Here is a 72,089-nt window from a genome sequence, read left to right as displayed (position 1 = left end):
TCAACTTTTGCTTGCAATTGTTAAAACCGGTTTTCAACCTTTCTCTGGTAAAGGTTGAGGTGTGTTGTTATTCTTTTGTTTATAAATAAGGATGACAACGTGGTGATATTTAGATATCAATTCTCCCTGGACGAAGATGTTATTATATTGGAGAAATGGATGCGAAATTTGAGGTAGCAATCTTGTTAGTTAATTGTTTTCCTGTTTAAGAAAATCCTGAGTTTATATTATATATATTTGTTGCTTTTGCTTAATAAATTTCGGTTCAATTGATATTTATTCCATGATGTGTGTGTGGATGTGTGTTTCAATTGGTTACGGTTAAGAAAAACTATTGTTATCTTGCTTTATTGTGTGGTATCAATTGTTTAGGTTTACAAAATTTCGGTACAATTGATCTGTGTGCGATTCAATTGGTTTCGGTTAAGAAAAACTATTGTTATCTTGCTTTTGTATGGTATCAATTGTTTAGGCTTACAAAATTACGGTACAATTGTGATGCTTTTAATGTCTATGTTGTTTCAATTGCTTCTGGTTGAGGTGAATAATTATGCAAGTTGATTTATTTTGGTTTGTATGAATTATTTATGGATTAAAGAAATAATTTTTGTACAGGATGAGTTGTTTAGTCTAATTTGATTCCGGATAAGAAACTAAGTTAATTATGATCTTAGTTTGTCTTATCAAAGTGAGGTTTCGGTTATTCAAGTCTAATCGAATGCCTAAACAAGGAATGCTAGTTAAATAACCTAGTACCTGTCTTGTTTAAAATTGAAAGGTCTAAGTTTATGGATAATTAGAACCTGATGAGAAAAATGGAGTTTATCTTTATTTTGGTCTTATCGAATTAAGCGGTTGTCTTTGAACAATCGGTTTAGCAAAGGGACTAATGTGCTTAGTTGTTTTTGGTTTGCTAAACTAAATTGGAAAAATTGTTTCGGGAAATTGTTTCCTTGGTAACTTATCAAAATAAGACTATTGTAGTTTCGGTTTTGATATTGGTTATCAGAACGTGATGTGTGGAACCCTCGTGCCTAACTCTACAGGTTTGCAAGTCTATTATGAGATTTGTAAGATTCTTTTCGTTTTTTGCTTTATTTTTTTCGTTTCTTTGTCATTTTTGTGACAAAAAGGGGGAGAATTATATGGAGTAAACAGGTGATGCTGGCATTGACTTTATATTGATTGGCATCGCTAGGAAAAAGAACATTGGTACTTGAATGTTTTATCTAACGAAAGAGTGAAAGCACAGACTAAGGGGGAGTAACATGTCATATAAATTGGTATAACAAAGACGTGCGGATTGAATATCTACCTATCTTCCTTGGGGGGAGTATTAGCTTTGTTATTATAATGTCAACATCATCATTTTCAAGGATTGAATGTAAGCAGTTTTACTGTGTTGTTGAATTGGGAATCAAGCGGATTGTAATGAATTCTTGTAATTTGTTTATCCATATGATGTAAGAGTTTTGTCACTAAAATTGACAAAGGGGGAGATTGTTAGAGCATTGCTCGGTTGAACCCACCAAGCGTTGGTATGTCAAGTTTGGTTGTCATATTTTAGTGAATAAAAACTCATGTTAAGAGTCGTTTTATTATGTACTAGAGTCAACTTCGTATAGGTTAGCTTGAAATTATTAGGATATGAGACATTACAAGTATTGTGAAGTCTTGAAGATGTGAAGAAGCAATGAGCTACAACGATAACAATCATCCTTCCACTTGGGGTTAGTGATATTTGACTCGAACTGTTTCATTCCCTAACTATCTTTCAAGTCGTGCATATTGAAAACATAACTGCGAAGCATATTTGAACTCTAGATAAGACATCACCATAATCATTTGAATGCTATTGTGATTATGTATGGGTATGAGGTGAGGATCTCATCCTAGGGAACAATGTTTACATGTATTCTAAGGAAGTAAGTTCATAAACTTGTTTGTGGATCGAAAAAGAAATTTCCAGGTGTTATTGGTTTTTTTATTCATTGCTTATCTTATGAACAACCAATATGTGTGATAGAGTATAACCATTCACAACTTGTTGTGTTCTTGGTAGAACTATTCACAGAGGCCTGACTTATACATTGGTATAACTTTTATTAGTAAAACCGATCTTAAGTAATCACTTGTGGTATGATCGGATTTTGTATGTATGACCAATTAAAAGGAATGAGGAACCGATCCTTGTAAGAGGTGCAGTACATCAAAGGGAATCGATCCTTGTATGGGGTGCAGCAAGGTTTATAGCAGAAAGGGGAACCGATCCTATGGACATGTGCAACACGTTTTTAGGAAAAGGGGAACCGATCCTGTGGACATGTGCAACACATATAAGTTAGATACCATATATATGTGGGGAACCGATCCTAGTACCTAGTCAACCGAATTTTTGAAAGCTAGTGTGACTATGCACAGTACTCACATGGAGGTAGAACCGAAACTTGTTTTGGTAGAACCGTAAACCCATGATTGTGATTGAATATTGGTTTGATCAATCATTTGGTTCTTGAAAGTCAGATGAACCAATTATAAACTTGATTGGAAGTGTGGCAAATCGGTTTCAAGGTTGTAAGTGTGAAAGAGAACTTGCAAAGTTAAGATGTCGACAAACTTTGAACACGTGCTGTGAATGTTTATTTCTTTAATTGTTCAAATATATTCCTTAACGGCTAAGGAAGAGAATCCCAGGATCGAAACATAAGTAAGTTAAGAATCTTTTAATTAAGGTTATTAATTTCATTTTGTAGGGAAATTACAGAATTAGTAATGTGCATTTACTAATTAGATATTCCGAGAGATTTCGATCGTTATTTTTGGACAGATCATTTCTAGGAATTATGAAAACCGAATCTGTGCTTTAATGAGTATCTTGAGAATATTTTCGGTTTTGGAAATTCCTTGGTGCCAAAACTTCCTTGTCTATAAATACTCGAATTTTGCCTTTCTAGCAAACTAATCCTTCGTAACAACATATTTACTCTTTTGTTGTTGTTACTGGTGAAGCCGCCTATTCGAAGAGGAGAGTAACCTAATTAGGCAAAATCTCTTACGGCCGTTCAGTTTAAAGTCTTCTTTGGGATTGAGAATCTCTAGCGCGTGTTGGTGGGAAACTAGATAATTGTGGTTTATCTTTTGTTTTCGATTGATTTGATTGACTAACGGTGGTTGAAATCTGATTGCACCTAGTCTGTTTATTCTTCAAAATCTTCTCTTATGATATAAGATTCACTCAAACTAGTTCAGAGTTTCGACATGGATCTTTAGACTGTTGTTAGATCAAAAGACGATCTTGTGATAATCCACTGTTAACAGACTTTGTTCTGTGCGTGATTGATCACAAGAGATTCAAGTGATTGTGTGAAGGTTTTTATTGAAGATTTAAGAAGATTTTAAGAAAAAGAAGATATTGAAGATCTGACTTGGGTTTTATTATCTTTGGTGTGCATGAAAAGCGGTGGTCTAACAACACCACCCAATATTTCGCTTAGTAATTTGTATGGACTAACTCTGAAATACTTTTTAGAGAATCAACTAGACAGTCAGACTCAATCTAGGTAAAAGTATATCAAGGAGTTAATATCTCTCTCTTGTTTTGATTTACTCAAGCTAATAGAAATCAACGAGTCTTTAATCAAACACAAGGAATAACTTGGATGGTATCAAAGACCAATATCCAAGGATCAATCAATGACAATCAACAACCAAAGGTTGGATTATTCTAATTGACGATCTAAACGCACAACCTGTATTATTTCAATTATAAAGATAAAACAATATAATGCGGAAATTGAAATAACACAGACACCAGAAATTTTGTTAACGAGGAATCCGCAAATGCAGAAAAACCTCGGACCTAGTCCAGATTGAACACACACTGTATTAAGCCGCTACAGACACTAGCCTACTCCAAGCTAACTTCGGACTGGACTGTAGTTGAACCCCAATCAGTCTCCCACTGATCCAAGGTACAGTTGTACTCCCTACGCCTCTGATCCCAGCAGGATACTGCGCATTTGATTCCCTTCGCTGATCTCACCCACAACTAAGAGTTGCTGCGACCCAAAGTCGAAGACTTGACAATAAACAAATCTGTCTCACACAAACAAGTCAATCAAAGGATCAATCTGTCTCTCACAGATAAACCCTAAAAGGTTTTGTTCTGTCTTTTGATAATAATCAAGGTGAACAGGAACTAATTGATAATCCGGTCTTATATTCCCGAAGAACATCCTAGAGTTATCAATCACCTCACAACAATCTTAATCGTATGGTAGCGAAACAAGATGTTGCGGAATCACAAACAATGAGACGAAGATGTTTGTGATTACTTTTTATATCTTGCCTATCGGAGATATCAATCTCAAGCCAATCAATCTGATTGTACTCGTACGATAGAAGATGCAAGATCAAATCACACAACTACGATAAAATTAGTATCAGTATGGCTTCACAATCCCAATGAAGTCTTTAAGTCGTTAACCTGGTTTTAGAAGAAGAAAACCAAAGGTTAATGGAGAACCGACTCTAGTATGCAAACTAGTATCACAGTGAGGTGTGGGGATTAGTTTTGCACAGATTCCAGAGTTCCCCTTATATATTTTTTCAAATCAGGGTTTGCAATTAAGTTACCTTGGTAACAAAACAATCAATATCCACCGTTAGATGAAAACCTGATTTAGATTCAAGATAATATTTCTCAACCGTTAGATCGAAAACTTAGCTTGTTACCCACACTTGACAATGCACGCTTCTAGGTTTGTTAATCGTACCCAAATGTATGCACTTGTTGGTCCAAAAATAGTTAACCAAAAGGTTAGCCATATGAGCATTTCATATCAACCATGTTCTTCTTCACCATAACTAGTTCAAATGACTTCAAATAAACTAGTTAGAGAGTCGTTCAATTGCAAGGAAATCTCATGTACCACACAAGACACAATTGAAGCAAAGATGATTTGATTCACTTGAATCAGTTCATGAACTTTTATAGCCACGGTTTGCAAACTGCATTCCTTAGTCTTTTTAATTTTAAGTTCAGAAATCATCTTCAGATATATAACCTTCTCAAGTTCGCATACTAGGTTCGCGGACTTAAGTTACCGGGCAGAGTTTACAAACTCCAGCAGAAATTCTCGGGTATGAGAAATTCGCCAGTTCGCGGACTGGGTTCGCGGACTTAGTTTCACGGAAGTAGTTTGTCAACTCCGGCAGAAATTCTCGGGTTTGAGAACTTCGGCAGTTCGCGGACTTGGCACACGCCATTCTTCCGGTTCTCTCGATCAACAAAGTTCGCAAACTTTGGTTCAAGGAATAGGACTTATACATAAATGTGTTTCCACAACAATGCTTATGTCCACCATTGGTTATGTAGTCTAAACTCTCATTTCAATTATTGAAACATTCTTAGAGGACGTTACATGTTGTTACACCATTTCTCGTCGAAGAAATTTTCAAGATGATTGAAACATATCATGACTTTAGTCACATGGTAAAGATAAACTTGGTTAAAGAGAAAAACTTACCAACTCATATTTCGAGATATAGATAGGCGACGTATACTCGGCTCGAAATACCAAAGTGTATAATCAAAGTCTATATATATAGCATACGACTTCTTATCTCAAAGAGTAGGAGATAGAGTAGATAGACTTTTGAGTGATAGATAAGTTCAAGTCTTCACATAACTTTTTGTCGAGAAGTTCCACCGCTTCCTTGAGTAGTTCTTCTACTTGTATGATGAATCGCCATGAAGTCCTTGAGCTCAACTACACTTTTTATCCTAGTCCGAGACTTAGCTATAATAGACTAGAAATCAAGACTTATAGTTTTGATCACTAACATTAATAAACATGCTTGAGATAGCAACGCATGCGAGTTCGACCGATCAATGCTCTAACAATCTCCCCCTTTGACAATTTTAGTAACAAAACTATCAATACATATGGAATATAAAAAATATAAAGAAACTTTAGTAACTCCTATTCCACATGTCTAATCTTCAACATTCCTCGAAATCTTCGTCACTTCCAAGTACTCCAATGATCCTAAAGGTTGTAAGTTTAGCATCACCGTTGGATGAAAACCTGATTTAGATTCAAGATAATATTTCTCAACCGTTAGATCAAAAACTTAGCTTGTTACCCACACTTGACAATGCACGCTTCTAGGTTTGTTAATCGTACCCAAATGTATGCACTTGTTGGTCCAACAATAGTTAACCAAAAGGTTATCCATATGAGCATTTCATATCAACCATGTTCTTCTTCACCGTAACTAGTTCAAATGACTTCAAATAAACTAGTTAGAAAGTCGTTCAATTGCAAGGAAATCTCATGTACCACACAAGACACAATTGAAGCAAAGATGATTTGATTCACTTGAATCAGTTCATGAACTTTTATAGCCACGGTTTGCAAACTTCATTCCTTAGTCTTTTTAAGTTTAAGTTCAGAAATCATCTTCAGATATATGACCTTCTCAAGTTCGCATACTAGGTTCGCGGACTTAAGTTACCGGGAAGAGTTTAGAAACTCCAGCAGAAATTCTCGGGTATGAGAAGTTCGCCAGTTCGCGGACTGGGTTCGCGGACTTAGTTTCACGGAAGTAGTTTGTCAACTCCGGCAGAAATTCTCAGGTTTGAGAACTTCGGCAGTTCGCGGACTTAGCACACGCCATTCTTCCGGTTCTCTCGATCAACAAAGTTCGCAAACTTTGGTTCAAGGAATATGACTTATACATAAATGTGTTTCCACAACAATTCTTATGTCCACCATTGGTTATGTAATCTAAACTCTCATTTCAATCATTGAAACATTCTTAGAGGACGTTACATGTTGTTACACCATTTCTCGTCGAAGAAATTTTCAAGATGATTGAAACATATCATGACTTTCGTCACATGGTAAAGATAAACTTGGTTAAAGAGAAAAGATTACCAACTCATATTTCGAGATATAGATAGGCGAGGTATACTCGGCTCGAAATACCAAAGTGTATAATAAAAGTTTATATATATAGCATACGACTTCTTATCTCAAAGAGTAGGAGATAGAGTAGATAGACTTTTGAGTGATAGATAAGTTCAGGTTTTCACATACCTTTTTGTCGAGAAGTTCCACCGCTTCCTTGAGTAGTTCTTCTACTTGTATGATGAATCGCCATGAAGTCCTTGAGCTCAACTACACTTTTTATCCTAGTCCGAGACTTAGCTATAATAGACTAGAAATCAAGACTTATAGTTTTGATCACTAACATTAACAAACATGCTTGAGATAGCAACGCATGCGAGTTCGACCGAGCAATGCTCTAACAATCTCCCCCTTTGACAATTTTAGTAACAAAACTATCAATATATATGGAATATAAAAAATATAAAGAAACTTTAGTAGCTCCTATTCTACATGTCTAATCTTCAACATTCCTCGAAATCTTCGTCACTTCCAAGTACTCCAATGATCCTAAAGGTTGTAAGTTTAGCATCACCGTTGTTGAAGATCCGTAGCTATAAAAATGAGAAAACATAGTTCTCGATCATTGTTATACAGTGTCATAGTATTATTACACAGCGTCAAAGTTCAAATGTATCATAACTTCAACAATAATACGATGGTGATATGTATCACTCCCACTTAGTCAATACTCCATCGCACATGGAAACCACTCCCCCTTACATAATGATCCGAAAACCATATGTATTTGTAGCATGAACTACATATTAATTCTCCCCCTTTTTGTCAATAAAATTGACAAAGGTACAAGAACGGGATCCTAATGAAATTTCCAAAAAAATGACATTTCAAGACTAAAAGAAAAATACATACCAACTAATTTAAATGCAATCATAAAGCCAAAGCTAAATGCATTCATCAAGGAGTTTAAAGATACAAGATAACCTCCTCTAAAATTCCACAGCCGCACACCCCTCAAGATATGACCATTAAGCACAAGTTCAAAATAACTCTCCCCCATTTGATGTCATTCCCGAAAGAACAACAAGAGCGACCTTAGTTTCAAAAGAAAAGAAGGATTTTTATTAGACACCAAAAACTATAAGAATGATTTTCTATATCCAAAAACTCAATCAAATTAATCACAAGTAAACCCATGATTAATTTAATCGGAATACGCCATCAAATTAAACACAAAAAGTGATCAATTCAATTGATTATGCTCAACATAAGAAAACTTATGGAGACACGAAAATACTCCACTAGATTAATTACACGTGAACCCATAATTAATCTAATTGGAATACACAACCAAACTAATCACAAAAGTAATCAATTTAATTGTCATTTGTTTTGCTCGACATAAGAAAACTTACGGAGCAATAACTAAATAACCAAACAAGATAATTAATTTAGTTCAATATGCTCGACATAACATATCTCACGGAACACCAACTAAGCTAAAAAAAGCAAATTGGTTGTATAGTGGTCAACATAAGATACATTACGGAGCCTCACAGTAATACATAAAATATGGATCAGGGATGATCAATACTGCGGAATACACAAGGATTCATTCTATTTTCCACCACTATTTGCATAACGATATTAATAGACATAATCCTTGAAAACAAAAGATTTTAACCTATATTCCTTCAAATATTTGACAATATAGGCTTAACTTTTGTATTTGTCAAAAGTCCATTCATTCTTTTATCAATACGTGAATACCGATCACGAACGACTTTACTTTTGACAAGGTATGGGACGAACATAGTTCACGGTCGTAAACCCAAATATCCCATAACAAAATGAAATATAACAAATCATAAAGATTAATACTGCAAAACATCATCCTCCAAAAAGTTTTTAGAATTTAAACAAATAAACCTAAAAAAGAACAAGAATATGAAAAATAATAGTTATGTGTAGTCACAATCATTGCTATTCAAAGCACTAGTTATTCTTCCAACTAAACCAAAAAGAAGACATACTAGGCAACAAAAATAAAACAAGCTAAATAAAAACAGACTCCAATGCTATCCCGAACACGAACTAAGATCATATGGACAGTTCAGAATCCTCACGATACAAAGGGTCTTTGAGCTTGTGATCAACAACATTCATTGCAACATCGGAGAGGTGATTCTCTTTGCGAATATCATTGATGTAAGACTTTATGAGACCAAGGTCAACAGTAACCTTTTCCAACTCAGTTTTCAATGCATCAAGATTTTTCAGAGTCACAATGAGCTCTTGTTTTGCTTCCCAAAGTACTTAAGAAAGTCATGAACAACTTCAGAAAAAATCATATCATCCTTTTCAGCATCCTCATGAACATAGGCAAAATAACATGAAGCATTAGGATGATCTTCATCTACCAGGGTTCTTTTCTTCTTGGACTCAACAACAAAACCTTTGTCAAGGAATCCTCTTGCAAAATCACCATAGCAAGATGAAGAAAAAGAAGACATTCTTGACAACCCAGAAACCAACCTAGAGTATGCGTACGTGACTTTCTGTAACTCAATAGGTAAGTATTTAAGGGTTTCCTGAGGGAGGGATTTTAGGGTTTAAACAGTTGACTCGTGCCAGAACATGGATACCCGTTCGAGTGCAACATTACCCAGAAAAGCAAGGCCCACAAACAAATTTTTTGCTACAACCGAGATTAAAACTCAGTAAACTTAATTAAGGAAGCAATTCAGAGTAGTTGTAGCAAGGACCATAAAAATAACTTCCTAACAAAGGGAAACAACATTTTAGAGCAAAACCAATACTTTTGAGTAAAACAGGTCTGCAATCAAAAGTTTAGCTATGGACTATAAGTAAATAGCTCAACTTAACAGACGCAGAAAAAACAAAAGTATACCTAATTATTAACACATCTTACTCAAGGGGATTTTTATGAGTAAGCTCTTTATACCTTGTGATTAATTAGCACAAGTATGAGCTACATGTTCATCAAGAGATTTGTGTTTATTGTCAAGTCTCTTTTTCCTCCTGAATCTAGAGAGGGACTCCTTTTTATGTGAGAAATTATCAAAAAACTTACTATCATCAAAATAAGAGACATAGTTTGAGTTCTTACCAGAAGAATTTTGATTTGAGGAGGAAGACAACCTATTGACGAATTCTTTATACCCTTCAATTATCTTTTTCAGATTATCTCTCATTTCATCAATTTTTCTTCTTTCTTCTGAACTTCCTTTCTCAACAGGAGTAGCGTTATTTCCAGATATCACGACACGATCTTCCTCTAGACGATGTTTATTAAGACGTTTGTTTTGTTCTTGAGTGTTCGAGGAACTCATTGAACTGACTTCCCTGGTAATATACACAGGGTAGGTACGAAAACCAATTGGTTTAGTCATACAAATGTCAGTTACACCTTTAAGAATTAAATCTAAGGTGTGTTGAAGTTGAACCAAGGAGTTTTTCTTCAACCTAGAGGTTCCCTTTCGTTTAACAGAACTCTTTGTATCACAGACAAGACATACTTCTTGATCATCAGAATGATTATATAATACAGTCTTAATATCATCGTTAGAAGATTTCTTCCATCCATTTGATGTGCAACATCCTTGAGTGATGGTGACTTCAGGCACATCCGCGTTACTAGAAGGGGTTTCGTTTTTACTTATGAGCATGAACCATCTTTAGTTGTGTCAGAAGTACTTGGCATATTAGATTGCTTTGAGCACCCTTGAATAGAGAGCTTACTCAAGCGATGTTCAATTTCCAAGGCATCTCTTCTAAGGATAGCTTCAAGATACGTACATGAAGAATGAACTTCAGTATTACCTTTGGGTTTGCAATCTCTTATTACACCAAGTAGAATATTGACATGGTGCTTCAACCGATTGAATCTATCAGCTTGGATTCTAACAAGATTTAGAATCAATTCACTCTCTTCAGCTGAATCCCGCTCAGTAATGGAGAGGCTCACATTTGAAGGGTAATCGGAAGTACACATGTCAGTGTTAGTCTGTCTCGTCAGTACAGAAGGTTCATCTATATTCGAGATTGTAGAACCCTTCTCTTTAATAGAGTTAGACGAGATAGAACTTTTATTTCTGGTAAAGCGTTTATCAGAGATAGTACTCTTGTCCATAGAGTCAGATCACTACAAACACAGACTTGTAAGGTCTTAAACGTGTTTGCCTGCTCTGATACCAATTGAAAAAACGGGGGTCTAACAACACCACCCAATATTTTGCTTAGCAATCTGTATGGACTAACTCCGAAGTACTTCTAGAGAATCAACTAGACAGTCAGACTCAATCTAGGTAAAAGTATCTCAAGGAGTTAATATCTCTCTCTTGTTTTGATTTACTCAAGCTAATAGAAATCAGCGAGTCTTTAATCAAGCACAAGGAATAACTTGGATGGTACCAAAGACCAATATCCAAGGATCAATCAGTGACAATCAACATCCAAAGGTTGGATTATTCTAATTGATGATCTAAATGCACAACCTGTATTATTTCAATTATAAAGATAAAACAACATAATGCGGAAATAGAAATAACACAAACACCAGAAATTTTGTTAACGAGGAAACCGCAAATGCAGAAAAACCCGGGACCTAGTCCATATTGAACACACATTGTATTAATCCACTACAGACACTAGCCTACTCCAAGCTAACTTCGGACTGGACTGTAGTTGAACCCCAATCAGTCTCCCACTGATCCAAGGTACAGTTGTACTCCCTACACCTATGATCCCAGCAGGATATTGCGCACTTGATTCCCTTAGCTGATCTCACCCACAACTAAGAGTTGCTACGATCCAAAATCGAAGACTTGACAATAAATAAATCTGTCTCACACAGACAAGTCTATCAAAGGATCAATCTGTCTCCCACAGATAAACCCTAAAAGGTTTTGTTCTGTCTTTTGATAATAATCAAGGTGAACAGGAACCAATTGATAATCCGGTCTTATATTCCCAAAGAACAACCTAGAGTTATCAATCACCTCACAACAATCTTAATCGTATAGTAGCGAAACAAAATGTTGCGGAATCACAAACAATGATACGAAGATGTTTGTGATTACTTTTTATATCTTGCCTATCAGAGATATCAATCTCAATCCAATCAATCTGATTGTACTCGTACGATAGAAGATGCAAGATCAGATCACACAACTACAATAAAAGTAGTATCGGTATGGCTTCACAATCCCAATGAAGTCTTTAAGTCGTTAACCTGGTGTTGATGGTGGTTTTTAGCTTAGGGTTAAAATCGTAAAACCGTACATCTGACATGACGTCACTACGAACACTAGCGCATTTATTGAATCAATCAGCATGCGTACGTAAGAATTACCAGGGTACCTTTTTTTTATATACATACATGTGTCATGTTCCACGGCAGAACCCTTAGTATTGACCGACATCATCTTCGTATATACCAAACCCTAATTCTCATACTACTGTGCCAATGTCAAACCATGCCAGCCACATCTCCGTGCCAAGGCATGTCGACCATGCCAGCCGCGCCACATGTTCCAATGGCATGTCATCCCATCCACATATCCGTGCCAAGGCATGCCAATCATGCCAGCCGCACCACGTGTGCCTATGGCATGCCGTGCCAGCCACATCTCCGCGCCAATGCATGCCAACCATACCAGACGCACCACCGTTCCAATGGCAACCATGCCAGCCATATCTCCGTGCCAAGGCATGTCAACCATGCCAGCCGCACCACTGTGCCGATGGCAAACCATGCCATCCACGTCTCCGCGCCAAGGCATGCCAACCATGCTAGTCGCACCACATGTGCCAATGGCATGTCGTTCTAGCCACATCTCCGTGCCAAGGCATGCTAACCATGCCAGCCGCACCACATGTGCCAATGGCATGTCGTGCCAACCACATCTCCGCGCCGAGGCATGCCAACCATGCTAGTCGCACCACATGTGCCAATGGCATGTCGTGCCAGCCGCATCTCCTCGCCGAGGCATGTCGACTATCTGTTAGCTTACGCTTTCTAATACAAGTCAAAACAACTACTCTTCCAGGATCAACTATTCTGGTCTCAACACTCTCTTTGCTTCCCTTCCCAAAAACCAACCCTTCTCCTTCACTTTGTGACCGAAGCAAGTTTGTAACGGCCATTTCTTTTTTTAGGACGGATTTGTACAGATTGATCTCTCGAATCTAAAGTACTCCCTTGCAGTACATTGCTTCGGGTTTAGACTCGTTTCTCACCCACAACACACGAAATTACCGAAACCAGCAGAAACTGTTTTCACCCTCAAACAATTGGCGACCACAGTGGGAGATTAATCTCTCGGTTATAATATCGATTTCCAACTCCCAATCTCATACTTCAACCCAGACATCATGGTGGTAGAAGCAAACGATCCGCTCAGGGATCGGCGACTCAGTTACCAGTCATGAAACGACAAGAGGTGACTGGGGACTTCCAAGATGGTAGAAGCAAACGATTCGCACAGGGATCGACAACTCGGTTATCAGGTGACTCAGGGACGACCGGGGACTTTCCACAATCACGGCGGTGCTTCACACAAAACTTGGACTTACACCCGGAAGATTCATTTTTCGTCAAGAGATCCGAAAAACCCGAGTAATTCTTGCCTAGACAAAATACATGGTTTACTACTTCAATTTTTCACGGGAATGATAAAACCGATATCCATGTTATGTCTCATCTCATGCTCTCTACCGACATGCAACGCTCACAGTTCTATGGTTTTCCTGGGATGTTTGCGTCACTTGCAATCGTAACCAAGACAACATTATTCTAAAAAAATTCGTTCAAAAAGAGTAATCCAAAACCCTCATAGATAACAGTTATATATCAATTCAAACCAAAACCATAAACTAGGCGTTTCATTTGCCTTTCAAAAAAAAAAAACTAAGTAAAGAAGTTCAGAAGACAGAAATGCATTCAAGGAAAGTTTTTCAACAATGGCTTGCTCTTCTTAGAGAAAGCCTCCTTCGTGCTTTGGAGAGCCGCCCGTTTCAGCTTCAACTTTCTAGACAACTTTTCGACTTCCGCTTCCTGCTGACCTTCGACTGTCTCGGCCAACAACTTTTCAACCTCGGAGAAGCCTTCAAAGAACCAAGGAGCATTGAACTCGAAGTCTACGCACATGTCACGATGGAACTTCCATCTCGAGATTACATCCTCAGAAACAGTATGACCAGTCACGTTGCACATGTCGTCAATTGAAGACAAAGCTTCCTCCACACGCTTAACCAATGCGAGCCGGCTAGTAATTCTCTTGGTCGTGGCGATATGTCCGTAGCTTTCCCATATCTTAGTGTATAGTGCCGCATAATTTGCTGGCACACTAAAGCCCCCGATCAACACGTGATCCAGATAAGGAACCAGGTATGGATGAGTGAAGGTGGCGCCCGCGACTGAATCAACGACCGGCAAAGAATTCCTAAATAAAATTGCGCCAGCGGTCACTGGAGTACTCTCTATTGTCTGAGTCGCAACAAAACCTTCATCTCGAGCAACCTCTGTTCCAAGGTCACCAGGTGTGGCTGCTACGGTGGAGACAAAGATGTGTCTCCACAAGTCTCCGTCTCGGGTCTATTTTCAGAAATGGATTCCCCCTATGATATCACGGATTAGATGTTTTCCAAAAAGAAGAGAGATAATGAAGAAGAAAAACGTGTAGGAGACTCACTGATTTTCTTTCAGACCGACTAGAAGAAGATTCAGCACTGCTATTGGAAGAACTATTCTCGCCGTCACTAGACTCCGAACTTTTTTCCTTCCCGGGTTCCTCTTCACCATGGATGGGTTCAGCATCGCCACCCTCCATCTCAAGAAATATTGTCTTCTAACTACTTCCAAGTTTAGTAAAGGCGTTCACGCTGCTGATACCCTTGGCAAGGCACAAAGACAGACGCTCAGAAAAGAGACGAGGATATATGCAATCCAACTAAAATCAAGGAGAAAATCATACGTACTCGCATATTAGAAGAACTGAAAGTCGGAAGAGCTGTCGAATCCGACTGGAAACCATCTGCACGGCTTTTATACCTTCGCTCCTTCGCTCTGGGACTGTCCGCGTCCGGGCTGGTGAATTTTTGCTTAGTCGAAGAGGGGTCCCTCAACAGCGGATACTCAGCTAAAACCGCAGGGGAAGGCTTACCACGACGATTCTCTGCCACATCATTCACGAATCCATGAATAACGAAAAACTCATCCTGCCAGAATGTGTTATATTTGGAGGTCGTTGATATATTTCGTTCCGGCAGCAGAAAAGGGAGATTTTTACCCGGTGTAAGAACACTAACATCGAGAACGGATGGAAATGGGTCTTCTGGAACAACCGGATGACAGGCAAGTGGGACCCTTTGGTAAAATCCCATATGCCAACCCGCCCTCTCGATATTATAAGAGACTGCCTTACAAGATCCTCGAAAGAAAGACGGCACATGACCAGGCATGCAGCTTCGCATGAACACCACCTCTCCAACGCTCATATCCTTTTCATCGGAAGACAAAGACATGTTCGGGGCAGGAGCAAAAGTGTTGACCTGAACTATGGATGTATGCACCGGAGCCCATGGACGAAAATTAACCGCATACGAGTTGTCAAGGAATCCAACCAGGTTTGAACCAGTCCTTGGGCGTCTATTCACCCAGCGGAGTATCCTGGAGCCACCCCAAGACTCGGGAAGTAAGGCCAACGGTTTTGTATCGTACCTCTCGAAGTGCTCCCATAACCACGCTTGGAGAAAAGCGGCATGGACGTACAAGTCCACTTTCATGTAACCATTTGAAACGCACATGTCCGCGACCAAATTATCCAAATGCGTGTACAGAGAACCAAGAAACAAGCTGCCAATGGGGAGAACGACACCTTTTGCTAATTTTATGGCGAACTTGATAAGTTCCTGTCTTATCTCCTTCTTACCAGAGCCATCATCGAAAATATCTCTGTATAACCAAATAACCAATAACGCCGCAACATGAAGTGTACTATTATTCTGATTCGGATCCAGCTCATCAGGAAACCATTGAGACACCCACCAGCTATAGAAGCACCTCGTCTCGTTTTCTTTCCGAACGAACCCTTTTGACTTCGCAACCAGAGCGGAGCGCATTTCTTCTTCATCTCCAGACAACTTGATATCAAGGTTTCCTATTACGGGAAGGTTCAGCAAGATGGCCGCGCTCTCTAAGGAGATAGTCATTTCACCCCACCTACATATGGTTGTATGAGTGTATGGACACCATCTGGAAATGAAAGCAACCAAGCCTGGAATATCTTTCCTAATTTGAAGTGCTGCAGAAGTCACGACAACATCAATGATCTGCGCCTTGGTCAAGTTGACTCTTACACAGTCCTGGCTTATCATGAATCGCATCCATTTGTCAAAGGAACGCAATGGACTCACACTGATTTTAAAGTAAATAGGATAAGAAGAATACTCTTTCCTTTGAAGACAAAACCGTATTACACCTCCTGGCCGGACCGACCGGGCTACTCCTTCATTCTCTGAACCGGTCAGAAGAATCCCCACGGTACTTGGGATGATTTCTCCTAGCTGTGGCGGACGTTGTAAAGAATTCATCATCTACGTTTGGCTTGGAATTTCCAACGTATTTCGGTACGGCAGGACTTTTTTCTAGCGACATCCTAACGAAAATTTCCTTACGCTGCTTTCACCTTCAAAGTAACTACAATAGAACAATACGAAGAGAAATTACTACGAAAGTGCATGGAAGTTATTTGATCAACCAACAGGGGATCCATTCTGGACATGATCCAATTTTTTTCAAGGTCATAACGCGCATAGGCAAAGAAATGGGGACTGGCAGCCCTTGCGTCGCCGCGGAAAACACGCCTCATGTCAAGGCCGTACCCTGCAGCGAGAAGTACGCACCCGTCCAAGAAAGCGCGCCCCTCCACGGAAACCATGCACACGGCCAAACCAAGGAAAGGGATGAAACCCTAGAAACTAGGTTTTCGTGGGAAGGAACGGGTGGCAGTTACCTGCCCATGCATGCCTACTTTGCGTAACAATTGAGGTGGCCAACATCATTACGGTACGCACGCCAAAATGATTCTACAAATTCATGGAAAGTATATCTACGGCTGGGGTTCATACTAATACAGAAGAACAAATATTTCTACAAGTTCATGAAAGGTACACCTATGGCTAGGGTTTGCACCAACACAAGAAAACAAGAAAAAAAATTTGAAAAGGAAACGTTGGAAGACATACCTGGGATACGCTTGCTCACTTTATTGCTACCGCGTGGCCAGGACGTAAGAACAAAGGTATGAAATAAAAGGGAGAGGTCGACCCTTTTACAGGCGTGACACTTTGGAGTTTGAATAAAGAAAGGACTTCCTATTTGAGATAAGTAAGGAAAAGAGGCAATCGGGCCCGCAAAGACAAGCCACCAACGTGTCCGCGCCATTCCTTGCCTCACTGTGGAAACCGCACCATGCCTTGCCTCGCCAAACCGCGCCATGCCTTGCCACACCGATCCGTCTCCCAAGACAACGCCAACGCTAAGTATATGCTAACGGCCCCATTCCAAGCCAATACTATACTGGCGTCTCCATTCCAAGCCGCACAATACCTACGGCTCCTATTCCGAGCCGAGAAACGACAACAACTCGCTTAGCCAGAACCTCCGCGTTCCCTATCCCAGCCAAGACGACGTGTTACCAAGCCAAGTCGACAGTCTACGTCTCACCACTTCACAATCTAGCCAGCAATACCACGAGTAGAATTTATGCAAGGCCGCCAACAAGAGAATCACGAACTCTCCTTATCTCTCGAAAAAGGTTAGCCGGGTCTTCTTGACCATTTTTCATGACTTGTCATTTCGATTTTGTCCTTTCCTATCACCATCTTATGCTTACCTCGCAACAATGCTCTTGTTCCGAGCTAAGCAGGGGACTTAATGTTGATGGTGGTTTTTAGCTTAGGGTTAAAATCGTAAAACCATACATCTGACATGACGTCACTACGAACACTAGCGCATTTATTGAATCAATCAGCATGCCTACGTAAGAATTACCAGGGTACCTTTTTTTTATATACATACATGTGTCATGTTCCACGGCAGAACCCTTAGTATTGACCGACGTCATCTTCGTATATACCAAACCCTAATTCTCATACTACCGTGCCAATGGCAAACCATGCCAGCCACGTCTCCGCGCCAAGGCATGCCAACCATGCCAGCCACGTCTCCGCGCCACATGTGCCAATGGCATGCCGTGCCAGCCACATCTTCGCGCCAAGGAATGCAAATCATGCCAGTCGCACCACATGTGCCAATAGCATGCCGTACCAGCCACATCTCCGCGCCAAGGCATGCCAACCATACCAGCCGCAGCACCGTGCTATTGGCAAACCATGCCAGCAACATCTCCGCGTCAAGGCATGCCAACCATGCCAGCCGCACCACCGTGTCGATGGAAAACCATGCCAGCCACGTCTCGGCGCCAAGGCATGCCAACCATGCCAGCCGCACCACATGTGCCAATGGCATGTCGTGCCGGACACATCTTCGCACCAAGGCATGCCAACCATGCCAGCCGCACCACATGTGCAAATGCCATGCCGTGCCAACCACATCTCCGCTCTGAGGCATGCCAACCATGCCAGCCGCACCACATGTGCCAATGGCATGCCGTGACAGCCGCATCTCCTCGTGAGGCATGCCGACCATGCCGGACTTTCCTTCACGGCTGCCAATACAAAAGGTTGCAACAATCGACGGCCACCCTTCCGTATGAGATGCAGATCTTAGCCGTCCAAGGTCGCCAGCTAACGCGTGGTAACCTTTGTCCCAACGCCAAGCCCTAATTTTGGTCGCGCCCAAACTATGCCAAAACCCTAGTTTTTGGCCGCGCCCATACTATGCCAAAACCCTAGTTTTTGGCCGCGCCTAAACTATGCCAAAACCATAGCTTGGCCACGCCTAAACCATGCCGACCTTTCCTTCATGGCTGCCAAAACAAAGGGTTGCAACAATCGAAGACCATCCTTCCATCTGAGATGCAGGTCTTATCCATCCAAGGTCTCCAGCTAACGCGTGGTAACCTTTGTCCCAACGCCAAGTCCTAATTTTGGCCTCGCCCAAACTATGCCAAAACCCTAGTTTTGGCCGCGCCTAAACTATGCCAAAATCCTATCTTGCCCACGCCTAAACCATGCCGGACTTTCCTTCACGGCTGCCAAAACGAAGGGTTGCAACAATCAACGGCCACCCTTCCATCTGAGATACAGATCTCAATCGTCCAAGATCGCCGCGTCAAGACATGTCAACCATGCCAGCCGCGCCACATGTGCCAATGGCATGCCGTACAACCTTTCCGCGCCAAGGCATGCCAACCACGCCACATGTGCCAATGGCACGCTGTGCCAGCCGCATCTCCATGCCAAGACATGCCAACCATGCCACATGTGCGAATGACATACCATGCAACCTTTCCACACCAAGGCATGCCAACCATGTCGCATGCGCCAATGGCATGCCGTGCCACATCTCCGCGCCCAAAGCATACCAACCATGCCAGGCATGCCAGCCACATCTCTGCGCCAAGGCATGCCAACCATGGCAGCCTTTCTTCCACGTCGTTGGCTTCCAAAACAAAGGGTTGCGATAATCAACGGCCACCCTTCCATCTAAGATACAGATCTTAGCCGTCCAAGGTCACTAGATAATGCGTGGCAACCTTTGGCCCAACGCCAATCCCTAATTTTGGCCGCGCCCAAACTATGTTAAAACCCTAGTTCTTGGCCGCGCCTAAACTATGCCAAAATCCGAGATTGGCCACTCCTAACCATGTCAAAGCCATGCCTTACCTAGGTCTTACCTATTACCACCGAACAACAAGTTTTGGTCAGGAGCGTACAACACTCATAAATCACCTATTAGCTTTCCCATCTGTTAGCTTACGCTTTCTGATACAAGTCAAAACAACTACTCTTACAGGATCAACTATTCTGGTCTCAACACTCTCTTCGCTTCCCTCCCAAAAACCAACCCTTCCCCTTCACTTTGTGACCGAAACAAGTCTGGAACGGCCATTTCTTGGTTTAGGCCGGATTTGTACAGATTGATCTCTCGAATCTAAAGTACTCCCTTGCAGTACATTGTTTAGGTTTTAGACTCGTTTATCACCCACAACACACGAAATTACCAAAACCAGCAGAAACTGTTTTCACCCTCAAACACCTAGTTTTAGAAGAAGAAAACCAAATGTTAAGGAGAACAGACTCTAGTATGCGAACTAGTATCACACGTGAGGTGTGGGGATTAGTTTTGCACAGATTCTAGAGTTCCCCTAATATAGTCTTTCAAATCAGGGTTTGCAATTAAGTTACCTTGGTAACAAAGCAATCAATATCCACCGTTAGATGAAAACCTGATTTAGATTCAAGCTAATATTTCTCAACTGTTAGATCAAAAAATTATCTTGTTACACATACTTGACAATGCACGCTTCTAGGTATGTTAATCATACCCAAAGGTATGCACTTGTTAGTTCAACAAAAGTTAACCAAAAGGTTAGTCATATGAGCATTTCATATCAACCATGTTCTTCTTCACCATAACTAGTTCAAATGACTTGAAATTAACTAGTTAGAGAGTTGTTCAATTGCAAGGAAATCTCATGTACTACACAAGACACAATTGAAGCAAAGATGATTTGATTCACTTGAATCGGTTCATGGACTTTTATAGACACGGTTTGCAAACTGCATTCCTTAGTCTTTTTAAGTTTAAGTTCACAAATCATCTTCAGATATATAACCTTCTCAAGTTCGCATACTAGGTTCGCGGACTTAAGTTACCGGGCAGAGTTTACAAACTCTAGCAGAAATTCTCGGGTATGAGAACTTCGCCAGTTCGCGGACTTAGTTTCATGCAAGTAATTTGTCAAATCTAGCAGAAATTCTTGGGTTTGAGAACTTCGGCAGTTCGGGGACTTGGCACACGCCATTCTTCCGGTTCTCTCGATCAACAAAGTTCACAAACTTTGGTTCAAGGAATAGGACTTATAAATAAATGTGTTTCCACAACAATGCTTATGTCCACCATTGGTTATGTAATCTAAACTCTCATTTCAATCATTGAAACATTCTTAGAGGACGTTATATAGTTGTTACACCATTTCTCGTCAAAGCAATTTTCAAGATGATTGAAACATATCAGGACTTTCGTCATATGGTAAAGATTAGCTTGGTTAAAGCGAAAAGCTTACCAACTCATATTTTGAGATATAGATAGGCGAGGTATACTCGGTTCGAAATACCAAATATGTATAATCAAAGTCTATATGTATAGCATACGACTTCTTGTCTCAAAGAGTAGGAGATAGAGTATATATACTTTTGAGTGATATATAAGTTCAAGTCTTCACATACCTTTTTGTCGAGAAGTTCCACCGGTTCCTTGAGTAGTTCTTATACTTGTATGATGAATCGCCATGAAGTCCTTGAGCTCAACTACACTTTCTATCCTAGTTCGAGACTTAGCTATAATAGACTAGAAATCAAGACTTATAGTTTGATCACTAACATTGACAAAAATTCTTGAGATAGCAACGCATACGAGTTCGACCGAGCAATGCTCTAATAGTGCACAATACTTGTTTCGGTAAAAGAGGATCCAATTGATAATCGGTTTATCCTTGTGGTAGATTGGATTGATTAATTGAGTATATCGGCATCAACACGATTCTTCGGATTAAAGGTGTTGTTGGCTTAATCTTAATCGATTACCTTTGGGTGATTGAATATAAGATAGATCTAAGGACCTGACAAAGGAGTTTATGTTGAGATAAACGGAAGAGCCTTTGTCCGACTCATATCACTTGGTTGAATAGAGTTGATACCAAACATATTTAATTGCTCCAAGTACGTGACTTATTTATAAGTTGGAGGCGTGGGAATACAGAAGGAACTAGGTGAACTATAGGGTTAGTTACTTGGTCTCAACTATACGAAGTTAGTGTAATTTTGTGTAGCGGCTTAATCCTGAGAGTATTCAATTCTGGACTAGGTCCCGGGGGTTTTCTGCATTTTCGGTTTCCTCGTTAACCAAATCTTGCTGTGTCATTTACTTTTATATTCCAAAATATAATTATTTTATTATAATTAAAGTAAATCACACAAACGTTAATTCCTATTTACTTGATAAGCAATCCTATTTCGTTTGGTTAAGTCCGAACCTTTGTATCAAGTAAACATACTTCGTTGTTGTATTGTCTCGATCTCGTATCCATAAACGATCACATGAAGTGTGAATCGATTAGTTGTATTGTCTCGACTCAGTCCATAAACAATCACTTTCAGAAAAAAGACTTATAGGTAGGAAAAGTTTTAGCTTGAGGTATATTTGGGTGCCCTCGCCTTTTCAGTATCTGGATATGATAATTCCAAGAGATGATAGAGATCAGAGAAGAATAATGACAGGTCATGGAGATACCAAGAAATAAAGTAATGTAATTATGTATATGAGACTGAACCTTAAAAATAAAAACTCTGAAAGGGTGAATATAGTTTATGTTGATAAAATGAGAATGAATTTGTGAAAGACTCATGTTGGTGATGTTCATTAGCAGTGGTGTTGGACAGTGAATCATTAGTATTTGCATGATCCGTGATAGCTGTGTAATATTGGATTTTGTTGACGTAATCAACCAAGACTGATGGGATAAAAACACATCTGCAATAATAGTAGAACCCCCAAAGGTATAAAATGTATTTAATCCGTGTGGAGGAGATTTAACATCATAGGTATTAAGATACATTCTTATATTTTTATTTTCTTTTGGGGTGGGCAACAAAAGTTGAATGCATCCAAACGTAATAGGGTGTAATGAGAAGTGGTATGAAATAACAAGGGACGTAGTAAAGTGATGGTGTTATACTCAGGGTTTGGTTTAGTTGGGTGTAGAATGATTTGTGGTATAGGGGTGTGAATATTGATTAAAGAGTAGCTGATGGGTTTAGGATTCATGTAGCTACTGAATGTACCCCAAGAGCCAATGGTGCCTACAAACAGGTGCTGCAATATCTGAACCTGCATAAAATCAAAAGCCAAAATTAAAACCCAAGGAACCAAGACTAGGTTTGGTGGCTTACCAATGTCACTCGTAATGGTGGAACCAAAGAGATTAGAGAAAAGGATGGGATTAGGTTTGGTGTATTGAGGCGGTAAAAATGAAGGGGTGTAATTAAGCCATGACTGAGAGGCTAGATAAGATTGATTGTGAGAGATAATTTTCAAAGCGTCATGATGGCTCTGTGTACCGTGTATGGGGTATTGAACCATCGTGCATGGTCTAGAGACATGACCCTTAACCAAACGCCATAAATGGTTATGAATGGTATTGATTAAGGGTCTATAAAATGGGGTTATCAGAAGATAGGAAAATTTATAACCATAAAAGACAAAGATTAGGAGAAAGGTTTAAAAAATGGCCAGCTCTGGTAATCAAAACATGCCTGAGAATTCTGAAAATAATCTTCCCGTCGCCACCAATTTTAACAGAATATGAGCAAGCCAAAACTCTTACATTCTCACTGCAAGATCAAGAGATAGAGAGATTGAAAAATGAGTTGTAGGAGGAGATAAACAGGCGTGCACAGGAATTGATTTGTTGTAGACATGAGGATGAAGAAATTGATGCTTTGTTTGTTGTTTGGAAAATAAAATATTTTGAAAGCGTTGATAGGAAAGAGGAGGAGACAACAGCAAAAGCAGAGAAACATAAGAGTTGCGGAAGTGCAACTGAAAGTGATTTAGAGGAGTCTGAGAATGGATTTGAATACCAAGTTGAAGAGATGAATACCACTGACGAGGATTCAGATGATGCAGATGAGAGGAATAGGTGGAGGCTTATCATGAGAGGAAGCTTCGTATAAGATTTGAAGATGAAAGAGCCAATCCGAAGATTTTTTCCAGAACCATGCGTGAAGGAGAACCAAGTGATGATGATGAGGAACTCTTATAGTATGAGAGCGATGTGGATGAAAACAGTGATAGTGATGAGAGTACATCATCAGATGATGGTCAAGTTTCTCCTACATCATCAGGAAGTGATTATAGTGTTCAATACGATGAGGAGGAGAATTGGAGCTACGATGAAAAGGACTTTTAGATGTCCCTTATGGGGTATCGAAAGCAGCCAAGTTTTTCGTACTTTGGGATGAGTTTGAAAATGATTAACAAGTTTTATTTGATTTGGGTTTCTCGATACTTGCTCATGTCCTTCTTTTTGTTGATGTGGATGATGGTAATGTTGAATTCTTTTGCTTCTTCTCCTTGCGGACGGCTTTGCTTTTGATTTTTCTAGTGGTTTTTTGTTGATAAACAGTGGTGTTAGCAGTAGTGATGATGGGTGGTTATGATTGATAATCTTGAAAATATATTTCTTAGGTTGAGGGATATGAACCTCAAAACTTTTAATGGTTTGTAAGTATGGATAATGTATGGTCTTGTTCTCATGTTTCTTTCCAGCTACGGTAGCAAAGTGTTAGAACTTTGGATGGTACTTTCTTGTTGAATTTGGGAGTAAAGATAGATGTTTTGCTTTCTTCAAATTTCAGTGATGATGAATGTAGTCTTGTAATTACAGAATTTGATGACAATCTTGATGAAGTAACTTAAAAATCCAAAGATAGAAAGTAATAGGAAATTGAATTGAGTAGAGTACGAAATTTTTAGCGAGTATGGGAATTGTATTAGAAAATTTTCAGGATTTCGGAACAGGATATAGTTTTGTTATGAGCTTACTAATTTACCTTTCCAGTTATATCGATAACATTTCCTTCCAATATAATTTTCCAATAGATTATTAAGAAGGGGAAATAATCGTTTGGTCCTTTTTTAGGTGGTCCCAAGTTTGTTTGGTCCTTTGGGAAAACGCGTTTTCTTTTTGGTCCATATATTTTTGAAAATATGAAATGGGCAAAAACACCCTTCCGTACTATTTCAACATTAATTTCCGCAACTCTTTTATTCCATAATTATTTGAGTTCATGCTCTCTGATGAACTCTTAACTTCCTACTTATTTCGTACAGGAGTTCATTCTATTTGATGAACTATCAGAGTTCATTATTTCAAATGAACACCTCATAAAACCAAACTAAAAAACATATGAAACAGAGTTCATTTTTTAAAATGAATACAAAGCAAAACTTCATTATTATATTAAAAAAACAGAGTTCATTTTTTTTCTAATGAACAGACAACAAGAACAAACCAAATTCAAACTAGAATAGAGTTTACTTTTTAAGATGAACACCCAACAAAACTTCCATTATTATGAACAAAACTGAGTTCATTCTTTCAAGTGAACACCTAATCAAACCAAAAGTAAAACAGAGTTCATTTTTTCAAATAAACACCTAATCAAAGTTCATTATTGTGAATCAAAGAGCAGAGTTCATTCTTTCAAATGAATACCTAATCAAAACAAACTAAATCAAAACTATAATCAAGGTAGTCAATATCGGTCGTACATGCCGATATTACAAGTTTTTATCGGGTATCGGAAAATACCTATACGATATTGAAAATATCGGCGATACAAAGATGGAATGATATTATCGGTTGTACAGGCCGGTACAGACCGATATATCAGCTTTACTTATACACCGATAATATCGGTTTCGGGAATCAATTTTCCATTAACATGCATCTAGTCTTTACAAACAAGTACAACGTCAATTGGAGAAGGTAATAAATACTAATATATTTATGATATAAAATCAACGACTATATGGAAGGATATAAGATGGAAATCATATTCCGATTGCAAGGCAGGGAAATATAAAAGATAAAAGTGAATAATAATAAGATATATTTACCGGCATAATGGGACAACAATCACAATGTTGGCTAATAAACCACCTTGTATTTTCCATCAAAAAAGAAAAAAAAAAACCACCTTGTATTTTGGAAATTTGAGATATATGCATGATTTTTATTATTTTCATTGTGGCTTTATAAATATTTGAAATTCTAGTTCTAATGATATATCACCGATATATGTTTTGTATAGGTGTATCAGACTCAACCGATACGAGGCCGATACGCGATATTAACTACCTTGACTATAATAGAGTTTTTTCTTAAAAATAGATACATAACAAAAAATAGAGTTCATTTTTTCGAATGAACATATAACAAAACTTTCATTACTATGAACAAAAAACAGAGTTCATTTTTTCGAATGAACACCTAATAAAAGGATCTAAAAACAGAGTTCATTCTCTCAAATGATCACCTAATAAAAAGACCTAAAAACATAGTTCATTCTTTTAATGAACACACAACAAAAACCTCACAAAAATCAGATCCAAGAACAAAAATCAGATTGAAAAACAAAAACCAAATAAAATCATTGTCATCTTCATCATCTCCATCATCTTCAACAGCAGCAGAGAAGGAAAATACAAAAATATTCATCGTCTTCATCATCTTCAAAATCAGCAAAATAGATCGGTAAATCAATCTTCATCATCAAACGTCTTCATGAGTGTCTTCATCATCGTCATCGTCGTTCTTCATCATAAAGATCTTTATCAAAATAAAAGAAGAAGAAAAAACAGGGAAAAAGTAGATCTAGAAACACGAGGAAAGAGAAACAAAAATAATTCCCTTTCTATTAATAACTGAGTATATATATGGTCCACCAAAAGGGTATTTCTGCAACTACAAAATAACAATTACATCATCCGTGATGTTATATCGCGTGGGTATTGTCCACCCTTGGACCAAACAATAATTTTTACGACCAAACAATAATATATATTTTAAAAAAGGACCAAACATACAACTGACTAAGTCAACAGGACCAAACTCACTCTAATATATTATTTCTAGGACTATATGATATTACTATTAAGAATCTAAATTGTATAGTCCTAGACCATTTTGTTATGGATATCAAAGAATGACAACTTTTTATCTCATGTATAATCGCTAACTAGTGCTTAATTACATATTTATAGTGTCAATTTCATATTTGTTTTAGTAAAATTGTATATTACCTGCAATACTTTTGTCTCTTATTTTATTCGTTTTTTAGGTGAATCATTTGAGATCAATTGAAATGGTGTTGAAGTGTAACTACTAGGTTAGTGTCTTTCACTTAATAAATAACGCCTTTTTTAAAGCATTACTCTTCCTGAGTGTAGGTTGGGTAATTCATGCCATGTCGGATGAGCAGTTTTCGTTTCACTCTTCTTACCAACGATCTTTCTCAATCGAAGACCCGAATTCCTGATTTGTGGCTCAATTTCTTCGTATTCTTCATCTAGAGGCATCTAAGCAATAGAAATACATCTTGAATCGCACATTAGAAGGCAAATGTCTTCAGCAAATACTGCCACCGTGCTCCCACGGTCGGCTATCATTTATGGCATGTGGGAAGAGCTCGTGCACCTAACACACAAGTTGAGAATTTATCATCACGGAACGGCTTCTTTTAACAATATGGGGTTCAGGAAAGTACCCAATGACCTATCCATATAATGAACCAAATTTTCACAAGTCTCAAAAGTAGTTCTGGCTTGGAAATCACTATTCAACCAAGTTGTAGTCAAGCTAAAGTGATTAAACAAGAGTTCGCTTATTGCTAGGAGTTCACTCCTCAACCAACCCGTATATTGAAATGAAGATATATGAAGAGTTGGAAACCAACATGTTGTAGATAATGGGAGAATCCAATGCAAAAATAATGAGGTCAACCAGACGTCGGATAAAGGAGTTACACCTAAAATGGTGAAGGAACAAAAGAAAATCCTTTGACTACTTACATAGACATAAGTGACCCTGAAAAATCACCCTAAAACTCCAATTTAGTTACGGCTAGGTAGTGGGAAAGCTATCTAACGTAGCCAGAGTGTATGGCACGAATTTGGGCTTTCTAAAACGTGGAAAACCCGGTTCCGAAAGGATTACAAACCTTCAAAAGTGAGGATACTTGAATGCCAAGCATTGAAGGCTATAAAAGAAGATGTCTAAGTCAAAAGAAATTTTTATCTCTCATTCACATCTTTTACATGTTAAACCTAGGGTTTACCCCTAGGAGGGAGAACTATTTGTTAGAGCAAAGCTCGGTTGAACCCACCAAGCGTTGGTATGTCAAGTTTGGTTGTCATATTTTAGTGAAACAAAACTCATTTAAAGAGTCGCTTGATTGTTTATTAGAGTCAACTTCGTATAGGTTAGCTAGAAAGTTATTAGGATATGAGACATACAAGTATAACTCGAAGACTTGAAGAATGTGAAAAAGTAAAGAGATACAACGATGACATCATCCTTCCTCTTGAGGTTAGTAATATTTTGACTTGAACTGTTTCATTCCTAACATATCTTTCAAGTCGTTATATATTGAAAACATAACTGCGAAGCTGTGAATGATTATACTCTAGTTAGACGTAGTATTAAGGAATTAAAATACAAAGTATAAGGCCTATCTTTTGAACTTCGTATATAAGACATCGACATAATCATATGAATGTTATTGTGATTATGCATAGGTATGGGTGAAGATTTCGTCCTAGGAAACAATGTTTTACATTCGTCTAAAGGAAGTACATTCATAAACTTGTTTTGTGAATCGAAAGGGAAATCGCTAGGCTTATTGGTATTGTTATTCATTGCAAATCTTTGGATTACCAATATGTGTGTTTAGTATAACCGCTCATAACTTGTCTATGTTCTTGGTAAAACTAATCACAAGGCCTGACTTATGTATCAGTATTACTTTTATTAGTGAAACCAATCTAAAGTAATCACATAAGATGGTATGATCGATATTTGTAATTGGTGTGATCAATTCTAGTCATTGGGTAACCGATCCTAGTACTTGGTATGACCGATCACAAGTGAATGTGTAATCGATCCTTGTAGTAGGTTAACAAGTCTTAGTAAATTGGTGTAACCGATCCTATGACTTGTGCAACCGATCACAAGTAATACCATGAGATTGTGGTAACCGATCCCGATACTTAGTTAACAAAGTTTTGGAAACTAATGTGACCGATCCTAGTATCCACATGGAGGTAAAACCGAAACTTGTTTTGGTAGAACCGTTAAACCCATGATTGTTGATTTGATATTTGATCAATCACATAGTTCTTGGAAATCAGATGAACCAATTCTAAACTTGTTTGGAAGTGTGGAAAATCGGTTCCAAGGTTGTAAATATGAAAGAGAATTTACAAAGTAAAGATGTCGACATACTTTGAACACGTGCAGTAATTCTTATCTATTATTGTTCAAAGATATTCCTTAATAACTAAAGGATAATCCCGGATCGAAATAAATTGAGAATCTTTTAATTAAGGTTTTTAGTTTTATATGCTTTTAATTTCCAGCAATTAGTTGTATATCTATAGAAAATAAAAATTGGTAATGTGTATTTACTAATTGGAGATTTTCTACTGAGATTTCGGTCAATATTTGGACAGAGCATTTCCAGGAATTATGAAAATCGATTTGGGTGTTCATTGCATATCTTTGAGAATATTCAGTTTTGGAAATTCCTTGGTGTCCAAAATTCCTTGGTCTATAAATATTGAAGTTTGCATTTCAAGCAAACTAATCCTCAGAGCCATCAAAACTACCTAGTTGTGTTTTTACTGGTGGAGTCGTCTATTCGGAGAGAAAAGTACCCTAATTAGGCGAAATCTCTTACGACCGATCGTTTTAAAGACTTCTTTGGGATAGGGAAGCTCTACAAGTATCATTGGTGGAAACTAGATAATTGCAGTTTATTATTATTTTTCGATTGATTTGATTGACTAATGGTTGTTGAACTTTGATTGCACCTACTTTGTTTATGCTTGAGAATCTTCTCTTCTGATATAAGATTCAGTCAAACTAGATCGAAGTATCGACGGGGATTTTTAGAACTGTTTGTAGATCTAAAGACGTCTTGTGATAATCCATTGTTAACAGACTCCGTTCTATGTTTGATTGATCACAAGTGATTCAAGTTGTTTGTGTGCAGGTGCTTATCGAAGATCAAAGAAGATTTGAAGACAAAAAGATTTCTTATTTGAGTTCATAATCTTTGGTGTGCACAAAACTTGATCGGCTGGGAACCTAACTATAATCGGTTAATATTTAGATAGATTGGATTGATTAGTTGTGCAGATCAGCATCAGTATTTAGTATCTTGATCAGATCCTATTATTGATTGCATAGTCTAAACAATTACTTTAGTAGTTGTTGAATAGATTGATCTAAGAACCTGACAAAGGAGTTTATTGGGATAAACGGAAGATCCTTTTGTCAAACTCATATCACTTGTTTGAAAAAAGTTGTTACCGAACATATTTTTTATTCGTTTATTGTTTGGAATACGAACCAAAGGAATTGTTCCAAGTGCGTGACTTATTACAAGTTGGAGGCGCAGGGATACTGAGGAAACTAGGTGAACTATAGATTTAGTTGCTTGGTATCAACTATATGAAGTTGGTTTATATTTTTTATAGCGGCTTAATTATGAGAGTATTCAATTATGGACAAGGTCCCGGGGTTTTCTGCATTTGCGGTTTCCTCGTTAACAAAATCTTGATGTGTCTTTTACTTTTCTATTTCCGCAATTATAATTGTTTTATCATAATTAGAAGTAAAATACACAATCATTAATTCCTAATTACTTGATAGCAGTTTTATAGTGTCTGGTTAAGTCTGAACCTAATATCAAGTAACCATACTTCATTGTTGTATTGTCTCGATCTTGAATCCATAATCAATCACACAAGTTATCTTGTTGTCGTATTGTCTCGATCTCGTATCCATAGACGATCACACGAAGTGTGAACCGATTCGTTGTATTGTCTCGAATCAGTCCATAGACAATCACTTTCGGAGAAAGGACTTATTGGTGGAAAAGTTTTAGATTGAGGTATATTCAGTTGGTATCAGTGCAGGAAAACATGAAAAGATCTAACAATCTGTGTTTGGTGCGATCCAACCTATAAGAAATGAACTCGAGTTCTCATGAATCGACTTCAATTAACGTACCGCCAAGATTTGACGGAACAAAATATCTATGGTGGAAATATGCTATGAGATCTTTTCTTCAATCACGAGACTTTAATACATGGCTATTAGTCGTCAATGGTTATAATCGCCCGAAGGTAGAAAATTCGGAAACTGAGTTTAAACGCTTAGTGGATTTTTCAAACGAAGAAAAGGCTTTTGCTAAGAAGAATTCAGATGGTTTGAATTCTATTATACATGTTGTAAGTCGTGATCTACAATATCATGTATCAACATGTCAAACTTCAGAAGAAGCTTGGGATAATCTTCGGATCGTATTTGAAGGGAATACATCAGAGAAAGAAGCTAGACTTCAAACTCTCACATCCGATTGGGAAAACCTTCGAATGGATGACAACGATACTTTTGAAGAGTTTCATATTAAACTCTCTGAGATAATTAATGCTTCTTTCTCCCTTGGAAAGACTATTTCTTAGAAGGATATAGTGTGCAAAATTCTCAGATCGTTGGCTTCTAGATATGATTCTAAGAAGCATGCAATCATAGAAGCAAATGATGTTTCAACACTTTCACGAAGCACACTCGTTGGAAAGTTAAATATTTTTGATCATGAATCATAGTCTAGTCAAACTAAAGGAATTGCTTTTAAAGCTGCGAAAATTCCAAAAGCTCATATGAAGAAAAATAGACAAATGGATGATTCAGACGAACATATTGCAGAAAACTCTGATGATGAAATTGAACAATCGTTATCATTGATTACTAGACAGTTTCGAGATCTCTTAAAGAAAAGAAATAAGAGATTCATAAAGGATACTCATCGATCTTCTCGTCCACATGATCGAGTTCCTGTCAAAAAGGATCATGAAGAAGATGATGAATATCAACCACAATGCTTTAAGTGTAAAGGGTTTGGTTATATTGCTAAAGACTGTCCTAATCTTAAGAAATACACTGGAAGCAAGGCTCTGACTGTAACTCTAGATGAGACATATGATTCTGAAGAAGAGGAAACAACTAATATTGTATTAGTTGTCAATCTTATTTCTTCCTCCTCCATTAGTGATTTAACCATTTTAAGAATGGACATGTCTTCCGGTATTATTAAATCATCTAATGGTAAAGGGAAAAATAAGACAAGATACAAAAACTGTCTCAAAAACAGAATTGCTAAAAGTTGCATATGCAACCCCAGTCAATCTCTAGATACTTCGTTAGTTCGAGGTAACAGAAGGAGACTCTTTCATACGATACTAGATCAAGGACACTCTGGTTGTTCAAAATTCCATAATGAGAGAAAATCTCATACTAATACCACCTGATCGGTATTAGAATTCTTACCTCACCAAGTGTGCCAAATATTGTGTGAGGAAGAAGAAAGATCAAGGCACTTACGTGCAGATTATGGAAATAAAATCTAGTAATTGAAATTATTTGAGATATTCCTATTTGTAGGAATATTTGAGATATTCCTATTTATAGGAATATTATATTTTCGGAAATGAAAATTATAAAAAGATCCTTCTCTTTTTTTGGCCATTCCTTGTCCGAACTATGAGTCTGGATCCAATGTCTTCTCTGGATAAGATGCTAGATCAAAAAGACCACTTTAAGAATAAGTCTACATCTTCTTTTGATATTGAGAAATCAAAGAGTAAAATAAAAAAGAGAGATTGGCTTAGAAAGAAGTAAAGAGAGAATATGTTGAAGAAAGATCAATGTATTGAAGCATTGACACACTTTTGTGTTCAATCAAAGACAGAATTACATGTTCTTGCAGAATCCTTCTTGAAAATTTCTCAACTGCTAGAAATTCTGGTCAAACAACATGGTTATCTACTTGAAGAAATTGACAAGCTGAAGACTGAAAGTAATAATCTACCTTCCTCTAGCATTGAGATGAAGGATTAATCCAGGAAAATAGACATCATTTTTGATTTCTTTCAATAATTGTATAAGGTCTATTTTGAATAAAACTATTATTTATAAATAAAATTATTATTTTATAATTTTTCTTGTGATAGTTTTTCGATTACATGGCATGTGCTTGAATGATTTATATTATTGATATGTGTTTATGGGATATTTGATTTCGGTTTTCATAACCTTAATATTCGATCTCATATGGTGTGAACCCTTATGGGTTAGGTGACTTTTTGGTTTAGAGGGATTAAGTTCTAACCCATGTTGGTAGGCTTTATCAAAGGATCATAAGGGGTTCCGATTGAAACTCATGTGTGAAAAAGTCACAATATGTTGAATCGTTTTTGGTTTAGCATAAAAGCATATGTGTTTCGGGTTTTCAACTTTGCTTTTTGGATTAGTTAAAACCGATTCAAACTTTCTCTGGTAAAGGTTGCTTTTGTTGTTGTTCTTTTGTCTTGCGAGAGGATGACAACACAATGGGGCAGATTTCTAAATTGAACTTGCGCTTAATGATATATTCTTTTGGGGAGAAGAGGATGCGGAACTTGAGGTAACGAATTTGTTAGTTAATCGTTTTCCTGTTTAAGAAAAGCCTGATTTTATTTCATATATTTTGCTTTTGCTTAACAAAATTTCGGTACAATTGATGTTTATTCCATTATATGTGTATGGATGTGTGTGTGTGATTCAATTGTTTTTGGTTGATAAAAACTATTGTTATCTTTCTTTATTGTTTGGTATCAATTGTTTAGGCTTAACGAAATTTCGGTGCAATTGCGGTGCTTTAACGTCTATGTTTGTTTCAATTGCTTCCGGTTAAGATAAATAATTATGCAAGTTGATTTATTTGGTTTGTATGAATTGTTTATGGGTTAACAAAAGTTTTCAGGATCATATGTTTAGTCCAATTCGATTCCGGATAAGAGAAACTAAGTTAATTCTGACCTTAGTTAGACTTATCAAAGTGTAGGATTCGGTTATTCAAGTCTAATTGAATGCCTTAACAAGAAATACTAGTTAACTAACCTAGTACTTGTCCTGTTTAAAGTGAAAGGTCTAAGTTATTGTCCGAATAATTAGAACCTGATGAGAAAAATAAAGTTAATTCTGATCTTTATTTTGGTCTTATCGAAATAAGCGATTGTACTTGTGCAATCGGTTTAACAAAGGAACTAAGGTACTTAGTAAATTTTTAATTTTCTAAACTATTAGGGAAAATTGCTTTGGGAAATTATTTCCTTGATAACATATCAAAATATAATTACTTTGTAGTTTCGATTTTGATATTGGTTATCTAAAATGGTGTGTGGAACCCTCGTGCTTAACTCTTATAGGTTGCAAGTCTTTTAAGATTTGTAAGATCCTTTCGGTTTGTCCTTTATTTGCTCGTACCTTTGTCATTTTGTGACAAAAAGGGGGAGAAATATATGGAGTAAACAAGTGATTTGGTACACTAAATAAAGGACAATGGTGCGTAAACGTTATATCTAACGAAAGAGTAAAGCATATACTAAAGTGGAGTAACATATCATATTGATACTTGTGGTTATCTTAAATACAAAGGGAAAAACAAAGACGTGCTGATTGAAAATCTACCTATCTTACCTTTAGGGGGAGTATTATCTTTTTTATTATAATGTCAACAACGGCATCTGTGGATTGAATGTATACATGTTATTGTGTTGTTCAAACTTGGAATCAAGCATATGTATAATGAATTATTATAATTTGTTTATCCATATGATGTAAGAGTTTTGTCACTAAAATTAACAAAGGGTGATATTTTTAGAGCATAGCTCGGTTGAACCCATCAAGCGTTGGTATGTCAAGTTTGCTTGTCATATTTTAGTGAACCAAAACTCATTTAAAGAGTCGTTTGATTATTTACTAGAGTCAACTTCGTATAGGTTAGCTAGAAAGTTATTAGGATATGAGACATACAAGTATTACTCGAAGACTTGAAGAATGTGAAAAAGTAAAGATCTACAACGACGACATCATCCTTCCTCTTGAGGTTAGTAATATTTTGATTTGAACTGTTTCATTCCTAATGTATCTTTCAAGTCGTGTTATATTGAAAACATAACTGCGAAGCTGTGAATGATTATACTCTAGTTAAACGTAGTATTAAGGAATTACAATATGAAGTATAACGCCTATCTTTTGAACTTCATATATAAGACATCGACATAATCGTATAAATGCTATTGTGATTATGTATGGGTATGGGTGAAGATTTCGTCCTAGGAAACAATGTTTTACATTCGTTTAAAGGAAGTACATTCATAAACTTGTTTTGTGAATCGAAAGGGAAATCGCTAGGCTTATTGGTATTGTTATTCATTGCAAATCTTTGGATTACCAATATGTGTGTTTAGTATAACCGCTCATAACTTGTTTATGTTCTTGGTAAAACAAATCACAAGGCCTGACTTATGTATCGGTATGACTTTTATTAGTGAAACCAATCTTAAGTAATCACATGAGATGGTATGATCGATATTTGTAATTGGTGTGATCAATTCTAGTCATTGGGTAACCGATCCTAGTACTTGGTGTAACCGATCAAAAGTGAATGTGTAATCGATCCTTGTAGTAGGTTAACAAGTCATAGTAAATTGGTGTAACCGATCCTATGACCTGTGCAAGCGATCACAAGTAATACCATAAGATTGTGGTAACCGATCCCGGTACTTAGTTAACAAAGTTTTGGAAACTAATGTGACCGATCCTAGAATCCACGTGGAAGTAGAACCGAAACTTGTTTTGGTAGAACCGTTAAACCCATGATTGTTGATTTGATATTTGATAAATCACATAGTTTTTGGAAATCAGATGAACCAATTCTAAACTTGTTTAGAAGTGTGGCAAATCGGTTCCAAGGTTGTAAATATGAAAGAGGATTTGCAAAGTAAAGATGTCGACATACTTTGAACACGTGCAGTAATTCTTATCTATTATTGTTCAAAGATATTCCTTAATAACTAAAGGAGAATCCCGGATCGAAATAAATTGAGAATCTTTTAATTAAGGTTTTTAGTTTTATATGCTTTTAATTTCCAGCAATTAGTTGCATATCTTTAGAAAATAAAAATTGGTAATGTGCATTTACTAATTGGAGATTTTCTACGGAGATTTCGGTCAATATTTGGAAAGTGCATTTCCAGGAATTATGAAAACCGGTTTGGGTGTTTATTGCATATCTTTGAGAATATTCGGTTTTGGAAATTCCTTGGTGTCCAAACTTCCTTGGTCTATAAATATTTAAGTTTGCATTTCAAGCAAACTAATCCTCAGATCCAGCAAAACTACCTAGTCGTGTTGTTACTGGTGGAGCCGTCTATTCGGAGAGGAAAGTACCCTAATTAGGCGAAATTTCTTATGACCACTCGTTTTAAAGACTTCTTTGGGACTGGGAAGCTCCACGTGTAACGTTGGTGGGAAACTAGATAATTGCAGATTATTAGTTTTCGATTGATTTGATTGACTAACGGTTGTTGAACTTTGATTGCACCTAGTTTGTTTATGCTTGAGAATCTTCTCTTCTGATATAAGATTCACTCAAACTAGATCGAAGTACAGACGGGGATCTTTAGAACTGTTTGTATATCTAAATACGTCTTATGATAATCCATCATTAACAGACTTTGTTCTGTGTATGATTGATCACATGAGATTCAAGTTGTTTGTGTGCAGGTGCTTATTGAAGATCTAAGAAAATTTGAAGACAAAGAAGATTTCTTATTTGAGCTCATAATCTTTGGTGTTCACAAAACTTGATAGGCTGGGGATCCAACTAAAATCGGTTTATCTTTTGATAGATTGGATTGATTAATTGTGTAGATCGGCATCAGTATTTAGTATCTTGATCGGATCCTATTATTGATTGCATAGTCTAAACAATTACTTTGGTAGTTGTTGAATAGATTGATCTAAGAACCCGACAAAGGAGTTTATTGGGATAAACGGAAGAGCCTTTTGTCAAACTCATATCACTTGTTTGAAAAGAGTTGTTACCGAACATATTTGTTGTTCCTTTACTGTTTGGAATACGAACCAAAGGAATTGTTCCAAGTACGTGACTTACTACAAGTCGGAGGCGTGGGAATACAGACGGAACTAGGTGAACTATAGATTTAGTTGCTTGGTCTAAACTATACGAAGTTGGTTTGATTTTGTATAGCGGTTTAATTCTGAGAGTATTCAATTCTGGACAAGGTCCCGGGATTTTTCTGCATTTGCGATTTCCTCATTAACAAAATCTTGATGTGTCTTTTACTTTTCTATTTCTGAAATTATAATTGTTTTATTATAATTAGAAGTAAAATACAAAAACGTTAATTCCTAATTACTTGATAGCAATCCTATAGTGTTAGGTTAAGTCCGAACCTAATATCAAGTAATCATACTTCGTTATTGTATTGTCTCGATCTTGAATCTATAGTCAATCACAGAAGTTATCTTGTTGTCGTATTGTCTCAATCTCGTATTCATAGACGATCACACGAAGTGTGAACCGATTCGTTGTATTGTCTCGACTCAATCCATAGACAATCACTTGCGGAGAAAGGACTTATAGGTGAAAAAGTTTTGGATTGAGGTATATTTGGGTATCCTCGTCTTTTCACTATTCATTATTCTTTTTATCCCCTTCTTTATAATATGAGTAGATAAATCCTTTGTTGATTAAGGATGAATTTAATATTATAAACATGATGCTTGATTAGTTATATGAGCTTTATTATATCTAATATTTATTAGTGATCGCTAGATTGTTTAGATACATAGTACAGTAATCAATTGATTATTTTAATGATAGTAAGGGTTTGTACATAAGTAATAGTCTCTATTAACTCTCTACATAAATGAACACTGCAAGACCTTGTAGAGGGATTTTTTTGGAACAAATGCGAGTAAATAATATACGAGCAAGTGGACCTTGATCTAATAATTTAACTACTAGATCAACCTAAATTCACAAAGCCTAAAGTGTTCGGTTGGGTTATACCTTGAGTGATCCACTAATTGGTGATTCAGAAAAATAATTGGAAAGGACCTTAAGTGAATTGAACATGTAACCTTCTGATATAGATTCATACGCACTACCATAGCGCCACAAATATGTGGTTTAAGAGACTTAAAATGGAACAAAAGCAGGGTTTACCTTTGCTGCTAGTGTTTTCAATAGATACAACGGAAGTGCAAGATTGCTGCTCATGATACTTTACGGTGTAACATCAGACAACATTTCAACAACAATAACAACACACATTAGTATCTATTCTTTTCCACCCTGTATTTATATGCCTAACTAGCCAACGTGAAAGTTAATCTTGATGGAAAGATATAGAAAACTAATTATAAAATTTTAGAGTAACCGATCAACTTGAAATAAAATAAATACCAACTAGTTCATTTCATCAACTGGTATCCAAGAAATCCCAAACCTCTAACAAATGAGAGAATAACATAATCCAAAGATCTTACATATTTTATTGTCTAGTGTTTAACCGTTAATTCTTTTCGGCATACCTTCTATACACATAAAAGCTGAAGAACATAGCTTTTAAGCATCACCATTTACAAAACTTACCAAGGAATATCCCTTACACTTTAGTGTTCTATTAATTCAGAGAAGATTTTATAAGCAAAGTAGTCAAGTTCACGACATTTATACATTTCTCAAAGTATCTAAATAAAATATACAAAAAACATAAATAACTAACAATAGATTGAGATCAAATAATTGGTTCTTTGATTGATGTTTTCTTCCAAATCCCATAAAATGATACCTCTATTCGTCAGCTCCGTTTTAGGGACAAATGTATGAAAATCCAGCGAAACAAAATAATCTCAATTAGATGCCCAATTGTAGTTTGCAGCAAACGTAATAGATAGATGTTTCTTGATCGTGTTTTATTTTAGAAGATACTCAAATTCGCATTATGTCGTCCAATAAATTTGAACGAGTATTTTTGATTCCGATATTCATGCACTACTTTTAAGATAATAAATTAGACATTAACTTGAGCACATATACATTGTATTTTTTTATCATCTCTACAATTTTAGAAGTTTTAGACTCGGCTAGATTCTCATTTCCATCTAGTCGAAGTTTACTGAAAACGGTGTACAATAAATGGATCAGATCAAGTGCTTCTACACTAATTTATAAAGAGTGTTGAAAACATTTCATGAAAGTTTGATCCTGAAAATGAGAGGGTACCAAGTACATCACCAATTTTTTCGTTCGGCAACCTATATGGACAAAACTTAATACAATCACAATTAGGTCAAAACGAAGACCCTTGAATAAGATTTTATATGGAGTTTTTCTCATTCTCTTCAATAATCAATATGTATAGAACAAAGTTCTATGTACCTTATTGTTTAGAAGAGTTCTTGGATGATCTCAAAAATCAATATTCAATATCAATCTAGTCGTATCCGAATTAAAAGGATTCGAATTTCGACAAGTATAAAACTTGCAATCTATATTTCAAGATATGTGTGCATCATGAACAAGTTTTGTTTTTGATGCCAAATAATAAGGACTTGAACTATATACATTGATTACGTACTACTTGTGTTATTTTTATTATAAAGATAACAATATAATGCGGAAAAGAGAAAACACAAGAAACTATATACATTGATATGAGTTCATCATGAACAAGTTAGGTGTTGCTATCCAAAAAGGCGTTGGATCCCAGCTTGTTGCTAGGCTACCGACCAAAAGATTTGTATGATTGTTTAAAAATATTGAAGTAAAAAGTAGCAGACTACAAGGAACCAAAAATAAAAAAATTAATGAGGAAAACCGCACCTGTAGAAAAACCCCGGGACCCCATCCATCTTTGAAAACCACATTATATTGAACCGCTATAGACTTCAGACAGGAATGTAGTTGAAACCAAATTAACCCTCCAAGCAATTCAATTGCACTAATTTTCCTTACGTTTCTTGAACCTTGCAACATTCTACGCACTTGATTCGCTTACCCGACGTCATTTACAACCTAAGAGTTGCTTCACCCTCAACGAAGAATTTTGATACCTATCTGCCTCCAACAGACAAGCCTATCTGATTTCCCTTTTGATATGTTTCAATCGAGGTTTGGAAATATGTTTACGGTAGAAAAATTCCAGCAGACCTAACCAATCCAGAAAACTTACACTCAGTTAGCTGAGAATCTGGGATAACTAACCACCTATTGGTAGGCTTCTAAAAGGTCCTACAAATTATAACCGCAAGTGCACGGTGTCGGAAGTGGCAAATGTGCAAGTACGGGTCGATCCACAGAGATCGGGTGTGTTTTGGAAATGTTTCTTGCTAATTGGGTTCCTAAATTTGCTTTGGGCTTAGAAGCCTTTTGGCTTAAATTGGGCTTTGAGTGCTAATGGGTTTTGGGCCTTTGATTGAGCTTTGGGCTCAGCTTTTGAATTTGGTTCAAACCTGGACTTGGTCTTGAACTGGGCCTCAATGAAAGACTTAGGCTTGGGCTGAACTGGACCTCAATAATGAATTTGGGCTTAATGAACTGGGCTTTGGCTTTGGTCTTCAGATGAGCTCAAATTGTGCTCTGGGCTTTTGGGCTCAATGGGTTTTTGCCTTTGCTTGGCTGCAGGAAGCAGAAGCAACACAAATGCTGCACAGCAGAAGGGCAGCTGCAGGAGAAAGGAAGCAGCACCAGGTAGCAGGAGCAAGAGAGGCAGCAGCAGCAGCAACAGAAATGGATTGGCAGCAGCAGTGAGCAGAGGCAGCTGCAAAGGAAAGCAAAGCAGCACAAGTGCTGCAGCAGCAATTGCAGCAGTAGAAGAAATGCAGCAGAAGTGGCAGCAGGGGAAGCAAGTAGAATGTACAAGCAAGGAACAAAGCAACAGCAAAATAAAAGTGAACAGAAGCAAATGAAAATTACAGTGGACAAAACAATGCAAAAGCAACAGAAAATAAAATGAAAGATACAACAGGGCAACAGCAAAAGCAAAGAACAAAACAAGAATGGACCAAGGCCTAAGGCCAAGGGCGGGGGTGATAAAGAAACTGACAAGAAGCAATACTAAGGCAAGAATACAGGCATTCCTATAGAATGGGTTGAAAACTAGCTTGCTATAAGCACTAGCTTCTCCCAATGCACAATCAACACTACAACCTAAGCATACAAGGAGAATGGCAAGAACATCAGCTTGCTATGAGCACTGATTTCTTGCCATTGCACAATCAGCACATTGCTTCACAGATACCTAGCCTAGCATTCCTTCAAATGACAGTAAAACAAACATGACAGGAACATTGATACTAACAGTGAGCATTTAAACTATGAACTAACATGACAAAACAATGAGTCTAACTAACAACAGGAACATCACACATTAACATTAATCAGGAAACAAACAGGATATGACAAGTCTAACATGAACATGAAACTAAGCAACAAATTGAACTAAAAAAAATCAACATTAACAGAACATGGAAATTGAACTGAACATGAAATTGAAATTAAGTTGTAACTGAAATTTAACAGGACATGAGAGTCCTGGATGTGGGCTAATCCCAACATGTCTTCTAACACAACCCATAGTCCCAATTTATAGTCAATTACATCATTAGGGCTTTCCCCCAATTTTCACCCAAAACAGTAGAACTAGGGTTTGGTGAAACTCACCTAATTCGTTGGAATTGATCGCCTGCATGCTAACCCAATCTTCTTCTGACTCTACTGCTGCTTTCTCACGCTCCAATTACTCTACTAACTCAACTTAATTCATCAATTTTTCTTCTAGGTTCTCAGAGAAAGATGAGAAGAGAAATTAGTGAATTAGATAGGTAGAGGGGTAGGGGATTGATGGGAGAAGGATGGGTGTAGTTGGTTTGGGCAGGTGAGGTGGTTGTTGCGAAGGTAGAGCAGGTGGAGAAGGTGGTGGTGGTGATGGTGGTTCGGCAGGGTATGGTGGTTGCAGAGAGGGGGGTGATGGTGGTAGATGGGTTCGATAGAATGGGAGAAGGGGGTTGTTTGGTTGGGGTTAAATGGTTCGGTTGCTAGGGTGTTAGTCGGGTCCATCGAGTTCGATGTTTCGTGAGATGGGCCGCGAGATGCGAAGCTGGTAGGTGGATCGGATGGTGATGCGGAGTGAAGCTTGTAGAGACCGTCAGATTTTTTTGATACAACGAAGTTAACGGCTCTAGATGGGGTTAGGTGTTGTAGTGTAAAGCGGATATATCAAACTTTGATGAACAGAAAGGGATCGACCGTTGGATTCAACTACCATCTAATCTGAAGGCTTGGAATTTCAGCGCTGTGGTGCTTGGCAGAGACATCAGATCTTGATGCTCAGCAAGGAGCGACCGTCGGATGCTTCTGAGAAATGATCTGATGGCTGAGAACGGAGGCGCTTTTGTGTGTAGGAAATGAGGTTGTGCGCACCATTCTTCGCGGTTTCCTTGCGTAATTTCTCCCGGCTTTTCACTACTTTTCTGCTCTTTTCGCTCCGCGACTCATCCGAACTTTATTTATTACCTAAAAATGCAAAATTAATTAATAAAAATATTTATTCTTGAAAACAATGAAAATACAGAATATGGGATAAAATGTAGAATTAATGCATAAAAGATGAGTTAAATGCCAACAAAAAGGGATAGATATATACAATATTTGGCACTCATCAAATACCCCCAAACCTGAATTTTACTTGTCCTCAAGTAAAACAAAACTAAGGAAATCCTAACTATACCACTGTCGCTGGTCTCTCGAATGCATTTAGCGTATGCACTAAGCCTTTTAAACCACTAAGTGTCCCTAGTGGACGAGTTGAAGTCTCGTGAAGGTTTACCAGAGGTGTGCCTACAAAACCTAAGGACAAAATATAAGCTCAGATTCCATCAAACGTGACATGTGCAAAACAGTTTAAGCTCACAGCAAAATGGAGATGTCAATCTAGCTATCGAAGGCACAATCCTAGCACTGATAACAAAAAAAGACATGTGATAAGAGTGTAAAGTGTATCTACACATGTGTAAAGAAAGATCTGAAGTCATGACTACTAATCACCAAGAGATAGTTTCTCAGGCTAAGAACTGAGGTCGAAATCTAGCTAGCTGTCCGGACTTTACGAGAATTGTGAATGAGTTGGAGGTATTTCACAATTTCTCGCGTTGTACATCAATGGCATACACCCTCCTTGCTTATTACAAAGAAACAACAAAAGACTATTTACATGACTCTTATTTACATTGACTACTCTCTTTTATTTTTGGAACAAGAGATGATGGAATTGATAAATACTTGATTTTTTTGTATTTTTCTGATATTTTTTCTCTTTTCTTTTTTTCTCTTCTTTTTTTTTTTTTTTTTTTCTGAATATATACATCGTTTTTTTTTTTTTTTTTTTTTTTTTTTTTTTTTTTTGAGCAAAGAAACACTTTTGATACATAACAAAAAGAAACAAAAGATTATGACACTTTGCAAGAGGTAGCCCTTTTTGATGCACCCAGTTAAATTCGATGGTTGTCTTTCTTAATGTAACCTCCATCTTCTATCCCAACCAACCAAAGAACAAGCTAGTCAAGTTTCGTTCAGTATTCTAAAGTGATTGGCAATCGTAACTTCCTATCAAACACCTTGAAGATCGAGGCCATACATGTATTGGTAGATCGTGCGCGTGCAAATTTCTTATCACTATGTGAATTGTGCTAGAATCAGGGTGCCTAAATATCTAGACTAAGACTCCTAATAAAAATACATATTTGCACAAGAGTCAACATTTCAAGGTAAATGAGCTCCATTTTTTTTTTTTTTTTTTTTTTTTTTTTTTTTTTTTGGAATTTTTCAATTTTTTCAAAAAGAAGGAGTTCGTTTTCAGTTATAGCATATTATCGTGGTATCTACTCTATACCCCCAAACCTAAACTAAACATTGTCCTCAATGTTTCAAAATATGGAAAGAATGAAAATGCAACATATGGAAAGGGACATGCTGAGTAGAGTAAAAGGAGAGAGAATACCCGATTTCGGCGAAAGCAGAATTAAAACTCCGTTATTCAAGGCAAAAATCCAACATATTTTAGCCGAGATCAAATTGGATTAGCAAATATATACAAAAGGAACAAAAGGTTTCTTTTTTTTTTTTTTTTTTTTTTTTTTTTTTTTTTAAAAAAAAACGGAAAAAAGTAAAGTAAAAATTTTTTTTTTTTTTAAATAAAATAAAATTTGGTTTTTGTATGGGAGCAAGCCCACTGTGCAAGCCTCTAATGAAATGGATGGAAGGCTGCGGCCCACGAAACACTAAGTTTTAATTTTGAAAGTTTAATTTGGCCCAGTTGGTTAAGGCCCGACGTTTGTTTTAAAACTTTGGTTTCGAGGTCCACTTTCGAGTGGAATACAAGTCCAATTGATGCTTACAAGCTCAGCTGGGTTTAAACCCAGAGTTCAAAATACAAGTCCAATGAAAGAATTTAAACAAGCCCACAAAAAATAAATACAAGCCCACAAATAAATTATTACAAACCCAAAATAGAAAAATAAAAAGCCCAAAAAAATTGGGTTAATTATTACAAGCCCACAATTAAAAAAATTGGAAGCCCACAGGTTGGGTTCTCTCAATGAAATGGGTTTAGGCTTACCTTTTTAGCACAGCCCAGCTGCTCTGATATTGTTGCAAAAACCCAGTTGGGTTTTGGTTCTTTTCCTTGGTGGCGTCCCAGCAGAGGAAAAACAGGTTCAGAACAGCAGGTCCAACAGCAAATGAAGTGAAGCAGATGCAGATGCAAATGCTATGCAATGAAATGCAAAAATAGCTAAAAAAAACACAGATAAAACACAGCACCAATCCCCGGCAACGGCGCCAAAAACTTGGTAGTCCCCGGCAGCGGCGCCAAAAACTTGGTAGGCTTCTAAAAGGTCCTACAAATTATAACCGCAAGTGCACGGTGTCGGAAGTGGCAAATGTGCAAGTACGGGTCGATCCACAGAGATCGGGTGTGTTTTGGAAATGTTTCTTGCTAATTGGGTTCCTAAATTTGCTTTGGGCTTAGAAGCCTTTTGGCTTAAATTGGGCTTTGAGTGCTAATGGGTTTTGGGCCTTTGATTGAGCTTTGGGCTCAGCTTTTGAATTTGGTTCAAACCTGGACTTGGTCTTGAACTGGGCCTCAATGAAAGACTTAGGCTTGGGCTGAACTGGACCTCAATAATGAATTTGGGCTTAATGAACTGGGCTTTGGCTTTGGTCTTCAGATGAGCTCAAATTGTGCTCTGGGCTTTTGGGCTCAATGGGTTTTTGCCTTTGCTTGGCTGCAGGAAGCAGAAGCAACACAAATGCTGCACAGCAGAAGGGCAGCTGCAGGAGAAAGGAAGCAGCACCAGGTAGCAGGAGCAAGAGAGGCAGCAGCAGCAGCAACAGAAATGGATTGGCAGCAGCAGTGAGCAGAGGCAGCTGCAAAGGAAAGCAAAGCAGCACAAGTGCTGCAGCAGCAATTGCAGCAGTAGAAGAAATGCAGCAGAAGTGGCAGCAGGGGAAGCAAGTAGAATGTACAAGCAAGGAACAAAGCAACAGCAAAATAAAAGTGAACAGAAGCAAATGAAAATTACAGTGGACAAAACAATGCAAAAGCAACAGAAAATAAAATGAAAGATACAACAGGGCAACAGCAAAAGCAAAGAACAAAACAAGAATGGACCAAGGCCTAAGGCCAAGGGCGGGGGTGATAAAGAAACTGACAAGAAGCAATACTAAGGCAAGAATACAGGCATTCCTATAGAATGGGTTGAAAACTAGCTTGCTATAAGCACTAGCTTCTCCCAATGCACAATCAACACTACAACCTAAGCATACAAGGAGAATGGCAAGAACATCAGCTTGCTATGAGCACTGATTTCTTGCCATTGCACAATCAGCACATTGCTTCACAGATACCTAGCCTAGCATTCCTTCAAATGACAGTAAAACAAACATGACAGGAACATTGATACTAACAGTGAGCATTTAAACTATGAACTAACATGACAAAACAATGAGTCTAACTAACAACAGGAACATCACACATTAACATTAATCAGGAAACAAACAGGATATGACAAGTCTAACATGAACATGAAACTAAGCAACAAATTGAACTAAAAAAAATCAACATTAACAGAACATGGAAATTGAACTGAACATGAAATTGAAATTAAGTTGTAACTGAAATTTAACAGGACATGAGAGTCCTGGATGTGGGCTAATCCCAACATGTCTTCTAACACAACCCATAGTCCCAATTTATAGTCAATTACATCATTAGGGCTTTCCCCCAATTTTCACCCAAAACAGTAGAACTAGGGTTTGGTGAAACTCACCTAATTCGTTGGAATTGATCGCCTGCATGCTAACCCAATCTTCTTCTGACTCTACTGCTGCTTTCTCACGCTCCAATTACTCTACTAACTCAACTTAATTCATCAATTTTTCTTCTAGGTTCTCAGAGAAAGATGAGAAGAGAAATTAGTGAATTAGATAGGTAGAGGGGTAGGGGATTGATGGGAGAAGGATGGGTGTAGTTGGTTTGGGCAGGTGAGGTGGTTGTTGCGAAGGTAGAGCAGGTGGAGAAGGTGGTGGTGGTGATGGTGGTTCGGCAGGGTATGGTGGTTGCAGAGAGGGGGGTGATGGTGGTAGATGGGTTCGATAGAATGGGAGAAGGGGGTTGTTTGGTTGGGGTTAAATGGTTCGGTTGCTAGGGTGTTAGTCGGGTTCATCGAGTTCGATGTTTCGTGAGATGGACCGCGAGATGCGAAGCTGGTAGGTGGATCGGATGGTGATGCGGAGTGAAGCTTGTAGAGACCGTCAGATTTTTTTGATACAACGAAGTTAACGGCTCTAGATGGGGTTAGGTGTTGTAGTGTAAAGCGGATATATCAAACTTTGATGAACAGCAAGGGATCGACCGTTGGATTCAACTACCATCTAATCTGAAGGCTTGGAATTTCAGCGCTGTGGTGCTTGGCAGAGACATCAGATCTTGATGCTCAGCAAGGAGCGACCGTCGGATGCTTCTGAGAAATGATCTGATGGCTGAGAACGGAGGCGCTTTTGTGTGTAGGAAATGAGGTTGTGCGCACCATTCTTCGCGGTTTCCTTGCGTAATTTCTCCCGGCTTTTCACTACTTTTCTGCTCTTTTCGCTCCGCGACTCATCCGAACTTTATTTATTACCTAAAAATGCAAAATTAATTAATAAAAATATTTATTCTTGAAAACAATGAAAATACAGAATATGGGATAAAATGTAGAATTAATGCATAAAAGATGAGTTAAATGCCAACAAAAAGGGATAGATATATACAATATTTGGCACTCATCACCTATCAAGAACAATCCGTATAAATCAAAGAAGAGTTAAGATATCTATCTTGAGGAATCCCAGATTCTGAGACGAAGAGAACTTTGTGATTTCTATATATATTATTCCTGATCTGGAGTTGTGAACTGATAGACACATTTTTGTGTCTAATTTGTCCTCAATGTCTGTATTGTTGGAACTCTATTTTTGCACTAATATTGTGTTTTTATGTATTTTTAAGAAATAAACATTTTTGGAAAATTCGGCTCGAAAAGTTGATTTTGTCACCCGGAGGACAAGTGTTATTCGGACTCTCGCTTTTGGATAAGAGGTAACCTAATTACTAAGGGGCACCCCCAGGTCACCCCAAGGCAGCTGCTATTCGCACCCCAGTTCTGGTTAGGGGGAGGACATCTTCTTCCCAAATTCAAAAACCAAAATTGGCGGGAAAAATTGTTAACAACTGGCAGATTTAGGGTTGGCAGTTTGGACGGGATTAAAGGAGACTCAACGACCCAAATTGATTGGGTTTGTTCCTAGGGCCTAGACAGAGCTGGTATGGGTGTTCAAATCGAGTTAGATTGGGTTGGATAATCGTGGGATGCGAAAACAGGGAAGTTGAGTTATTCTCGGCATTTTCTTGTTTATATGGAAGTTACGTGACCAAATGGGTAAGAAGTTATCCTGTTTGATTTGAATACATCCTATGAAGATTTGGAGAGGTTAAAACAAGCCAGCAGACGCATGCATGGAAAGAAAATTTCTTGGGAATATTTTCATTCACTGCCGAGTAATGGGAAGATTTTTTGGATTAATGAGAAGTTATTCTTGGTCCAAAGGTGTATAAATATAAATCTTGGGTTAGAATAGAGGGTGTCAAGAGTTTGGGGAAGCTTTGGAGGCTACAGAGTGAAGAAAAATCGAGTTGCAGAGCCACCATTTCTGCTGCTGCAACTCAAGAACACGAAGAACATTAGACAACCAGAGACAGTCGTTCATACTACAGTAACAACGACTGTCACCTGAGGGTCGTAGTATTCTGTACACTACAACACTTTTCATTTATCGTTCTTTGCAACGGTGTTTGCAACAATTATAAACGTTGCAAACACCCGATTTTCATTATTATCTCCATTTCATCATTTGTACACCTCTTTTGAGCAATGAAAAATTCCTTTGAGCGTGTTTCCAATATGCGGAGTTAGAACCCATCACTGGGACGACGGAGGAGGCCGATCTTCATACATGGGTAATTTTGTTAATTCTTTTTAAGACTTTTGCATTAAAAATTAATTGAAATATGATTTAATTAAATTGGTTGTTATTTGATTAGATGGGTCATGCTTAGCTTAGTTGATTTGATGTTCCATGCTTAAAATTTACAATCAATGTTTTGAGAATCTACTTTGGCAAAATAAGAGTCCATATAATTTATGTTTTGAGCGATTATTGTTGAGAATAAATCATTGATCCCTATGTTATGAAGATTGGCCGAATCATTAGTCCCAGTACCTCTCTACCAATTTGTCAATATTTTTGTATATAATTTTTATAAATCTGAAAATCCTTCACCTTCACAAGTCTGAGAGTTTGAACCTCATTACTACAACCCCACGAAAAATCTTAAATCATGAACTTCAATAACCATTAGATAATAAGATCCAGATATAAAAATTACCAGGTAAAAAGATAGTTTGACTGGGCTTCACGAAATCCTAAGTGAAGTCTTCAAAGTCGTAACCTAGAATACACTTCTATGAAGAAACTAAGTTATAAAGGACGACTCCAGATTTGCGACTAGGACACAAGAGTGTCAGGGATTGGGAAATCTTGTTGCAAGAGTACCTATATTTATATATTTTTAAGGCTCGGGGTAGCTTTGAATTCAAGCTAAGGTTGCTTAGAATTCAAGTTATGGTTGCTTGAAATTCAAGCAAACACTTTCTCAGTTTAGATAAAATTCTTATTAGGAATTCATGTAAGCATGTGATAAGTTTTCCTCAAAATTACACAAAAGAATATGCACAATGATTCAGGATTCTGGAAGCATACATAATGATAGTCCATAACGGCAAATATGTCTTTGAACTTGCAAGCACATAGTGATGTTAATAACACTCAAGACGAAACCAACATCCACAAGGCCAAAGTGATTTTCCGATTTTTAGTAAAACCAAACATAGTCGTATATAATAGTTCGTGTACTTCGGCCAATACTGAGACCTATAGTTTGCAAACAGCTGGCAGTTCACGAAATAAGGCCAAAATGGTTAGCAACCTTGGAAGTTCGTGAAGTCATATTCATATCCACTTTCTGGAACTCAAATGTAAAGGGTTCACAAAGTGGGTTTGTAAACCTATACGGTCCGCGAAATTTAGTCCGACTTAAGGGATACATAAAAATATGTGTACCTTGCGCCAAACAGTTCTAATCTATCATAATTATATTTGAAGCATTCCTAATAGTCATAGACAGTATGCACCATTGCTTAAGCAATTTCCAAATGATCAACTTGAAATAAAAATAGTTTTTGAAATGATAAATTGTTCTAACTCAGATTGCTTATGATCTGTGAACATCCCTTGCTTGAATCATATTTCGAAAGTTTAATGAAGACAATCTTGAACTCAAAATTTCTTCTTAGCAATATTAAATCATATGACATAATCTCATAAGAAAGAATGGCAAATGTCGTGAGTAAATAGGATAGGTCATTCTCCACATACCTCATTGTTGATGAAGTTCTCACAAATGTCCTCGTTTGTTTTTTAGTCTTCAATCTTCGAGGGTTATTCAGTGATATCTGATACTCAACTACCATAATCTAGTCCTAGTCCAAGACTTGACTTTAGTAGACTAGAAATCAATATATAGGTTTGTACATCTAACATTAACAACAAGCTTGAGATAACAGAACTTGCGAGTTCGAACGAGAGATGATCTAACAGATCCTCTGGAAGGTTCAGTTCATTTAAAAAATCCATACTTATATCCTTTGAAAATATATTAATTAGGATAAATTTTTGGGGCTAGAGCCAGGTCTAGCCCACCCTTTCTTCTGTCACTGATTACCTATGTCCACGAAAGAGAAACACTTGCTCTTATTAAATAAAAATGGGTTATACATATCTAGGACTAAGCAAACTTTCTCAAAACACCCTCCACCTTACTCTTTGCTTGTTTTCTCACTAAATGAACTTAATCTCCACTCACATATAGCTTAGGCCATATTTATAAACAAGAGTTTTCATATGGCCATAATATAGTGTTGAACATGTCCAAGTTACTATGTTTTCTTCCCCGATATATTCCCTGTTGTTTCACTATATATTCTCGTGGAGACTCGATGCAGAGTTCGCCTCGGTGCCTCCAAATATTTGGATCCCACTTTATTCTGGTTTTTTGTTCATCTTCTTATCCTTTGAAAGTATCATTAAATGCTTTGTCTCCTCTTTCGAACTCATATGTTGATCTCAGCCGTCGGATCAAAAATAAAACAATCTCGCTGAACCATTTCACGAAAAGTAGAATTTTGGTTGCGCTGAATGAAACAGCACAACTATCAGGCTACTAGTTAGCATTCGAGATATATCTAGCAAGAGAAGTAGATGAGAAGAATATGTAACACTTTTTGTCTAATCTAGAAGCAAAACTAGCACCATAAGATCAGTTCCTATGGACTCAACAAACAAGGATTTGTTCATTTTGACCCACCATGGACTCAACAAACATGAAAAACGGATGATCATGCGCGCGCTCGATGGAAGGACGGGCGATCTTGGCACACTCGCTGGCGTTTGAGGCAGAAACACTGGTGTGTGTCTCACAACCGCCCGTTGTTCTATTACACGCCAGTGTCTCTTGGAAAAGCATTGCACTTTCCAAAACCGCTAACGATCGCTTTCATCGAACTGCTATTACTCCTTTTTGTTTCCCTATAAATTCAATTCATCTCCAAACTTAAAACTCAAAGATCCTTCATCTCTACCTCAAAATTTCACAATTTCATACCATCTCTAATTTTTCTTTTATTTCAAACAAATTTATTCATATCAACTCAATTTACCAGAAAAAATCTCATCTCTTTAAATTTCATTCCTAACAAATATGGCATCCTCATCGCACCGACCACAACAACGATCACAATAACAAACACCACAACAAACACAACAACAATCACAACAAGAAACACAACGACAAACACCATAATCACAACCAAGAAACACAACAATTCGTGGTGTCAAGTATACGATGGATGAAGACGAGTCAATTTGTAGAAATTATGTATTATATACATTAGATGAAATCAATGGTATTTATCAAGAAAAAAAATTATGAAAAGATTTTACAAAAATTTTGTGAAGAAACCGGTAACATCAATAGACATGATGTTGAAGGGTTGTCCCATCGTTTTCACACAATTTCAGCATCCATTAGTGAATATGTAGCTTTGATCATTCAAATGTGGCGCAAAAAAAAAATTGGTGACGGCGAACCGGATGTAGAACAAATATGTCGGGAAGAGCGGCAAAGATCCCACAAATTGGGCTTCCAACATGAAACTTGTTTCACCATTTTGAGGGTGCTTAACAAGTTTAATCCATACTTGTTGGAAGGTAATCAAGTGTCTGTAAGATCACCACATGGTCCAATCTCGCAGGATTTTCATAATGGTCGGCCTGCTTCCTCACCTGAAGGAACTGGATCTTCATATACCGGTCTCCAAGTAGTCAGGAACAACACAACTTTAATCTAGACGTTAACACCAACATCAAGATAAGAAGAGGAGGGGGGGTCAGAAAGCAGCAAAAGCAACGAGAGACACAGCCCAAATAACACAAGAAGGAGGTTCAAATGAGTTCAACTATGTTGAGCACAAGGAATTCGAGTTGAAGATAGAATTAGATAGATCCAAGGACCGTGGCATTGCTATAAATCAACAACGAAAAAGTCTTCTTTCGCGAGAAAAATACTACAAGGATTGTAAGCTAAACACGTTACTCGCCTTGAACACTTCAACAATGAATGAACGACAACTTGTTGTATGGACTAAGAAAATGGATGCGTCCGAACAACAACAAGTCCCTCAATGAGTTGGCCGGTATGAGAATGTGGAAGAAGACGAAGATGATGCCTTGGAAGAAAACGAAGATCAATACAGTCTTGATAACTGATTTTAATTCTTGTTTAGTAGTTAAGTTTAATTTAATTGTACTCGTTTATTTAAAATTACTTTTAATATAATTGCCTGAATTTTTATTTTAAGTGTAATCGTTTAAACAAACAACTTTAAATTAAATAACATATTAATTTAAATAAACAACACTAAATTGAAAATAACATTTATCTGCCTCTCCCTCGCCCCTGCACATCGTCTGTTGCTCCTTTTAAAGACCAAAGGTGCTTAGTTAGATCTTGTCTTAGTTGTCCATAGATTCCACGACTTTGGATTCTGTCAGTGGAAAGTCTATATTATCTTGTCGGATGCCCATGATCCACCACAAGATTCGACCTCAAATCTTCATCTGGAAAACTAATCCAGGTTGTGTCATGTCTGGTTTCTTCAATGACCATGTTATGCAGAATGATACAAGTCAGCATAATTTTGATCATTTCTTGAAGATAAAAAAAGCGTGTCGATCTCGCTATGATGGCAAACTTCCTTTTCAGTATGCCAAAAGCGCGTTCAACATCCTTTATGCATTTCATTTGTTGGGTGTTAAAGTACATCATATGCTTCGAAGTCGTCGGTCCAAAACCCACTCGACTATAAGCTTAAACCATAGTTGACCATTCTGGATATATTCTATGTGCTAGATAATAACCCCAAGTGTAGTGATGACCATTGATGGTGTAATAACAGTGCGGCGCGATCCCATTCTTAAGATATTCAAACAATGGTGACTTATATAAAACGTTGATATCGTTATTTGAACCTGGGAGTCCAAAAAAAGCATGCCTAAACCAACAATCATAAGTAGCTGAAGCTTCCAAAATGACAGTTGGTTTTGGATAATGACCCTTATATTGGCCTGCCCATTCAACCAGACACGCATGCCACATCTAGTGCATGTAGTCAAGACTACCTAGCATTCCTGGAAAACTCCTCGCGGTGTTTTCTGCAGTTATTCTTTGAACATCTTCCTGAGTATGCTTTCTTAAAAAGGTTGGACCAAAATGATCGAGTATTGTTTCACAAAACAATTTGAGATACTTAAAGGCTGTTGTTTTCCCAATACGGATGTAATCATCTGTGGAATCTGCAGGTACCCTGTAACATAGTATACGTAGGGCCGCAGTGACCTTTTGTTCGGGACTAAAGCCTCGTACATGTCGTGCATCATACTTATAATTAAATAAAGGGTGTACCTAACAAAGCTCGGCGATAATCCTTTGCGTCAAGTTGCGGCCCATGCAGAATCGTCACTGAAAATCCTCATCGGAATAGACACAATCATGATTAAAATAATCATGCATCATCTTTTCGTGGTAAAAATGTCGATCTCGCCACGTCCATCTTCTAATCGTAACTTCATATGGCTTTAAAGGCTTTGGTATGATCTCGGTTTGTAATTGCAACATAAAATTTCGCCTTCTTCTATCTTGAATTGCATCTTCATCCATTTGACACAAAAACTCCATGCATATTTCTTCCTCCTCTTCATACAACATATTCATCCATCTCCATATCGTCCTCAGAAGAATCAAATTCAGGATTCATGGTTGAAAATCGAAAATAATTGAAATTATAAAAGATTGATCGGATGAAAGATTGTTGTGAATTTGTGAGAACAAACTAGAGTTGTATTTATGGAGGTAGAAACTAGTCGTTCCGGTAACTGTTTAAAAGTAGCTGTTGACGGTCTTAGTTCAAACGCCAACGATTCTCGTACGCACGCCAGCGGTTGAATCACGCGCGTCAGCGATTATCCTTCAAATGGCAGCGGCAACATTTCGTCCTGGTGCTTGACGGTCAACCGCCCACTTCTTTCCCACAGTGCAAAAACCATTTGACCATCCACCCTGACTCAACGGAAATTTGATTTTACACATTGTCATAGGAATTGCCCTAAGACGGACCGAGTTGAACCGGTGGATTAGATCCGGCACTCCGACTTATCTTATTTCCATAGCTTGGTTTCTCGGATGCCTCCACGCGTACAGGGATATTTTATTTTTGGCCTATCGTTAAAGAAATCCAAAAAATTCTACTTTGCTGGGCAGAAGGACAATGTTTGATTTTTCCTTCATAGACGGACAGAGTCAAATCAGTGAAACTGGTTGGCAGAGAATCGGTGTTAAATGACGTTGTTGTCCCTTTAGTTGTTGTTAACTTAACCAAACTGGTTGTGACTAAAGTTAATAACCCATACCCGTAAACTGAAACCGCACCCAACTTCTCGATGAACCGGTGGATTAAAGTTAATAACCCTGCCGCGAAACTTACGACTAAGCTAAAGTTTTAGCCTTTTAGGGTTTCTCACCATCATTTTCAATTGATCTAATTTACTTAAATTTTAAAAACACGGAAGGAGAAGGAGATGATAAGAAGTAGAAAGCAACTTCTCGATGAACCTTTGAGGTATTTATTTATATATTCTTTGTTTGAATCTTAGTATCTGTAAGTTTGGTCATGATTGATTAGCAGTATTCTAACTATTTTTTCACTTTCATTTATAAATAACAACAGAATGGATGTGGGAGATGATAGGATTAGTGAATTGCCTGATTCCCTCATTCATCTTATGATATCATTTCTTCCCATAAAAAATGTGGTTCGGACCGCTGTTTTATCTCGAAGATGGAAGAATCTTTGGTTATCTTTTCCCTTCCTTGATTTTAGTAAATGGAAATCTCCTACGGTTATGGAAGACGATGAAGAAGAAGAAGAAGCTGTTGTCTTGGAGACCGAGAAGTTTATGAATTTCTTGGACAGATTAATGATTCTTCGCAACATGTCATACATACACAAATTCTGTCTCACCTGTGACAATGAATACTTTGATGAGAACCGGGCAAAGGAATGGATCACTACTGTGGTAAAGTGTAATGTTGAAGAGCTCATTGTTTCCATGTATTTCTCACTTGACATAGTTTCAGCTGAACTTTTCACTTGTGGTTCACTGACTAAATTGGTCATTGAGCTTCCAGAAACTACTGAAGCCGAATTAAAGCTTCCAGAATCTGTTTCTTTGCCAAGAGTTAAGATCCTTGAGCTTTCGGGTTTTATATTTCTGGATGAGATGTCTACTCAACAGCTCTTTTCAAATTGTCCGGTACTTGAAGCATTGAGTTTTTACTATTGTGCTTGGGATGGGATAAACACCATAAGTATTTTAGCTCCTAGACTGAAGTCATTTATCCTAGTTGGTGCTACAACAAGTAAAATGGAGTTTGTCAAGCTTAAGATTGATGCACCAAATCTAAAGTTCATCAGATACCACGATTCGGCACCAGTGGAGTTTGTCACTGGGAGTTTTCCATCCCTAGTTGGTGCAGGTATATGCTTATGTTATTCAAATGACGACAGCTTGGATCCGTTATCTAATTTTTTGGTGAAGCTTTCCAATGTACAGCTCCTGAAATTATCATGTGGCGCCTTTCATGTATGTTTCCTTACTTCAAATATTCCCTCCTTGCCAAAATAATAATGCTCTAGAAATAACTTGGGAAAAGGGTGGCCAAATTTAGTTTACTTTTCTCAAATAGGTTACCTGGGGTTTGGGTCTCCGGTAGTCTTGTCTCTTGATGTTTTTTATGCATTGCATGCCTTGTTATTAGGTTATTGAGTTTGCAAATGTTCTCTCCACAAGTTTCCCTACCCTGGATAGTTTGCTCTATTTGGAAATGGTGGACTATCAAGTTAGCACAATACTCAAATTTCTACAATTCTCTCCGAATTTGATTACACTCGTCATTGATGAGGTATCAATACAATAAACTTGTTAAAACTTCTTTGTTTTTGCAATGCTATGAATTTGGATCATTATGTATTTTAGGCTCTCGTTGCTGATATATTTTTCCATCTCCGACTGAACTCACATCACGGGGTTGTAGGTTTTTTATATTGACAATGAGGATGCTTTAGCATTAGATACAGTGCCTCATTGCTTGTTGCTACACCTCAAGTCAATTGAAATTCAAAAGTTTGAAGGGCAACCAGAGGAGCTGAACTTTGTTAAATATATTTTGGGGAATGCCAGAGTTCTTGAAAAGTTGATTCTTGAAAGTGAAACTACTTCAGGTTCTTTTGTAGATTTGAAGAAGAAAACAGAAATCATGGAGCAGTTACTAATATTTCCGAGGGCTTCAGCAAATTGTGAGGTCAAGTATTCAAGTTCCTAATTCTTTTTCTTCAGATTTTTAAGTGGAGTTTCAGTAATGTTTTAAGGTTAAAGGATAGTTTTACATGTTATTCCAATTCAGAAGAACTAGAGTACTATTCTTTTGGTTTTTGTTTAATACTATTAAGATGCATATTTTCGTTAACTGCGAATTTTAAGCTCTAGATTATAATAGTTCACATAGGTTGGGAGAATATTAGATTTCAAATTCTCTCAAAGTTTTGAAGTTTATAAGGGTCAGGTTTTCTAGTAAATCTGATAGACTCAATATGACTCAAGAAGTCGGGATGTTTAGAATTGTGTGTTTTTCCATGATTTCTGAATGTCTGGAAAGTCCAGCCACAAGGATGGTTGTACAAAAAAATATAAAATGCAGTGATATCAGCCTTTTGTTGTCCCCAAGATCCACGATTTATATGGGTTACTGCAAGGTAAGCTGGAAATGTATCGACCTATAAAACTCTTGTCATGGGGGTATATGTGCGATGACTACTCAGCAATCTTCATAGTTCATACTATTCTTAAGGCCAGATATAAACCATGATCAGGGATTTTTTTCAACAGAGACTGTAGCAGATTCCTGGAATTTATCCAAGTCCAATTAAATGTCTTAGCAAATTGGTCTCCTATGGAGCAACGTAGTTAATATCGGATATCGGTTTATCTCGGACGGGACCGATACACTGGTACGACTTTGTATCGGGGATATTATCGTTGAAATATCTGGTTCTAAATTTTACAATTATAATTTTATAGCAAACATTTTCTGTTAAGATATAATAGATACCATTAATTTTATCAAAAACACAAAAAAGTAACTTTAATAATATTAAAGATCACTAGCTAAAATGATTGTTAAACAAGTTCAAACTAGAAACAGGAGAGTAACTTCAACAACTTTAAAGTTTACTACCTAAAATGGTAATTAAAAAAGGATATTACAATTTCAATCAAAATTATACGAGTCATTATAGATATCGGCCGATATTATCGAAAAAATACCCTTAATCTTTACCTAAAACGACTAATTTACCAATTCCGGATTATCGTAAAAATTTCGTACCGGCTCATATCGGTCGATATTATCGGGAGTATATCGTATCACCGATATACTGCTTCTCGTATCGCTCCAGAATGATAGACCATATCGACTACATTGCTATGGAGTTAGAGGCGAGAAGTCTAATGATAAGGACACCAAGTGCTTCAGATAAGTGGGACTGCCTAGGTGACCCACCTTCGTAAACTTACCTTATTTCTTGGACCTTGATGTCTAACCAATCTGCGCACTCCAGTATTAGGAATTTTGTTGTGCCTACTTGAAATGTTGAAATCAAGAAAAGAAGGATGCGAAAATCGAATAAGGTTGATACACTGTATGTAAAAGAAAATATATTTGTAGATGCGGTAACATAATGATTTACCCGGTCCTGTTCAAGCATATTAGTAGATGGTGCTACTAATTTTAAAATGATTTTGCCGAAGGAAAAACTTAGTATTGCATCAGTACAGCTTCTTCGGTTTGAATTTTACTTTACTTTCATGAGTTCCAATTTTTTTATTTTTTGTTTTGGTTTCTTTAGTACTTGAATTATAAGCTTTTTATCTGGTGAACATCTTTTTAATTATCAACATCCCAGTCTTATCTTTTTCGATCCAAACTGTTTGCTCACTTCATTCCGGCACTTGAATATTAGATTGTATAATCTATTGATGAGGCGGGAGTTGCACGACTTGCAAATGACTTGGGCATGGTTACATTCCATGTTGTGGGATGACTTAAAAGAACCGTAAGTCACATTATATCAAAAATTTGAGGCATATAGATGGATAAATATTAGTTCTGAACCCCATCCAAGGATCATGAACTCTAACGATGATCACTAAGATAGCAACTCTAATTTCCATTTATTTCATGGAGAGATTCTCCTCGCTTTTATGTTACAGATTTAGTGAACAGTCTCAACTTCATTAGAGTGTGGGTGATCAAACTTCAAACGTCGGAATTTCGGATGTAAATCCATGACTGGCTTGATAAATTAGCCTGGATAACAAAGTTCTGTATGGATCATTTTCTCTTTTATCCTTCAAATACTCGATTTGTCGTTCGACTTCAGATTTGACATGTAAGTACAACTCATGAGCCTTTTCCTTGTCCCTTAGCTCCTCATTTCTCCCTTCAGACACAAACCAAGCAGTTTCCTTAATCAGACTAAATAATTTATGCTTCAGAAAAAGAAAAAACTAGATGGTTTTAACAAAATATATACGCAGGTATAGCAAGTTATTGTTCAAAACCAAGGATAGCAAGTTCTGCAGGAGATTATTATATCGATCTGTACCTTCAGTTTCAATCAGCTTTCCAAACAAGAAGTAAAATCGTCCTGGAATTTTCGGAAGTATCCCAGGAAAGTGGAGGTCTTCTTCTGTAACCTCTCCTTTAGCTTCATTCCTGTGAACAATGAATTTTTTTATATCAAGGTACGTTGTTTTCGAGGAAAAGAACTCAAGAGGAAGATAACCTTTTTAAGTAGGAGTACAGAAATTTTGATTTTTGGGATCTTATGAACATATCCCGAGCTCATAGATTACCTCAGTTTCCTAACACGTCCATTGTTAAGATCTTCAACCCATGCCTTGGACCAAGGAAACTTCATGTAGTCATCGTAATCAAAAACCACCTGACAAAATGAACGTTTGATTAACTGATATCCAATAGGGTGACTACTACTAGCCAGCAACTATAATGTACAAGATGCATGGTGGAGCAGAACATTTTGTGACAAAAATAGAAAAGAAAATATTCTTACATCAAATAAATCATCTTCTCCAACGACACCGAAGGGCACAATTTTTGCCCCAAAGTTAGCAGCCATCCTGACAAATTCAGATTGTGACGGCCAGAATAACTTGTACGCTTCACCCTGAAAGTGTTGAGGAACTCACAAATCAATAACTAACAGACTAGTGGGTATGTGAGAAGAGTAAAAGCATCAATAATGCAGTGATCACACGGAGTACAGTTTTGTGCCAAGAAGTACTGTTATGGAAAAATAAATCTCAATTTCTTCCGGCTTGCTACTCTAGGACGTATATCAAGAGTAAGCGGAAGAGGAATAATATAGGTATAATCACAAGGACAGGTTACCTTTCTGTGCAGAGCTTCACGTACCCCTCCTGGGTAGAGTAGAACATGAGATTTCTTAGAGAGGAGTCGATAGAAGTTATTTGCTGAAACTGGAACTCCTCCCATAATCCTGTATACGTCGAACGATGACGAATCTGGTAAACTTCGTTCCCAAATTTTTGCAAACATCATTGGATGAGCAATCCCTCTCAACAGAATATTCTTCTCGGCCAAGAATCTGGATACAAGAGGACCCAATTCTAACCCAAGTAACATGTGATAGCCAACATACACAACTGGTCCATCACTGGGAATACCTCCAAGACCCTTAACAACTTCTCCATTTTCCAATGTTGACAGCATCACAGGATTAGCGGCCACATCAACCCATCTAAGAATCACGATAATAGTTTTTTTACTGACGAGATAAAGCATCACATTTAAACTCGATCAAAATATAAGTTGCCTGGTGTGCTCTTATATTAAATTTTGATATGATAGAGGTATATACCTCTATAAAAAGAATGGGTTATGGTGCTAGTCATTCAGCAATCAACACCTAGTCTACTCAATTACTCTGTTTAAAATATGACCTACTAGGTTTGTTTTTGCCTAAAAAAGTGTCAGTGTGATTTATTTTATTTTTTTCATATTGCAGATAAAATTTTGTATCCAATTACAAATTGAAGTATGAATTACCTGTATGAATCATACATTTTTGTGACCTCAGACTGGTTTGGATGCATAAAATCTGAGACATAATCAAGCTTCTTCGTACGGCGATAGAAACCAGCACCCTTAATGACTGTAACCAAATCAAATCCATCTTCCTAGTCATGTGCAAATATCTAAAAGACGTTAGAGATAAGATAATGCTACAGCGCAATCAATATGGAGAACAATATCATACCATGAAAAGGGTGTGTCCACTTTCTGCGAAGTTACGAATTTGGCATGCTGGAAGCATGTGAAAAAGTCTCTCAGCTTCCTCTTGACTAGGTATCAACTGATCTTTCCCACTAAATGAAAATCAGCCAAAAATATAACTAAATTATTGAACTATGTGAAATCCTATTCAAATGAAGTATTATCATTAAAATGATTCATCTGGCTTCGATATTCTTGAGCACAGACCTGGCAAGAACCAGCACTTCTGCTTTAACAGCATGAAGACGAGAGTTGGCAAAGGAAGAAGCAGATCTAAGCATTTGGAGCTTCCATAGAAGTGATTCTCTAGGTAAAATATCAGCAAGAACCTGCAATTAGCTCATGAAATTACTGCACCCTGGTGACATGAACACAAACATGATTCTGATATCACATGAATGTCTTTGTACAACGACACGGGAAATGGATTGTCCTTAATATGGTGGAGAGATGTCAAGAAGATGAAAATACTGCCCACTTAGAATGCTGGTTTTTAGTAGTCAAGGCTAGTTGAATATGCATCTGACGAGGTATCAAGAGAAGTATTTAAGGAATAGGGATCTTTTGCAGTATATTTCTTACTAGATGGTGTTCATGAAGAAAAGATAACGTAAATATCTAATGTATTAACTATCAGGAGTGGGTCTCACAGAAAGGGATGGTAACATTGCAACAACACTTTCTGATAGTTCTCCAACTGCTTGTTGAAGAGGAAGTCCTTTCTCCACAACAGCCATTGCCATCTTGAAGGGATCACCTAAAAGATAGTGTTCCAACTGGAGATGTCAATTTTAGAAGACATCATGCAAAATTTAGAATTTTGAAGCGAAGTTTGTCTACCATACAACTGATACCTTAGGAGACGGCCTTTTCTTTGTTCGACAATACCATGTAAGACTCAGAGATAGTACGGATTTCTAAAACTACACCTATTTGACCAAAAAGTCCTGGATAATGCCTACATGTGGACCCTCCTAGAAATTAAAAAACAGCATCGCATATTAACTAAAACTAACGAATTAGGTTTTTGAGTCAAGGGACATAGAATATTCACAGAAATGTGAAACTTTTACCTGTAACAAAACCTAGAAAATACGGTAGGCCGGCGTGCAGTTGCTCTGGTATGACTTCCAGCAGAGGTAAAATAGGCTGCATTGGCGACTTGTTGAAGGATGTAGCTGCCAAGCATTCAACACCAACAGATCACAAATGAGAAAATGGCTGTTTGCATCCAATAACCACAATTTTCGATAAAAGAAGTAATTTCAGAAGAATCCATTATGCCTATACATGACATGGAATTTACATATCCAAGACCCAAGTATGCTAAACCCATCAATCTGATCCACATGGATAGATAAACCCTTTTTATTTGATTCAAAATCTGACTAACCTGGATTAGCCAATATTACCATAAGATCGATATCCGGATTACGGGCTGCAACTGCTAGTGCAAGACATCCGCCAAGAGATTCTCCAACAAGATATATAGGTCTATATGGTGCACTTGCGTTCTCCGATTTGATTGTTCTTTCTACAAGCTGCACATGATCTGAAACCATTGATATTTTAATGATCATTAGACATCAGCTGCAACACACAAAGCCATCAACACACTGCTTCAATTATCTACCACAAATATAAAAGCTGTTCCGAAAAAAGAGAGAGAGGAATAACCTTCAAATGGTGTCCTATCCATAACCGGAATATGCAAGCACCATACATCAAACATCCTACATTTGAATGTTACACATGAATCAGACAACAGGTCTAAAACGAGACATACATAATTCTCTTTCATGCCTAAAAATCAAAGAATCCTTTTCTATCCTTACAAACAATACCCATGGCCATTTTCCTATTTTCGTGACATTACATAAAATAAAACAATTCAACTCTGTTTTATAGACAGCATCACACAAACCAGCTAATACCCTAGCACAACAACACAAGATGCCATTGAGACCAAGTGGAAATGATCTCAGTTATCAAATACAAAACTGTTGTCCGCAATTAGACCCCAAACCGTGAACATTGTCAATATTACTACCACTTCAGATTTTAACTACAAAGTCAAACAGAATTTACAATGTGCTTTTCGGATTTATATATTACTTACTTCCCCAATCTCTGATGATGCATTATTAGTCCTAACCCCACCCCATCTAAACCTGCAGAATTTTCCAAATATACAAAATCATGATCAGTCAAAATTAGTTATCAGAATTAGTTCTCACTAGTCAATATTAGTTTTACGTGGTCATATTTAGTTGTAATTAAGTAGTAGAATGGTTCTTCTAATCAATACATCACCAGGTAAATAAAGAAGCAGCGGAGAATCCTCAAACCTAACGCCACCACCACTACTATTACTCTCTACAGGTGAAAACCAACGAGGAGGACCACCATCTGGTTTTATCAAATCTATTGATCTTTCTAGATAATCTTTAACACTTAATCGTTCGATCTCAAATTCATCTAATATTGATGCTTTCAAAATTCTTCTTCTTCTCCCCGTTTCAGATTTTTCGAAAGCAGTTCTGGTTGGTTCAGCGAACAGAGATGAAATTGGTTTGTGTCTGAAATTTGTAGAATTCTTGTGAAATGAGTTAGACAACTTGAGATTCACTGTTGAATAAAGATTCGCTGCCGCCATCGGAACTCTTCTCTCCCTTTCTAGCTCTGCAGGCTCTCTGGTGGTGGTGGTGGAAACGGGCGGGTTTGAGGAAGTGAAAATTATTAAAAAACAGTTGCCTAGACAGTATCTTCAGACACGTGTTGTGTGATGCCAAACATTGGAATGGAAAAATCTTTTGAAAATTGAATATATTCGTACATATACCAAGGGTGCTAATTTATTTATTTTTTTATTTTTATTTTTTTTTATAAAAAACAAACTAAATTATTACTTTTTTAAATATTATTATGTTATTGGATAACGATTATTACATGAAACTAGTTGGAAGCCTAACAAGCTAAGCTCCAACGACATATTACTATATTAATCGAACAGGTTGTTGTGCTAGCCTATCAGCGAGCCTCATGGGTAACCTAGCCAAAGGAGCCGAAGGGGATGGGGGGTGAGATTGTGTCCCAAGGGGGCAAACTAACTCTACCTTCCATGTTAATTTCTGCAATATTACGTCATTGGGGGCTCGAACCTGGGACCTCCTGGAACGCATGAACATTTGGGGAACGAGGATGACCAACTGAGCTAGGTGGCCGTTTTTTAAACTCAAAGAAATTGAGTTTTTCAACCTGTGACATATTGGAAGTAGTGAAAACATAAACCGGAGAAGTTCTAACTTCTTTTGCTAAAACATCAACTAAACCAATAAAATCTCTCCTAAGAAAATACGAAAAACAATTTTTAAAACAACAAATAAAGCTTGGCAATCCTTCATGATTCTTCTTTCCCTCCACCCTAGATTTGGACTAAACTCTTTTAAAGATTCGATCACACTTTTACAATCACCAACAAAGAAAACATCTGTCGTTTCTCTCATAGACAAAGCCCAAGCAATTGTGTCCTTCAAAGCTAAGCATTCAGCTTTTTCTGGTCTTGTTGTCAGGCCAAAGGTGGCTCTGGCATGCAAACAGTTGCCATCTTCATCCATAAAGATCGATCATATTCCATATCTTCCTGTAAGATAATCAAAAGAAGCATCAATTAGAAAAATCTTTTTGTTTTTTCTTAGCATACTATTCAAATTGGGAAACATAACATCCTCAGTTGTGACAGGTTCTTTTTTATTTCTTTTGTCAAAGTAAGAGAAATGGAATTGGATGTCTCTAACCAGCTTTAAAGGGTCTGGTTTTTGGTTCTTGAAAACTACATTGCACCTGTGTTTCCAAATAAACCAGGTAATTACAATAGCTGTTTCAGTCAAAACAACATCATGATTATGAAAAAGACTTGTAATCTGATCCTGAGTGGAAAGGAAAGTAGACCATGCAGTCAAATGAGTTAGGCTAAAAGCAAACCAAATAGCATAAGAAAAAATGGACAGTTTATAAACAGATGCAAAGCATCTTCCACATGATTAGTATTGCAAAGATAACATAAAGGTGAGGCCTTATGAGTATATTTAGCGTTTCTACTATTAAGAGAAAGAGCATTTGAATAAAGCTTCTAAAGAAATAATTTCACCCTAGGTTGGAATTTTAGATTCCAAATTTTATTCCAAATTGGGTTTGAATCACCTAAGTCTTTAGTCAGTGTTTTATACACAGACTTCACAGTCGGTACTCCATCTTTTGTGTAGATCCAGTTAAGTTCATCCACATCTGCACTTGGAACTGGTAGAGTGAGGATTTTAGCCGCAACATTATGATCAAAATACAAGTTTAAAATTTTAGAATTCCAGTTCCCATCATCTGTAACGAGGTCGGCTATTCTAGTAGGTGTTTCTGCCTTTATAACAATGGGATATATAGGAAATTCAATACCAGGAATCCACTTTTCAGACCATATATCTAAGCTAGAGGTGAGAGATAAGTCTCGTATACAATTAGCTCTTAAGATCTCCATGCCTTTTCTTATACTAGCCCATATCCAAGAGATATGAGAACTATTAGAGCTTAAAAGTGGGTTTGAAGATTTAAAGTATTTGTTCTTCAAAATCTGAATCCAAAGAGAAGATGGGTTAGTCAAAACTCTCCAAGCAAGCTTAGTTAATATTGAGAAGTTAAAAAACTTGGGATTCCTAAGACCTAAACCTCCCTGGGATTTTGGTATGCAAATAGATTTCCAACTTTTGGAATAAATCCGATTTTTAGGATCAGATTTATTCCACCAGAACTCTCTTTGCAACCTATCCAATTTCTCTAGAGTCTTAGCTGGGAATTCAAGGAAGCTCATTTGAAAAGAAGGAAAAGCAGATGTGACAGAGTTTACCAAAATAGTTCTACCTGCTTGAGAAAGTAATTTAGATTTCCAACCTTTGAGCCTAGAGTAAGTTTTCTCAAGTAAATACTCAAAGTTAAGGGATACAATTCTATTGAAAAACAAAGGTGTGCCAAGGTATTTATCGTCTTTTGAGATTTTTCTAACCTTTAGGATATTAGCAATGATCCTGCAGTGTTTAGGATGAACTTTAGGGTGAAAATATATAACTGACTTTTGGAAGTTGATTCCTCTAGAAGAGCAGAAAATGTTTAAAGCCTCGAGCAAATGTCTTACCTGAACCAAATCAGCCTTCCCAAAAAAAAAAACAATCATCTGCAAATAGCAAATGATTTATTGGTAGGCAAGTAGCAGCAGGTTTTATACTCTCAATTTTACCTGTAGCTTCAAAATTTGCTAGAATTCTAGGAAAACCTTCAACACAGATAATAAACAGATAAGGGGACAATGGGTCCCCTTGTCTAATCCCTCTAGTAGGAGAAAAAGTAGGTCCAAATGACCCATTAAGCATAACAGAAAAGCTAACAGTTGATAAACACTCATAGATAAGATCACAAAAATGACCGTTGAAACCAAAACTTCTAAGCATAAACATAACAAAATCCCATTCCAATCTATCAAAAGCCTTTGACAGATCCAATTTCAAAGCAAAATTTCCATTTTTACAATCTCTGGTCTTCGCGGAATGTAAGATTTCATGAGCCACTATGATATTGTCAGTAGTCTGTCTGTTTGGGATGAAAGCAGACTGATTTTGACTTATCATTTTGTTCAGCAAAGGTTTTATCCTATTAGTTAAAATTTTAGATATGATTTTATATACTGCGTTGCTTAAACTAATGGGCCTAAAATCTGCCGGGCAAACTGGTTTTGAAACTTTAGGAATCAAAGTTAAGTATGTATGATTAATACCTTGAGGAAGTTTTCTGGAACTGAAAAAATTCTGCACAAGAGAAATGACATCATCACCCAAAAGGTTCTAATGTTGCTTTATGAATCCTGGAGGACAAACCATCGGGACCCGGCGCCCCCCAAGGATTCATGTTAGCCAGAGTTTTATAAATTTCCTTCTCTGAGGCTAAGGCTAATGAACTTTCATTATCAGAAATAGAAATACATTCAGGAATAATATCATTTAAAAGATGATGGATACAATGTTGATGAGAGGAGTACATACCAGAAAAATGATTTTTCAAAAGCTGGTCAAGCTGATCCTTTTCAAAATCCAAAGCCCGTAAGGGTCTCTTAGTGAATGAATGGTATTAACCTTTTTTCTATGAGTATCTAGACCATGGAAAAATTTGGTATTTCTATCATATTATTTCATCCATTTATCTCTTGACAACTGTTGCCAGTAGATTTGCCTAATTTTATACCAATCTTCTAACTCACATTTTAAAGCATTTAGCCTATCAATAACATTTCGATCAGGAACTTTCTTACTCTCTACGTCAATACTTCTAAGAGTTTTCTTTATGTTCCTAAAAATGTTACCAAAAACAACATTTTTCCATTCACAAAGGTTTTCTCTTATTACATCAAGCTTACTAAGTAAACTATCTTGATAATTTAAAAGTAATCTAGCACTAGCACATGAAGAATTTATGACATCAACATAGGTAGAGTGTTCAGACCAACACCTGAAGTACCTATAAGGTTCGTAACATTTTATTTTAACAGGCAGAGAATCAAACAATAGTGGAGAGTGATCAGATCCCACTCTTGTTAAGTGTTGCACCTTAGAGTCAGGGTACTGAACTAGCCATACAGGATTAGCAAGTACCCTATCAATGCGTTCTCTTATATTTTCAGGACCTACTCAATTATTACTCCAATTATAAGTATCACCCTTGAAACCAAGATCAATTAATCCTAAGGATTGTATGGCATTATGAATAAATTTTGTGTCAAGAGAAATATCATCATTACTTTCATCTTTGTCAGTAGGATGCATGATGAAATTCATATCCCCAATTATAAATCAGGGAATAGAATAGTTACCTAGTTTATGGACAATGAAATCCCATTGTTCATATTTACCATCATCCTTAGTGGCACCATAAAGAAAAGTCACGTTACATTCAGAACTATTATCAATAGTTAGCTTAACATGCACAATATTATGAAAGACATTTAACACTTCAAACTTAACATGTGCAGACCAAGCTATCATCAAACCCCCAGATCTTCCAATTGAAGGGATTCCATAAAAATCGTGAAAATTCAAATCTCTACACATCAAACTCATTTTTTCCATCGTTGTTTTAGTCTCGGAAAGAAAAATTAAATCAGGCATGAGAGAATTTCATAAGAGATTTAAATGATTTTTAGTAAGTGAGCCTCCACTTCCTTAGAGGTTCCAAGGTAAGATTTTCATATTTGGGTTGATGGGTACGCAGCAACAAGATGACCAAGGTTGCTAATTGGGATACCATTTTGTTTGCGGGTATACCAAATATACATACTTTTTTTTTGAAGGGGAAAGGGGCTATACAGATCCCAATTTATTAAAAATACCTCAAGAATTGAGGTTTGAAAGGATACAAAGAGGAGGAGTATTAGCAGTGCACCACATATTTACATTGGCATGCATAACATGCTGACACAATATATGTGCCAGATTATTCGCACTCTTAGGAACACAATTAAAGTTTACATCATCAAATGAAGGAATGGCATCCCTAATTTCTAAAATCATCGATCTTATACTCCAAGGAATGTATGTTACCTCGCCTAGAATCTCCGAAGCAACGTTGTTTACATTACCTTCGATAATAATCTTGTTAAACATGAACTTCTTAGCCAGTTCCTACAATAAACTGATTCTACCAATAAAGACGAAGTAGCAACAAAGGTACTAGAACCACATCCAAGGAATTTACCCGTGTGATCACGAGCAATTGCACCCGCCGCTGCATTGTTAGGTATAAAGGCAGTGTCTACGTTAATCTTAACGTATTGAAGTTGAGGAGCAGACCAGTCCAAGGTTTGCGATGTAACAGGGATAGAATCACTTCTCTCACGATTACCCCTGCATAGTTTTTTGAATCACCAAATTTTCCGAGAAACTGGCTTGAGAGAAAATTATGTCATTCCTTAATTTCCAAAGGTTCCATATAAGACATACCTTTTTCATGAAAACACTTTCTGAATCTAATTCCATCCATCTGGATATTAGTTGTTGAATGTCAGTCATCGGAGCAGAAAAAGTTTCCTAAAGATCAACTAACTCAAACACCAGTCTTGATCGCTGACAAGAAATAAGAAGATGGAAAGTAGTTTAATCATCTTGCTGAGAGAAAGTACATTTAGTTTCATCACTGGAAACAAATCTTTTGATGTTACATTTAACTGCAGTCCCGTTGTGCATAACTTTCTAAAGGAAAATATGAATCTTTGGCGACAGATAAGAGAACGACCAGAACTTCTTCCACGGAAATTCACTTAAACCCGAAGAGGATGGAGCATTGTTAATCAAAAGATGGTAACAGGATTTTGTTGTGAATTTACCTGATGGCGTACAAGACCAAGCTAGAGTATCTTTTGATTCCACCTCCGCACTTAAGTAAATCGATGTGATGTCCTGAACTGTCTCCGGAGGAAATAATTCATTAAGAAGAGGAATATTCCAATCTCTTGAATCAGGGGTTATCAAATATGCAACTCTTTGAATGTTATTGGGTAACGAAGGAGATTTACATATCAAATGATCTAAACTTTGGTGGAGCCATGGATCATCCCAAATCCGAACATTCTTACCATCAGAAATCTGCAAGAAAACTTTGTTTTCAAGAACATTACGAACTTCTAACATACTACTCCAAGTTGTTGTGCATTTTAGAGGCTTGTCAACAGTCCAGAAAGAGTTGTGTTGAAGGTATTTAGCACTTAATAATTGTACCCACATTGCATCCTCATTCTCCAGGAATCTCCATACAAGTTTGCAAATGAGAGTGATGTTCATTAGCTCCATATTTTTAATACTAAGACCTCCAAATTCTTTCCTTAATTCCATTTTGCTCCAGTTAATAAAATACATCTTTCTTTCATCAAGCGAATTCCCCCACCAAAAGCAACGTTGAACTCTTCCCATTTCCTATGTTACACCTTTTAGTAACATGCAATATCCCATGGAATATAAAGGAATTGTAGAAAGAGTAGATTTTGAGAGAATTGTTCTTCTTGCTGAGTTAAAAAAATGGATTCTCCGGCCAGGCAGTTTTGATATTAGCTTATCAACAAGAAAATCAAAACTAGAGATTTGGTAGTCTGATTTCAGTGGGTAGATGCCGGGATATTTATCCTCCACCGTCATTTCCCTAACTCCCATATCTTGAATTGTAGTTTGTCTCATCCATATAGGTATTCCTTTACTAAAGTGGATAGAAGATTTATCATAATTGATCATCTGACCTGATAACTTTGCATAATCATCCAGCAGCTTCACCAGATTTCTAACATTTGTTCTTGTATTTTCACCAAAGAAAAACAAGTCATATGCAGAAATTAGATGAGTGATTGTAGGAGCCCACCTATTGAGTTTGTAACCCTGATATAAACCCTGAATTTCTGCTTGAATCATAAGTAAAGATAATCCCTGGGAGCATATGATAAACAATGTGGGAGAGAGTGGACATCCCTGCCATATACCTCTTTCACTTCTAAAGAACCCTTGAGGAGAACCATTCAAGTTGATAGAGAAGGAATCCGTTGAGACACAAGCCATAATAAGAGAGTAAGCAGTACCCGAAACTCCCATGATCTTCAGCGTATCACCTAGGAATCTCCAATTAACACGATCATAAGCTTTTGCCATATCCACCTTTAATGCAAAGTGACCATTGGTTGCCTTCGAATTATTCATCGAGTGTAACAACTCCTTTGCAATGATGATATTTTCCAAGATCTGTCTCCCTGGAACAAAGGCATTCTGAGACCAACAAATAAACTTCTCCATATATGGTTTCAGTCTGTTAGAGAGTACTTTGGTAACAATCTTGTATAACACATTACACAAAGAAATTTGACGAAAATTTGAAGGAGATGCCTGATGTTTTATTTTCGGAATCAATGTAATATTAGTATGATTCAGAAGTGCCGGAAGATGAGCAGTTTCGAATATCTTTTGAACAACTTTATAAACATCAATGCAAACTGTGGGCCCACATTTTTTATAAAACACAGGCGAGTACACGTCTGAACCCGGTGAAGTAAAGGAGCCCATTTTTGATATTACTGCCTGAATTTCCTCCATTGTTGGAATCTTAATTAAAGCCTCATTATCCACATTGAAAACAGAATCACATTGAATCGAGCATTGAGGAGGATCAGATATCATCCGTTGTTAAAAAAAAAGATTGAAAGTGATTCACTAGAATACGAGAAATTTCTCCCTGGTCTGTTATCCAACCTTGATTATCAACCAAAAGATGACTGATTGTATTTTTCCTTCTTCTTTGTTGAACAGAAAGGTGAAACTGTCTTGCATTCCTATCCCCATATTTTGCCCACTGTTGCTTCATACACTGATCCCAATATGTAGCTTCCATGATGAGATAATCATTTAGTTCAGCTATCACCAGCTTTTCTATTTGGATGTTAGTAGCCGTAGGTCTCCAAGATTGAATTCTCAGTAATTTGGATTTTAGAAGAGAGATCTTATGTTTAACGGATCCGATTCTTGTTCAACTCCATTCAGTTAAAAAATCACCCAGTTTTCTTAATTTGGATTGAATGTCCTCATCATCGTCTTCAGGCCAACATTCTCTAACTTTATCCAGGAACTCAGGATGGGCAAGCCACATTGCTTCAAATTTATAGTTAAGAGGTGATCTGGAGATATTTCTACAAGTATTCAGCAGAATTGGAGCGTGATCACTTGATAATCTTGGAAGATAAATAACAACAACAAAAGAAAAAGATATACACCATTCTGGATTGACTAAAACTCTATCAAGACGTTGTCGAATAAGATTATCCATACAACGACCATTTGTCCATGTGTAAGCCGGTCCTTTATAACCAAGATCAATCAGGTGGTTCTGTTGAATAAAATTATTGAAGTATGCTATATTCGAATTCAACACTGGCAGACCACCAAATTTTTCATTCTTGGAACAAATAGCATTAAAATATCCTATGAAACATTTACAACCATCAAAATTATGAACATACTCAGTCATTGTTTCCCAGAATCTAGCTCTATTACAAGTACTTGGAGGGTCATACATGCAGAACAGGTGCCAAGGTTGGACAAAACTATTATGATTAACTACAGCATGAATAAAATTAGAATACTTTGAGACAATTTCTATTTGAATTTCCTCCTTCTATAACAACCATAAATCACCACTTCTTCCCACATATGGAACAATTGTGAAATCTAAACTGATTAAGTCTTTGTAGAAACATGTTTTCTGACATTTTAGTTTCCGAAAGAAATAAAACGGAGGGACTAGTACCTCTGAGGAATGATTGTAATGCTCTTATTGTTGGGGGATTCCCCAAACCCCAACAATTCCATGCCAGAATTAACATTTATCATGCGGTTGTTTAGGATGTGCTGCAGTACCATTCTTGGAGTTAGAAC

At 37.2% G+C, this 72,089-nt stretch overlaps 3 protein-coding genes across 3 annotated transcripts; 1 reads left to right on the top strand and 2 right to left on the bottom strand.

Moving 5' to 3' along the window:
• Positions 1-54,641: 54,641 nt before the first annotated feature.
• On the top strand, positions 54,642-56,685 carry LOC113362812 (putative F-box/FBD/LRR-repeat protein At1g78760). The gene is made up of 4 exons (XM_026605307.1): positions 54,642-54,778; positions 54,887-55,802; positions 55,978-56,121; positions 56,254-56,685. The coding sequence occupies exons 1-4, from the start codon at positions 54,738-54,740 to the stop codon at positions 56,539-56,541; spliced, it is 1,389 nt and encodes a 462-aa protein (XP_026461092.1). The 5' UTR covers positions 54,642-54,737; the 3' UTR covers positions 56,542-56,685.
• A 1,658-nt stretch (positions 56,686-58,343) lies between these two features.
• Positions 58,344-63,301, bottom strand: LOC113362811 (acyltransferase-like protein At1g54570, chloroplastic). The gene is made up of 14 exons (XM_026605306.1): positions 62,908-63,301; positions 62,714-62,765; positions 62,272-62,327; positions 61,988-62,146; positions 61,668-61,772; positions 61,245-61,351; positions 60,802-60,923; positions 60,578-60,686; positions 60,367-60,497; positions 59,689-60,058; positions 59,351-59,464; positions 59,133-59,221; positions 58,883-58,992; positions 58,344-58,717 (listed from the first exon to the last, which is right to left on the bottom strand). The coding sequence occupies exons 1-14, from the start codon at positions 63,248-63,250 to the stop codon at positions 58,527-58,529; spliced, it is 2,058 nt and encodes a 685-aa protein (XP_026461091.1). The 5' UTR covers positions 63,251-63,301; the 3' UTR covers positions 58,344-58,526.
• Positions 63,302-71,184: 7,883 nt separating this feature from the next.
• LOC113273195 lies at positions 71,185-71,682 on the bottom strand. The gene has a single exon (XM_026522954.1). The coding sequence runs from the start codon at positions 71,680-71,682 to the stop codon at positions 71,185-71,187; it is 498 nt and encodes a 165-aa protein (XP_026378739.1).
• Positions 71,683-72,089: the final 407 nt, after the last annotated feature.

Source organism: Papaver somniferum, chromosome 4, assembly GCF_003573695.1.
Source record: "Papaver somniferum cultivar HN1 chromosome 4, ASM357369v1, whole genome shotgun sequence".
NCBI classification, from domain to species: domain Eukaryota; kingdom Viridiplantae; phylum Streptophyta; class Magnoliopsida; order Ranunculales; family Papaveraceae; genus Papaver; species Papaver somniferum.
This window is presented reverse-complemented; position numbering and strand designations above follow the sequence as displayed.

Bases quoted from the DNA above. Each gene is read 5' to 3' on its own strand.
- LOC113362811 (XM_026605306.1), bottom strand. From the start codon at position 63,250: ATGGCGGCAGCGAATCTTTATTCAACAGTGAATCTCAAGTTGTCTAAC. The intron at 62,766-62,907 runs GTGATGTATTGA...AAAATTCTGCAG, and splicing joins GCTGCTTCTTTATTTACCTG to GTTTAGATGGGGTGGGGTTA. The intron at 58,993-59,132 runs GTAATCTATGAG...CATTGTTCACAG, and splicing joins GGACGTGTTAGGAAACTGAG to GAATGAAGCTAAAGGAGAGG.
- LOC113273195 (XM_026522954.1), bottom strand. From the start codon at position 71,682: ATGACTGAGTATGTTCATAATTTTGATGGTTGTAAATGTTTCATAGGA.
- LOC113362812 (XM_026605307.1), top strand. From the start codon at position 54,738: ATGATAAGAAGTAGAAAGCAACTTCTCGATGAACCTTTGAG. The intron at 54,779-54,886 runs GTATTTATTTAT...AAATAACAACAG, and splicing joins CTTCTCGATGAACCTTTGAG to AATGGATGTGGGAGATGATA. The intron at 55,803-55,977 runs GTATGTTTCCTT...CCTTGTTATTAG, and splicing joins TATCATGTGGCGCCTTTCAT to GTTATTGAGTTTGCAAATGT.